Genomic DNA, 55,403 nt, shown 5'->3' on the forward strand with positions numbered 1-55,403 from the left:
TTTCAACTCAATTCAGTTTACCGACTAGGAAAACTCAGTCATCTTCTCATTTCTCTCTCTGCTGACTCCCTCTCCCAAAAAACTGTTAAAGATGAAGTTACATAAACAAGTCAATTTGTTCTTCTTTAAAATCTCAAGGACTGTTTGGTAATATTCTCTGTGTGATTTCCATCTATTCTTGTTATTGATAAGCTGCACCATGTGGAGAGTCATGTAAGACATCACAAACTACAGAAGACCATCTCCCTCTGCTCAGCAAAATAAAGATCTGGCTGATGACCTCAATGCGCATCAGGACATCTATGTGTTTGCATTACTCTGTATTGTTTCAGTGTTTGCTGTGTCACTTTAAATGCTCTGTCACTTAGATGTAAACACAATCCTTTATAAATGGCTCCAGTTACAAGGTTCTTGTTCCTCCTTATGAATGTGTGTTGCATTGATGCATCTACTAGTGTTGTATGACACTCACCCTTATATTTCATTTAGACAGTCTGCTGTTTATTCAACTGTGACAGGTGATACAGCAAATCAGCAAACATTCATGAATGTGTAACAGTCAGTATGTAACAGATTTAAATATGTGTTTTAAAAAGTTTTATTGGTAAGGGACAGCAGTTTTGCTTATCAAAGTAAATATATATAATTTTTTCACTTTATGTTTTAAAAGAGATATGACTGATATATAGTAAGGTCATAAAATGTGATACTTTCTATTTGCTTTTTTAAAAACATTTTTTAAAGAAACTTGTCTACATATCCACAAGGTTCAGATCTGGTTTGACAGGTGGATTACAGGCTACTGCCCATCTGTTGCCATGGACAACAATTATAAGCCATCGTGTAGTGCTTCAGTTAGTGTCTAACCACAGACCTGCTGTTGCTTGGTAGACCACTTTTAACACAGGATCAGCACTGATGTGTAGAAGCCCCAGCAATCCTGCTGTTATTGATCCATTCATTATAGGGCAACATCCTCTATCATGCCACTACTGTCGGTGTTTTAGTTTGTCCCACAAATAGTATCTGGTCAGCAGTGATCCTGTGGTTGTAAACTGACCAATGATGAATGGGAAGGCCATTGACTAAAATGTTCGTGCCAACAATCAGTATTATATTTGTACAGTAATAATTATAACATGGGTGCATCTAATAAGGCACCATTTGAATATATGTGCTCCTAATAAAGTCATTGTTGAATGTACTCATTTTCAATCTCCTGTATAGATCCCATATTAGTAAAAGAAACAATTTCACGCCATTATTTAAGGTAAGTGCAGTACTATATTGGAAATGTTAATTAAAAGTTAGCTCAGTTTACTCAGAACAGTTTCATACTTGAGGAATGTGTCCTAAATATTTTTCCTAATAAAATAGCTGAATTGGAAAAAGCAGCCCAGGAAATCACCTGCATCACTTGTGGTGGACCATTAAGACCAGAAAATACTACATATGTGGTGTAGATAGAAGGTGGTGTCCAACATGATAAAAACACTCCGATAACAACAGCCAGTGTTTTAGCAGCTTTTCTCTCTGTCTTACTAATAGTGGGCTGCCCTCTGGATGTCTTTAGCTGAGAGTGAGTGTTGTGGACTGAATGTGACTGTCTCTGGGCAACAACATATATTTTCACATACATGCTCACCATGATAACAGAGGGGATGTACAAAGAGAACAGAGAAATTATCAAAGCTGACACCGGGCCTATTACTGGAAAACATCCCCTTTACTATATATAAAACCTTACTATTTTGTTCAACATGGAGAGTATTGTGCTCCATGAATATGATTCCCAGTCTCGCCATCTCCTATGACTGCCTCTTGCAAGAGCGGCATTGGTACATCAGCTGGGGCTCACCACAAAGGGAGCAAACCTTAACAGCCGGACAGACCGACCCGCCAGAGGAGCCTATGCAGCTGGGCATGGCAGGAGTATGGCACCATCCCAGGGAACAAAAGAAAGGCAACACTGCAGTGAGTTATTCCTTGATACACTCAATGTGTGGAATACCGATCAAGGTGTCATAGAAAAACCACCTGCTCTCTGCTCTAGCCTTAGTACACTCGGGGGCAGCCGGTAACATTATGGACTGGGGTCTTGCAAAAAGGTTGGGGAAAAGAGCCAATGCCCTCTCTTCCCCGTTGAGCATGCAGGCCCTGGACAGAGGCCCTGTAGGTCCAGGGTACATTACCCACATCACCCACTGTGTTCTCCTTGTGACCAACGTCGAGCATACAGAACACATCGCCTTTTACCTCCTGTCCTCCCTCTCTCATCCTATCACGCTAAGTCTGCCATGGTTACGAGCACACAACCCACACGTGACATGGTCCAACAACTGCATTCTACAGTGGGCACCCACTTGCTATAAAAGATGCCTCTCCATCTAGGTAAAGCCCCTCCTTGCGACCTCCATAGAGAACCCCGGAGCAGACAAGCAGGTCACCTTTCCACAGGAGTACAAGGACCTGGCACAGGTATTTAGCCCCACGAAGGTGACACTGCTCCCCCCTCATTTGGAGGGGGATTGTTCCATTACCCTCAAGGAGGGCACAGTGCCCCCCAGGCACCGGATTTATCCCCTCTCCCAAGAGGAAGAACAAGCAATGGAACAAAACAACTTGGAGGTGCTGGAGCAAGGGTATATCTGCCCCTCTACCTCTCCGGTGTTGGCTGGGGTCTTTTTCGTTAATAAGAAGGACTGGGGCCTAAGACTGTGCGTAGATTACTGAGGGGTACACCATCTGTTGGTTCAGTACCCTTATCCCCTCCCGCTGGTTCCAGCAGCACTTGAACAGCTGAGGGGGGCTAAATATTTCACCAAACTGGACTTACATAGCGCGTATAGCTTAATACGGGTCAAGGAGGGGGACGAGTGGAAAACTGCTTTCAGCATGTCCACTGGCCACTATGAATACCTGGTCTTGTCATATGACCTGGCCATGGCTCCATCCATCTTTCAGGCCTACATCAATGAGGTTATAAGGGAGTACTTGGGAAGATCTGTGGTCGCTTACATCGATGACATCCCGATCTATTCCTTCATTCCTGGAACCAACATATGCTGGACATGCAGGCTGTGCTCCAGACCCTATTAAGGAACCACCTATACTGCAAGGTGGAGAAGTGTGAGTTCCACAGTAGGGAGGTAGACTTCCTGGGGTATGTGATCCAGGAGGGCTGGCAAACTTCTACAGAAGGTTCATCGTGAAAAATAGTTTAATTGCAAAACCCCTCACAGACCAAATCCAGGGACCGGCTTAGTGGGTCAGGTGCACCTCCAAGGTGGAGAGGTCTCTTGAAGGGCTCAAGGTCGCTTGCACCACCGCACCAGTACTACAGCAACCTGACCCGGAGAGGCCCTTCATGGTGGAGGCGGACACAGGAGTGGGCGGCGTGTTGTCCCAACACACGGGTGAGAGAGGGGGATTTAAACCCATTACCTACTTTTCCAGGAGGCTAAGGCCTGTAGAACAGAAATATGGTGTTTATGGGACTGAGTTGTTAGCCATGAAATTGGCCTTAGAGGAGTGGAGGCACTGGCTTGTGGGAGCACGACACCCCTTACAGACCACAAAAATACTGAATGCTGGGCAAGACTGGTGGTCTATTTCCTTCTGCAGATTCAAGTTCCACGTAAACTAAGAAAAACAAAGGGCAGATGCGCTGTCCTGGCAACACCATGCAGAAGCCCTACCGATGAGTGTGGAGCCTGTTCTTCCCCTCCTGTGCTTCTTGGCGTCCCTGCAGTAGGACCTTGCCAACAAAAAAAGGCCACGAATTCACATCCGGAATGCCCATCCAACCACCTCTACGTACCGCCGAAACATTGGGGGTGCTGTGATCATGGACACATACCTCCATGGGAACAAGGCACCCTGGTGCCACACATACGACACAATTAATAGGCACTCAGTACTGGTGGCCCACTATACACAAGGACCTGGTGAAATATGTGTTTTCTTGCACGGACTGTGCCCGCAGCAAGACCCCACACGGTCCCCCCATTGGTAAGTTGCTCCACCTGCCTACTCCTCTGAGACCCTGGTCGCACCTTGCTATGGACTTCATCACTGACCTACCTGCCCGTGAAGGCAATACGGTAGTTCTAACAGTTATTGACAGGTTCTCAAAGATGGTCCGGTTTATCCCTTTGGCTGTCCTGCCCACTGTGCTGGAAATGGCCGACCTGCTGTTCCGCCAAGTATTCCACCAATTTGGTCTGCCAGAGGACATCGTGTCTGACTCAGCCCTCAGTTCATGTCTCGAGTGTGGAGAGAACTGCTGGGCAAGCTCAACATCATGGTCAGCCTGATGTCCGGCTATCACCCACAATCGAACGGAAAAGCGGAGAGGGCTAACCAAGAACTGGGTAAGTTCTTCTGGCTATATTGTCAACACCATCCTGAGACGTGGAGTGTGTAACTTCCCTGGCTGGAGTATGAGCAGAATTCACTACATCACGCGGGTACTGGCCTAACTCCCTTTGATTGCGTTCTAGGGTATCAACCACCGCTCTACCCTTGGAACACCCCTGCTTTGGGCCAGCCGGCAGTTGAAACCTGGTGCAAAGAGAGCGAACGGATTTGGGAGAAGACACATCAGCGACTGCGCAAGGCAATCGCCGCATTGAAGAGGAAGGTGGACAGGTGAAGAGGAGAGACCCCACAATACGCACTGGGACAGGAGGTGTGGGTCTCAACCAGAGACGGCCACGTGGGCACCACGGGCAAACTGGCTGCAAAATACGAAGGCCCATATACAGTCAAGGAGAGGATCAATGAGGTAACTTACCAGAATAGTCTGGCAGGGTGTAGTCAGGCTTCCTGGGCCTTCCACATTTCGGCACAGAAGCCCGTGATGCAGGGTCCCCTCACTGTGGAGGACAGTCCCTCAAGCAACCCGCCTCCACCCCTGGAGACGGAAGGGGGCCTGGCATACAAGGTGAGAACCCTGATCGATTCCTGGAGGAGAGGCAAGGGGTTGCAATACCTCAAGCACTGGGTAGGGTACAGCCCTGAGGAATGTAGATGAGTCCCGGCCTCCCAGGTTTTAGACCCCGGCCTCAACGCCTCCTTCCACAGGCTGTACCCATGGAGGCCCCACCACCTGTGGCAGGCCACGCTCCAGGCAGCTAGCGTGGCCTTTGGGGAGGGTTTTGTCATGGGCGGCCGTTCCACCACTGAGAGGGACATGCCCATGTCAGAAGGGGGCCTTAATGTTTGTCTACCCCACTCTCAATCACCTGATTACTGACTGGAGACACCTACTCCTCATCATTGTGTCTAAACATTTATGCACCCGCAGTTCCTGACGAACAACGCTGCGCATTAGTGGTCAAGGATACTACAGAGTTCCCTTGGTGCATTGCAACTCGGCATTCATAGCATCCCTGCGGATTACTTTACAGTTTACATTGTTTGTCATGGATAATAAAGAACACGTTAGCTCAACTTCGCCTCTCCCTTCTTCTGTGCAGCCAGTGTCAAATTGACAAGTACGTTTTTCTTATTAACTGATGCCACACTATTTCGTCTACTGTGCGATGTGTTGCCTATGACATATCAGTATCAAAATATTTACCAGAGTTTAACAGCCTACATACACCATTCTATATGACTGCATTAATATCCCTGCATATAATACATGTAGAGATGAGAAGACAAATGAAAGACATGTCAATATCTGAACACCGAGGCTGTGTGTAAGGACTAATGTGTGGACAGCTCACAAGATTATTTACTTCTGCAGATTTTCATACAACAGCATTCAAATAAGAAGTGGTTGTAAAAAAAAGTAAAATAACATCAGTGCAGATTTTAATTAATTAATTGTTATCAGATGAGTTATAACATTGGAAAATGCCAAGTAACGCATTTACCTGCAGAAAATCTCCAAAAGAAATCATCACCTAGAACAGGGAAATTTGGCAATCACTATAAACAGGGAAATACCTGTTTAAAAATATGTGCTCCTAAATCTACAGGGTTTTCAAGAGATGTATTGAGGAAACTGAGGAAATGTGTTTGGCTGATGATGTAAGAAGGAAAACGTGGTAAATATATTTTGATTCACTGTTGTTATGTCACATGACCAACACAGAGGAGTGATTTAGTAGAAAGGTGTTCCCGCTGCAGGACTGTGGTACTATAAATGAAAGCAACTCTCTGAACAGTGCTGAACTGTCCTAGTGTGCAGACAGAGGTAAGGATGGACATGAATTCAATCTATGGATTTTTAGCTGTTATTAATGAAAAGTTAGGAACAGTATTTAATAATTTTGAATAATTCTGAGTTTCATAATATGTTTATGGTAAATTCTTGATGTCATATTTATAAACAGATACAAGAAAAAGCCTAATGGACATCAGCCTACGACAACACTGGACAAGAGGAAACATTTCTCTTTGTTATGAACATCATTCTAACTCTTGCCAGAAGATCATCTATCCCCTGGTTATGAGAGTTGGGATGTATTTTCTCATTGGATTCATTATATTTTTTACATTACTTGGAAACCTGCTGGTTATCATAGCAGTCGTTCATTTCAAGCAGCTCCACATGCCAACCAACTATTTCACTCTCTCTCTGGCTGTAGCTGATCTGCTTGTAGGAGGGGTTGTGATGCCTCCCAGGATGATACGCACTGTAGAGACCTGCTGGTATTTTGGAACTGTATTCTGTAAAATGTTATCCAGCCTTATTGTTATGTTGTGTACTGTCTCTGTTTTAAATCTTGCTTTCATCTCTATTGAGCGATATGTTGCAGTATGTCACCCTCTGCTGTACCACAGGACTATGACACCTCATGTTACATTACTCATGATTGCTATTTGTTGGAGCTATTCTGCTGCCCTGGGAATCATATTCATGGAGCGTAATACTCTCCATATTGAACACAATAGTGAGGTTTTATGTAAGGGGGCATGTGTTACAGTAATAGGGCCAGTGACATCTTTGATATTGTCTCTGTTCTCTTTGTACATCCCCTCTGTTATCATGGTGAGCATATATGTGAAAATATATGTTGTTGCCCAGAGACAGTCACGTTCTGTCCACAATACTCTCTCTCAACTAAGCACATTCAGAGGGCAGCCCACTATTAGTAAAGCAGAGAGAAAAGCCACTAAAACACTGGCTGTTATTATGGGAGTGTTTTTATCATGTTGGACACCACCTTCTATCTATACCACATATGTAGCATTTTATGGTTATAATGGTCCACCACAAGTGATGCAGGCAATTTCATGGATTGTATTTTCCAATTCAGCCTGTAACCCTATTGTGTATGCTTTCTTCTACCGCTGGTTTAGAAAGGCCCTCAAAGCTATTTTATTAGGAAAAATATTGAGGAAAAATTCCTCAAGAATTAATCTGTTCTGAGTAGAATAGTGCATCATCTACTAAAATCAACTGAACTGACTTTTAATTCACATTTTCAATATAGTTCTACATGGCTTAAATTGTAGCTTGAAGCTGTTTCTTTGACTAATGTTGAATATATACAGGACATGGAAAATTAGTCCATTCAACACTTACTTTATTAGAAACACATATTCTCAAATGGTGTGATATTAGGTGCACCCATGTTATAATTATAACTGTACAAAATGTAGCCCATCTGTTAGCTTGAACATTTTAATCTCATTCATCAGTTTACATCCACAGGATCGCTGCTGACCTTGGGGATACTGGGGGACAAATACTGGGAGACAAATTTAACACACTGGCAGTAGTGGCATGATAGAGGATGTTGCCCAGTAATGAATGTATCAATAACAGCAGGATTGCTGGGGCTTCTACACATCAGTGCTGATTCTGTGTTAAAAGTGGTCTACCAAGCAACAGCAGGTCTGTGGTTAGACACTAACTGAAGCACTACACGATGGCTTATAATTGTTGTCCATGGCAAGAGATGGGCAGTAGCCTGTAATCCACCTGTCAAACCAGATCTGATCCTTGTGGACAAGTTTCTTAAAAAAAAAATTAATAAATCATGTTTTATGCCCTTATTATATGTCAATAATTTCTCTTTAAAAACAATACTATAATAACCTAGAAAGTGATAAAACTGTATATATATTTCTTATATCCTATATATCCTTTGATAAGCAAAACTGCTGTCCATTAGAACTAAGACTTTCTAAAATACATCTTTACAATACTGACTGTTACACATTCATGAATGTTTTGCTGATTTGCTGTATCACCTTTCACATATGAATAAATAGCAGAATGTCTAAATAAAATAAAATAAAATCTTGAGTGTCATACAACACTAGTAGATGCATCAATGCAACACACATTCATAAGGAGGAACAAGGGCCTTGTAACTGGAGCCATTTATAAAGGATTGTGTTTACATCTAAGTGACAGAGCATTTAAAGTGAGACAGCAAACACTGAAACAATACAGAGTAATGCAAACACATAGATGTCCTGATGCACATTGAGGTCATCAGCCAGATCTTTATTGTCCTGAGCAGAGGGAGATGGTCTTCTGTAGTTTATGATGTCTTACACGGCTCTGAAGAAATCAGATATTATCAAACAGCCTCTGAGATTTTAAAGAAGAAAGACATAGTTTGGTGGTTTTGTTACATATAATATGACTTCAACATGTTATAAAGTAAGCTTCCGACCTGCTAAGGGTGACACCAAGCCACTGGTGATTCACCTCACTAGATCGGTGTAGCAGCTAATGACAGGTGCCCTTGGCAAAAGACAAAATGGTGTTCATGCTACAGGAAGCACTATGGAAATCATGGTGATAGTGTTCGGATCTGTAATGTTCCTGGCCCAAAGAGAAAAAGAGTCATGGAGGTCACGGCTAAATTTCCCTGGGTGCAGTGTCCCTCTCAGTGCAGCTGTTATTAGTTAAGAAAATGTTATTTTAAAGTGTGTGTGTGTGTGCGTTGCGTTGTTGATTTGTATGCATGAATCATTTTTGTTGCATTTAGTTAAGGATTGTATTGAGTTGTAATTACTGACCTTGATCCACTTCCGCTCTTACATCTGTAGCCCAGTTGTATATGTTTAGTAGTAAAATGATCTATTGTGTATGTGACAGTGGAATCTAGGAAGGAGAAGTGACAAGTTTATGTAACTGCGCCTTTCCCGGTTTTCGGGAGAGGGAGTCAGCGGAGAGAGAAATGGGAAGATGACTGTTTTCCTAGTCTGTAAACTGAATTGAGTTGAACTGATCTTTGTCATTGCATAAAACAACGCAAAGCCCTTTAGTAACTCTAGAGTTGAAAGCATGGACGTAAACTGAGAAGAAAGATAACCAATAAACAATAAGGTAGTATATACAGACATAATAGTGCAAAATTATATATATAGTGTGAAATGCAAAGTGAAAACATCGGTTAGAGTACAGGGAGAGAGAGAAGGAGAGATGCATGCATTTTGCTACCTCTGGAAAGAAGGTCTACTTGTTTTGCCTGTGTCTAATCCAGGGTGTCCAGGGTGAGTGAGGTTCTTTGCAAATATAGCTGGTGTGGTGGAAAAATGAGAGCACATCAAACACAGACAGCCTTATGCATTGAGTAGTAAAAGGTTTATGAGTTCCGTCCCCTGTAAAACAGAGAAAGAGAACTGCCCCGCAGTACAGTCCCCCTCCCTTTATACACAGAACAGAAGAAAGAGAAAAAAAGAAAAATGACTCCTGCAGAGTATCGGCTAATTCATGTTTTGGTTAGCCTGAGCGCTGAAGGCTCCTTAGAACAGTATGTGAGCAGCTGGTGTCCCTGACTCACATGCTTATCTGCAGACTGTTATGCTGTGACTATAGAAACATAAAGCAAAGTAAAATAAAGCAAAGTAAATTTCCACAAAATGAAGCAAAGTAAATTTCCACAACAACTGGCTTTCATGCGTTCCTCAGAAGTACATCGGACAGTGTAGATCTCTCTGGGTTGGAGTAGATGTCTCTAAGGTTGTGGTAGGTGTCTCTGAGGTAAGGTAGATGTCTCTAAGGTGGGGTACTGCCTTTGAAGTAGTGCAGATATCCACGAGGTAGAGTAGTGTCTATGAGGTAGGGTAGTGTCTCTGAGGTGGTTAGATGTCTCTGAGGTAGGATAAAGATCTCTGAGGTAGGGGAGACGTCTGTGCACTGTACACCTGTACAGTAATGTCCATGCTTCAACACCACACTGTACACGTGTACAGTAATGTCCATGTTCAACACCACACTGTACACATGTACAGTAATTCCCATGCTTCCCATGATTTTAACTGCCTACATGCAATTTTTTATATGACTGCATTAATGTCTCTGCATATTCTTCAATACCTGTACAGTTTGTCCTATCAGGTAACATGGAGAGGATCCACATCCAATCCATGTACATTTTCCACTGGTGTGCCCCAGGACTCAGTATGAGGCCCTCATCACTTCTCTTTGTGTACTTGTTCTCTTGGTGATCTTCTCATGGCTTCTCTTACCACTGCTATGCTGATGACACCCAATTATTTCTTGTAGGATCTTTCCCACCCTCTAATACGCAAGCCTCCAGATGTATCTCTGCATGCTTGACTGACGTTGCATCATAGATGACAGCCCACCACTTGCAGCTCAACTCCAAGAACCTCCTGCCCTTACCATGACCTCACAGTTTCCTTCGCAATCTCCCTGGTATCACCATCTGAAGCTGCTTGTAGCCTCAGCATACATTTGAATAACCAGTTGATGTTCTCAACTCATGTTTCAAACATGAGCCACACTTAAATATTTCTCCTTTGTAATATATGACAGATTCCATCCTTTCTCTCACAGGAAGCTGCCCAGGAACTTATGCAGTCTCTTGTAATCTCAAAGCTAGACTACTGCAACTTGCTACTTGCTGGTCTTCCTCTAAGACCAATCAGACCACTACAACTTGTCCAGAATGCAGCAGCATGACTGGTCTTCAATCTTCTGAAGTTCACACATTACTCCACTGCTCCACTCCCTTCACTGGCTCCCTGTAGCTGCATTTATCAGATTTAAAACCTTGATGCTTGCCTACAAAGCCAAAAATGGACCAGCCCCTCCATACATGATGTGAATGGTTAAAATCTGATCTATACCTCGAAGCTCAAGTATGTCATGGCTTGAAATACCTTGCTTCAAGTCTCATGGAAGCTAAGCATTGAGACTATTCTCTGTCCTGGCTCCTAGATGGTGGAATGAACTTCCACTTGCTGTCTGGACAGCAGAGTCCCTTGCAGTCTTCAAACGCAGACTGAAGACCCATCTATCTGTGGAATATTTAAATGACTACTGACACTGCTCCTATGTTGAATAACTAAAAACTTCTAGGCATCATCATTGATCGCTGTATTTCAACAGCATTCTAGTTAATTGGTATCTTGGACTCTAACTTACTGTAATGGCTAGGATGTATGTTATGATTAAATGATAAAGCACTTTTCTAAGTCATTCTGGATAAGAAGGTCTGCCAAATGCTGTAAATGTATATGCAAATGTAAGATCTATAACAAAATGCAAATAAGAACTAATTGCAAAAATAAATGAAGAGCCATTAATATTGTTAGCAGAGGAGTTATGGCATTGGCAAATGATAAATAATGGTGTGACCTGCAGAAAACCAATATCTCAAAAGAAAGTGCAAGTGCACTAGAAGAGTGAGGGCACTAGAACAGTGGGAGCATTTTAGCAAGCACTAAAAACAAAGGGAAATACTTGTACTGCTAAACTTGTACTCCTAAATCTATAGGGTTTCTAAGAAGTGTATTGAGGTAAATGTAATTTGATTCGCTGTTATGGTTGAGAAGAGTGTCACATGATCAGCACAGAGGTGTGATTAAGTAGAAAGGCATTCCTGCTGCAGGACTCTGGTACTATAAATGAAAGCAGCTCGCTGATCAGTGATGAACTGTTCTGGTGTGCAGACAGAGGTAAGAATGGACATGAAAGGCATTATTGGGGAATCCTTACTGTTAAAGCTGTATAAACAATAGAGAATAAATGTAATAAGTTCTGCTTTACATGGCCGTTTGTATTATGGGAAACACATTACTTCTTAATTTTCATTCAACTTTACAGATAAAGGATAAAAGCACGATGGACTCAAGGCTACAACAATATAGGAGCACAGGAAACATTTCACTTTGTTATGAGTTTCATCCTAACTCATGTCAGAAGATTGTTTATCCTCTGGCTGTGAAAGTTGTGATATATTTTTTTATTGGAGCTGTTATTATTCTTACAATATTTGGAAGCCTTCTGGTCATCATTGCCATCATTCATTTCAAGCAGCTCCACACACCAACTAACTATCTCACTCTCTCTCTGGCTGTAACTGACCTGCTTATAGGAGGACTTGTGATGCCTCCCAGTATGATACGATCTATAGAGACCTGCTGGTATTTGGGAACATTATTCTGTAAATTACACAGCAGCCTTGATGCTGTATTGTGCACAGCCTCTGTATTAAATTTGACCTTTATTTCTATTGAGCGATATTATGCAGTATGTCATCCCCTGCTGTACCACAGTAAAATGACTCCTCTTACTTCTCTGTTCATGATTGCTCTTTGTTGGAGCTATTCTTTTGCAGTGGGAATTTCAGTCATGGAGTTAAACACTTTGGGCATTGAACACTACAGTGATGTTAAATGTGAGGGTGAATGTTCAGTACTTCTGGGTCCAATTACATCATTAATAGCTTCTTTCTTCTCTTGCTATATCCCTTCTATTGTAATGGTGAGCATATATTTCAAAATATATCTTGTTGCACACAGACAACTACGTTCTGTACAAAATAGTCTCTCTCAGCGAAAGATATCCAGAGGGCAGCCCACTATTAGTAAGGCAGAGAGAAAAGCCACTAAAACACTTGCTGTTGTTATGGGAGTGTATTTATCATTTTGGACACCATTTTTTATCTACAGTCTAATGGTGACATATTTTGGTTATATTGGTCCCCAACAACTGTATGAAGTGTTTAGTTGGATTGCTTATTCAAATTCAGCATGCAATCCTATTGTGTATGCTTTCTTCTACACTTGGTTTAGAAAGGCTCTTAAAGTTATTTTATCTGGCAAAATATTTGAGAAAAAATCCTCTAGATTATATCTGTGTTCATAGTAGAATAAAGCAACAAAATAAACTGAACAGCCTTCTATGAACATTTAGTCATTAATACAAGCATTGTTTATATTCTAATTTGAAAGAACATTTAATTTGAAAAAAATTGTAGATTAGTAGATGTATTATGATGTCATCAGCGTTCTTTGTTCTCTACACTAACATGGCAGTAACATGGTAGTGTGTATGAGGCCCAGCACTGCAGTGGTTGTGTTTATAATAAAATGACACCAGCCCTTAATGAATTAGGTTCCCTTCCCCTGGGCTTGAAGGAACAGGAACAACATTTTAGGAAATGTAACAAACTGAATACGGTCTCTAACCGTACACATACAAGTTGTTTGTAATATTGTTTCTCATCATGTGGTTTATCAGTCTGTATCCCCTTCTACCTTTGAATATCAGCTGTTTTTTCTATGTACTTTTTTGCAATCAAGTAAATTTAGATATATTTAGATCCAGTGGTAATGCTATTATTGCAAGACCTTTATTTTGAAGGACCTTAATAAATCTAAATAATTTTAATTCTCCTCAAAAAAAGAACCTTTAAAACTTTTGGACATTAATACACATTTATAAGGATTGTAATATCTGTGTTTTACCATATTACTATTTGCCCAAATCTTAGACTACTAAATTACCATAATAACGCTGTATGAACTTTGGCAATGAAAGTGAAGTGAAGTGAAGTTCTATTGATTCACAGTATTAATCCCACTGTGGGATTTATCCAATTTATTAACAGCTAATTAATGTTACAAGCACCCAGTAGGTGGGACATGCCCACTCACACACACACATACACACGCACACACACACAAACACAAAATATTAAATACATTTCAAAAAATTATGTATAGGTTCCTTCAAAATAAAGGACTCGCAATAATTGTAGAATGTATTAATCAGAACCCAGAGATGTTGGCTTTGTTTACTGGCGCTTACACACTCACCAGAAGCTGAGAGATGTTTTGCTTGGGTTCAGGGCAAGCTCCTGCAATACAGTTAGTGACTGCACAGCCACTTCCAGCTCCACCATCATTGTCAAGTTTGCTGGCAACACCGTCGTCATGGGCCTGATCTCGGACAACAATGAGAGGGCCTACCTGGAGGAGATTAAACACCTGGAAAACTGGTGCCAGGAAAATAATCTCCTCCTAAACGTCAGTAAGATAAAGGGGCTGATCGTGGATTGCAGCAAAAAGCAGGAGCAGCACTACCAACCTGTGAGGATCAGTGGAACCACGTTGGAGAGAGTAGATAGTTTCAGGTACCTTGGTGTTCACATCTCGCAGGACATGTCCTGGGCCCGCCATACCAACTCCATGGCAAAGAAGGCTCGTCAGCGTCTTTACCACCTCAGACGCCTAAGAGACTTCAGACTGCCCTCCAAGGTACTGGGGAACTTCTACACCTGCACTATCTAGAGCATCCTAATGGGGAACATCACAGTCTGGTTTGGGAACAGCACCAAGCAAGACAGACAAGCACTCCAGAGGGTGATGCGTTCAGCAGAGTGCATCACTCATATTGAACTTCCTGACCTGCAGACCATCTATTACAAGCAGTGCCAGACCAAGCCCAGGAGGATTGTGAAGGACCCCACCCATCCCAACAATAGGCTCTTCACTCTGTTGAGGTCAGGGAAGCACTTTCGCTCCCTGAAGACAAAGACAGAGAGACTGAAGAGGAGCTTCTTCCCACAGGCCACTCGGGCCCTGAATCAGGGAAACTGATAAATTGATAAACTGTGTGGACCACCACCACCATGTAACATGTAACTGTAAAGATGTTCAATTGCAAGATGGAATTGTACATTGTGTACAGACATATATACATATCCATATATACATTGTACATTGTGTATATAAACATAATATACATATATTCTACATACATTGTTAATATATTTTTGTATATATATATATATATATATATATATATATATATATATATATATATATTCTCTATGCACCCCTGTTTTTGTTTTTTTTTCGTCAGTTTGGACAGAGCACTCTCAAACCATTTCACTGCGAGTTATACTGTGTATAACTATGTATGTGACAAATAAACAGAACTTGAACTTGACTCTGATACATCTAATTTCCAAGGGCTCTGGGAAACTTGCTGGCTATTGGTGGGAAAGGACCCTGGCACAATAACGCTTTCCTACATAGCAGATTGGCAGATTCTCCAGACGGACACCCAAGTAAGCTGGTCAATAAATGCTAAATTATTCTCGGTTTGATGCTCCTGGCCCAGTTGATATTGTTGCAACAGGACGTTGACAGCTCTCAGCCGTCTACAGTATCTATAGATCAGGTCAAGACTTCTGTAATGACAATGACATGAATGGTAATACCAGATGTTTAATAACAATATTATTATTATTAATAATAATAATAATAATAATAATAATAATAATGACAAAAAACATTTGGATGAGGTGGAAAGGTTGGGAAGTCGATGAAGGTAAATCCAAAATCAGGATGATTTTCATGAATAAATGCTAATGTATGGGGCCAGAAATTATACTGGGACTGGAGAAGGAGCAGGAGACAGGGTCAGGACTAGAGGCAGAGCAGGTGCTGGGATTGGGACAGACAGGTGCAGGAGGCCACAGTGCATCAAGTCCATGAAGGTGGCCTGTGAGGTAGAAGACTGTTGGGTAGCATGACGGTGAAGACAGCAGGTGGATCCAGGATGGGATTGATGTTTTACACAGGCAGGCAGGACCATTCCAAGCCCTAAAGCTGAAATTTATTTTGTGGAGAAGAACCAGCTGGGCCATTTGACAGTATAGGATGTGTGATGTTGACAGGGCTACACCATTTCTACCATTACTTCTATAGAATCCCATTTGTCCTGATTATGCTTTGCTGACTTGGTTTATGCAGTTGAAAGAGCCTGAGGGCCAGGATTTGAGGTGGATCACAGCAATAAAGGAAAACTGTTTCAACTTCCACCATGGTGGATGTCTTCATGGAGCCTTTTCTTGCTGTCCGTGAAGAGTGCCGGCACTGCCCACAGGGAGAGAGTGAGATGATAAAGAGACTTCCTCTGCACCCAGGATGTGGATTTAGTGCTTTTTTTGGTACTTGGCTAGTTCCAAGTGGGCCCACAGCTAAAGCAGATCTTGCTGGCTGGGAAAAACGGCTGCACAATATGTGAGAGGAGTTGATTCTCTGGCAGCAAGTATGTGGGAGGAACCAGTTCCCAGGCAGCATGTATGGCAGTTGCTGGTGCCATGCCTGCTGAGGAAAAATTCTGTTCTTCAAACGATTTGCTTGAGTCGAGTATAGAAAATAAAGATTCTCTTGACTTTGAATTGCTTCTTGCAGCCTTATTTCTGCCAGTCACAATAAATTATTATAAAATAAATTAAAAATATTAAAAATGAAAATATAATCTACAAAACAAATATAAAATATAATTTTGTATAAAATATAATATAAAATAGATTGTTAGATAGATATATTTTTATATTATATATCTATATCTATATCTATATATCTATACCTATATCTATTTACACAGACACACAAACACTCCCAGACCCATTGGTCACGTGGTATGGCCCACCATGAGATGTGGGAGTTTGTCTTTTCGTTTGTAGCCACGCCCATGGTGCACACCTGCACCGGCTTCTGTGTCTAATGTCTGTATGTATTTAAACCACTGCAGGAGTGTAAGGGTTGGCACAAGGCTGAGGCCCCCCCCTCTGACCACCAGTGTAAGATTTGTTTTGTCAGAATTGCAAGTTGATTTGGAAAAAGTGTCAGCTAAATGCTTTAACTGTAATTATAAATCTACTGGCTGTGAGAGTTGACATATTTTGTCACTTGAGTTCCTGTTTGTTCATTTTCAGATTATCACATGATCAGCACAGAGGAGTTATTTAGTAGAAAGGCATTTCTGCTGCAGGACTGTGGTATTATAAATGAAAGCAGTGCTGATCAGTGCTGAACTGTCCTGGTGTGCAGACAAAGGTAAGGATGTACATGAAAGTCATTATGGGGCAACCCTTGCTGACATGAACAATAGACAATAAATCTGATTTTTATATATCTGTACATACTGAGCATGTAATTGTATTATATGTGACATGTTCTTTATTTCAGCATGTATTCACAGATATTTTCTTTGTATACTGTTCATGCCTAACATATGTTTTCAAAGGTTGTTTGTAAAGATTTCTTAGAAACAAGTTCTGCTTTACATGGCCATTTTTATTATGGAAAAGACATTATTTCTTAATTTTAAATCAACTTTACAGATAAAGGATAAAAGCAGGATGCACACAAGGCTACAACAATATAGGAGCACAGGAAACATTTCACTTTGTTATGAGTTTCATCCTAACTCGTGTCAGAAGATTGTTTATCCTCTGGCTGTAAAGATTGTGATATATTTTGTCATTGGAGCTATTATTATTCTTACAATATTTGGAAGCCTTCTGGTCATCACTGCCATCATTCATTTCAAGCAGCTCCACACACCAACTAACTTTCTCACTCTCTCTCTGGCTGTAACTGACCTGCTTGTAGGAGGACTTGTGATGCCTCCCAGTATGATACGCTCTGTAGAGACCTGCTGGTATCTGGGAATATTATTCTGTAAATTACACAGCAGCCTTGATGTTGTATTGTGCACAGCCTCTGTATTAAATCTGACTTTTATCTCTATTGAGCGATATTACGCAGTATGTCATCCCCTGCTGTACCACCGTAAAATGACTGCTCTTACTTCTCTGTTCATGATTGCTCTTTGTTGGGGCTATTCCTCCGCTCTGGGAGTTTTAGTCATGGAGTTAAACACTTTGGGCATTGAACACTACAGTGATGTTAAATGTGAGGGTGAATGTTCAGCACTTCTAGGGCCAATTACTTCATTAATAGTTGCCTTCTTCTCTTGCTATATCCCTTCTATTGTAATGGTGAGCATATATTTCAAAATATATCTTGTTGCACACAGACAACTACGTTCTGTACAAAATAGTCTCTCTCAGCGAAAGACATCCAGAGGGCAGCCCACTATTAGTAAGGCAGAGAGAAAAGCCACTAAAACACTTGCTGTTGTTATGGGAGTGTATTTATCATTTTGGACACCATTTTTTATCTACAGTCTAATGGTGACATATTTTGGTTATATTGGTCCCCAACAACTGTATGAAGTGTTTAGTTGGATTGCTTATTCAAATTCAGCATGTAATCCTATTGTGTATGCTTTCTTCTACAGTTGGTTTAGAAAGGCTCTCAAAGTTATTTTATCGGGAAAAATATTTGAGAAAAATTCACCTAGATTAAATCTGTGTTCATAGTAGAATAAAGCAACAAACTCAACTGAACAGTCTTTTATGAACATTTAATCATTAATACAAACATTGTTTATAATCTTAATTGAAAGAACATTTAATTTGAACAAAATTGTAGATTAGTAGATGTATTATGATGTCATCAGCGTTCTATGTTCTCTACACTAACATGGCAGTAACATGGTAGTGGGTATGAGGCCCAGCACTGCAGTGGTTGTGTTTATAATAAAATGACACCAGCCCTTAATGAATTAGGTTCCCTTCCCTGGGCTTGTTGTTTGTAAAAAAAATAAAAAAAAAAATAAAATAAAATAATTTATATATATATATATATATATATATATATATATATATATATATAGATATATAAAATAAATACAACTTGTGATCATGTGGTCTGTCAGTTTGTATCCCCTTCTACCTTTGAATATTAGCTGTTTTTTCATATGTATTTTAATTTTAATTTAATTTAATTTTTTTATTAAATTTTTTTTTTTGCAGTCATGTAAATTTAGATGTATTTAGATCCAGTCATAATGCCATTATTGCAAGACCTTTATTTTGAAGGACTTTAATATATCTAAATAATGTTAATTCTACTAATAAACAGAACCGTTAAATCCTTTTGTACATTATTATTATGACTATTTTGATGCACTATAATGTAACATGTAACATATGTTATGAGACATAAGCATTGTAGTCTGTGTTTTACCATATTACTATTTGCCCAAAGCTTAGACAATTAAATTACCATAATAACGTTGTGCATGCACTTTGCAAAGGACAGTGAAGATTTGTTCTATTGATCCAGTGTTGATCCCATTTCTGTAACAGCTAATTAATGTTACAAGCACCCAGCAGGAGGGACATGCCCACTCACACACACACACACACTCACACTCAAACACACACACACACACACACACACACACACACACTCACACTCCTGTTCATTGTTTGCTCTCTTTAGTTCTCCCTATTATTTAAGCCCACAGGTTCCTACTGTCTGTACTGCACATTGTCAATCATCCTGCACCTAAAGGCATCACCTGTTCTTTAAACATTTTGTCGACTATAGAAAATAAAGATTCTCTTGACTTTGACTCAACACACTTGCTGCCACAGTCACAATAAATTAATACATATCAAAAATATTAAATGTGTGTGTGTGTGTGTATGTGTATATATATATATATATATATATATATATATATATATATATATATATATATATATATATGCACACATACATACAGCGGATGAAATAAGTATTGAACACGTCACCAATTTTCTAAGAAAATATATTTCTAAGGGTGCTATTGACAAGAAATTCTCACCAGATGTCAGTAACCCATCCAGTCCACATATGCAAAGAAATCAAACCACAGATGTCCATAAATTACGTTATGTGTAATAATGAGAAATGACACAGGGAAAGAATATTGAACGCACTTACTGAAATTTATTTAATACTTTGTACAAAAGCTTTTGTTGCTGATGACAGCTTCAAGACGCCTCCTGTATGAAGAAACTAGTCGCATGCATTGTTCAAGGGTGATTTTGGCCCATTCTTCCACACAAACACTCTTCAAATCCTGTAGGTTCTTTGGGCTCCCTCCATGAACTCTGAACTTTAGTTCCTTCCATAGAATTTCAATTGGATTCAGGTGAGGTGATTTGCTGGGCCATTCTAGCAGCTTTATTTTCTTTCTCTGAAACCAATTGAGAGATTCCTTGGCTGTGTGTTTGGGATCATTGTCTTGCTGAAATGTTGGCCCTCATTTCATCTTTATCATCCTTGTAAATGGCAGCAGATTTTTATTAAGAATGTCTCGGTACATTTGTCCATTCATTCTTCCTTCAATCATATGAAGCATGCCAGTGCCGTATGCTGAAAAACAGCCCCACAGGATGTTGTTCCCACCTCCGGACTTCACTGTCGGTATGGTGTTTTTGGGGTGATATGCAGTGCCTTTTGACCTTCAAACATGCTGTGTATTATGGTATCCAAAGAGTTCAATTTTGGTCTCACCTGACCAGATTATATTCTCCCAGTATTTCACAAGCTTGTCTAAATGTTGTTGAGCAAACTTTAAAAGTACTTCAATCTGCTTTTCTTCAGCAATGGAGTCTTGCATGGTGAGCGTGCATACAGACCATGGAGGTGGAATGCATTACTTATTTTTTTCTTTGAAACAATTGTACCTGCTAATTCCAGATCTTTCTGTAGCTCTCCAGAGGTGGTCCTTGGCTCTTGGACAACTCTTCTGATAATTCATTTCACTGAAATCTTGCAGGGAGCACCTGGTCGTGGCCTGTTTATGGCGAAATGATGTTCTTTCCACTTCCGGATTATGGCCCCAACAGTGCTCACTGGAACCTTCAGTAGTTTAGAAATTCTTCTGTAACCAATGCCATCAGTATGTTTTGCAACAATAAGGTTGGGAAGGTATTGAGAGAGCTCACTGGTTTTACCAATCATGACATGTTTCTTGTGTGGCACCTTGGTAAAGAGAAACCTTTTTATAGGCCATCAGTTGAACCAGCTGATATTAATTTGCACTAAGTGGCAGGATTGCTTTCTAATTACTGATAGATTTCAGCTGGTGTCATGACTTTCCATGGCTTTTTGCACCTCTCATTATTACACATAACTTAATTTATGGATATCTATGGTATAACTTCTTTCCATGTGTGGATTGGATGGGTTGTTACAGACAATTTCATGTCAGTAGCACCTTTAGAAATATATTTACGTATTCAGTACTTATTTTATCTGCTGTATATAAGGTCATTCAAAATAATTGTAGAATGTATTAATCAGAACCCAGAGGTGTTGGCTTTGTTTAGTGGCGATTACACACTTACCATAAGCTGTGAGATGTTTTGCTTGGGTTCAGGGCAAGCTCCTGCAAGACAATTACAGTCTGATATGTCTAAGTTCTAAGGGCTCTGGGAAACTTGCTGGCTATTGGTGGGAAGGGACTCTGGCACAATAACGCTTTCTTACACAGCAGATTGGCAGATTGTCCAAGTGGACACCCAAGTAGGCTGGACTAGGGAGCAGAGAGTCATTATTACATTTGTTCAGTCATTCTATCTGGAATATGATATCAGGGTAGCAAATCCATTTCCTAATTTAACTTTTTTGAGCTAATAGAGAATTGACTCTCTACTCTTCAATGGATGATCAAATATAGAGTGATAGAGTGCAATAAATGAGTCTAGGTTTGATCCTGCGGGTCCAGTTGCTATTGTCGCAGCAGGATGTTGGCAGTTCTCTGCCATCTGCAGTATCTATAGATCAGGTCAAGGCTTCTATGATGACAATCACATGAATGTGAATGGTAATACCAAATGTTTAATAACACCACCACCACCACCACCAACAACAACAACTACAATAATAATAATAATAATAATAATAATAATAATAATGGCAAAAAACATTTGGATGAGGTGGAAAGGTTGGGACGTGTCACGGGATGCTCCTCCCCCTACGAGTCACGTGGTACAGCCTGCTGCGTGCAGGGGGTTCGTTTGTTTGTAGCCACACCCTCCGTGAGGGCGTACACCTGTATAGGGTTTTGACGTTAAGTGTTTGTATGTCTATTTAAACCGGTATCAGTGTGCACCACGTCGTTGGTCATTGTCAATATCAATGTTAAGGTAGCGTGCGTATGTAAGTCAGTCGTCATCTTTGTTTAGATAGTCTGGGTTAAATGTTCACTTCGTGTAATACTGTTCAGTCGTGTTTATGTTCAATGTTTTATTTTGTGTGAGTGCCCAGTTCAATGTTATTAAATGTCTAACAAACTTGAGGGAGTCTGCGAGTCCTGCTCTACGTACTTCGGTACTTGGGCAGCACGTTACAGGAAGTCGATGAAGGTAAATCCAAAACCAGGATGATTTTCATGAATAAATGCTGATGTATGGGGTCGGAAATTATACTATACAACATTTACAAAACATTTGATTGGAAACAAAGTTATAAGACATTAAACATTGTTTCATAATGAATGTGAAACAAGATGTATATGCTAGTAATGTGAGAGGTAGAACACAGAAGACACACCATTTTGGGCAGACTGGTGACATATTGTAATTTCTGATATGGCCATGGGTTTTTGCATTCCAATTTGGCAAAAGCACAAAAGATACTAATTAATGATTTAAAGAATGAAACCAATTTATTAAAAGTGAAAACAGGCTGATTGGAAAATATATTCATATATATATATATGAATAATTTACACACCCAAACACTCCCAGTCCCACTGGTCATGTGCTACGGCCTGCCGCATGATGTGGGAGTTTGTCTTTTCGTTTGTAACCACGCCCATGGTTGCACACCTGCACCGGCTTCTGTGTCTAATGTCTGTATGTATTTAAACCATTGCAGGAGTGTAAGGGTTGGCACTGGGGACCGGGATGAGGGTGGATTGTTTGAAACAGGATGGGACGATACCGAGCGTCAGGGAGAGGTTAAAGATGTCAGTGAATACCAGGGCTAGCTGGTCTGGAAAGGCTTTGAGGACTCGACCACAAATGCTATCTGGGCCCACCACCCACCACCTTCCTGGTATTCACATTTTTGAACACTCTCCTCACGTCACTCTCCGTGATGATGAGAGGGCGCTGGCCTATGGCGGTCCCTGCGCATGCACTGTTGGCAGAGACTCATCTGCGCTCATCAGTCTGAACGGTGGGCTCTTGTAATCTGTGATCATCTGTATTTCCTGCTACAGGGATCTAGAGCCACTCTGCTGGATCTGTGACTCTAGTTTCTTCCCGTAGTGCCGCTTCGCCTCTCTCACAACCCTGCACACTCCGTATGCCATAGCTTTGTACTCATCCATGTTCCCACTGAATATTTTAGGCAGCATTGTAGGCAGGAGTGCAAGAGTTCAGAGCCTCATGGATGGTTTTGTCCACCCAGTGTTTCTGGTTGGGAAACATCTTGATGGTGGCTCTTAGGATTGTGTCATCCACCAGTTTCCCAATAAACGCTACTGCTGCTTCTGTAAACTCGTTGACATCAGTGCTGCACCGGAACATGTACCGGTCTGTGTCATCCAGAACGTCCTGCAGAGTGGCCACTGATTGATCTGTCCAACACACGACCACCCTCTGAATCTGAGTTTCCTGTTTCAGCTTTTGTTTATAATTTGGTATGAGGAAGATGGCAGTGTGGTCAAACAGTGGATGAGCTAGTGCCATGTAACTGTCCTTGTATGGTGTGTAGCTTGGTCTAATGTCCTCTTTCCCCTGGTGGGGAAGGTTACATGCTGGTAAAGGTTGGGCACCTCACACTTGAGGTTAGCGCTGTTGAAATCCCCAAACACGATAAGGTCCCAGTGTTGTACCTGAAACTGTGTGAGAGCCTCATGAAGTTCGCACAGTGTCCGTGTTGGCCTGAGGTGGAATGCACACGGTGTTGTCCATCACCAAGGTGAACTCACGAGGAAGTTAGAGAGGACGAAACTTGAGGGCGAGCAGCTCCGGGTTGGGTGAGCAGCAGCGGGCGAGAGTAACAACATTGGCATTGTTGCACCAGCTGTTGTTTACCATCACAGACACTCCACCGCTTCTTGCGTTCCTCGAATCTGCCATCCTGTCCATGCGGTGAACCGAGAAGCAGAGTAGGTTGCCCAAATGTCCCTTTGGATCTTTATCCTGTCCTGTAGGTTGCCGAGCTTGCTATCCAGAGACTGGACATTGGCTAGCAAGATGCTAGGTAAGGTAGCTCGGTGTGCCCAAGCCCTCAGCTTGTTCCTCAGTTTCCTCGAGGCTGTTTCCTCGCGTCACGTCCTTTGTTCTCTCTCAGGATCTCACTCAGCCAGCTTGGGTCTGGGTTTAGAGACAGCTTGAAGTGATTGTTATGTAGACCAAAAGAAATAAGAGCATCTCTGCTGTATGTGATGTGCATCATGGTGCAGTGAGAAGGGTTTTAAAGGTAGAAGAGATGGTGAAAATAGCACAAAGAGTGAAAAAGAGCGAAAAAAGTGCAGCGTGGACGGAACAGTCATGACAGCAGCCGACCTCACTGGCACCATCTGGCATCTATTCAGATTCAGAATTCAGCTACAGGAATGCTGGAAGCTGACCCTGCATTAAAATATTTAATATTATTTATATTGTTATATTAGTTACATATAATATAAGTAATATTGTTCATTATCTGTTATCATTTCATTACCTGTTACTATTAATATCCATCTCTTATCACCATGCAGTACACATGACGTATGCAGTACAAAGGGGCAGGCAATGGAGTGTATTACAGCGCTACATGAATACTGCTGCACCCTACAACACTGCGCCGCATGTCTGCATGTGAACGCTGATGCCCTGTCTTGCTGTATGTGAAGGCAGTGTTTATGTGTGAAGACTCGATTCCCAGGCAGCATGTATGTGGGTGGAGCCAATTCCCGGGAAGTGTGTGTGGCATTTGCTGGTGACATGCAACCCGAAAAAAGTCCGCTGGGCCCAGCACAGTGGCCCAATTGCATGTGAAATTTCATCTTGAGAAAATCACTGAAGCAGTGATTATATAGGCAGGGCTCTTGCAGTGATGGACAGCTTTACATGCACAGTCAAGAAGGTGCTGAGGCAGCATCACATGCATAGTTTCAGTCCTTCTGCTCCAGTAAGCCCTTAGACAGGGCCACCCTGGATGTCCCGGGCCCATACAGAGGGCCACCCTGGACGTATTGCGCAAATAGACAGGGTCGTCCTGGACATCCTGGCCCATAGTCAGGGCTGTCCTGGACTTCCTGGACCCATAAAGAGTGGCGTCCTGGACAACCACCGATGCTGGGAACTGCTATGTCCCCATGACTATAAAGCTCTTCATGAATCGACTCAGACATCTGCAACCAGCTGTGTGAGACTCAAGCCTAGGTACCCGTTGAACTAAAATGAATGAGCTTTCCTTTTGAGGAGAAATTATGTTTTGTGGTTCTCTTACCTGCTGACAAAGCAGTGTATGAGTATTGTTTCAATAATTTATTACAATGTCACATATACTTAGGGATTATTTATTTATGTTTAATTGTAAGAATTTGTTTGGATCTTTAAAATCATCATAAGCATACAGGTAAGCATTGTTTGCTCATTTATTGTCATCCTTACACAAGCCATTTAGATTTGGTCCTCTTATATACATCAGCAAAGGAATCTTTAGAATTATATTACATTTATTTTCACCCCATATGAGTATCTCCACTCATGGCTTGAGAACTACCTTTGCAAAGGTAATACATTTTATTTCTCACAAGATTTAATTAGGTGTTGGGGTATTTCTCTAAAATGTATGAATTACAGTAACGCTCTTGATGATATATCCATAGCAGTATATTAATACCACTACCATATCACTAATCCGTGAGTTGTGCTGTTGTGTTGAGAATGGTCCACCACCCAAATATCTGCTCTTGTGGTCAGAAACTGAAATGCTAATAAAAATGTAAGTATTTAGTACAGGTACTACATGCATTATTATAAATCACTCTAATAGTAAAAGTGAGAAGCATTCTTCACTTATCACTATCTCTCTTCAGGAGCATATCTACAGTGGTATCTCAGTGGTTAAGGAACTTATCTGGTAATCAGAAGGTTGTCAGTTAAAAGCCCACCACTGCCAAGTTGCCACTGTTGGGCTCCTCAGCAAGACCTTGAATCCTCAATTGCTCAAGATGTGTTTTGTCAGAATTGCAAGTTGATTTGGAAAAAGTGTCAGCTAAATGCTTTAACTGTGATTATACATCTACTGGCTGTAAGAGCTGACATATTTTATCACTTGAGTTCCTGTTTGTACATTTTCAGATTATCACATGATCAACACAGAGGAGTGATTTAGTAGAAAGGCGTTTCTGCTGCAGGCTTGTGGTACTATAAATGAAAGCAGCTCTCTGATCAGTGCTGAACTGTCCTGGTGTGCAGACAGAGGTAAGGATGTACATGAAAGGCATTATGGGGGAATCCTTGCTCATATGAACAATAGAGAATAAATCTGATTGTTATACATCTGTACATACTGAGTATGTGATTGTTTTATATGTGACATGTTCTTTATTTCAGCATGTATTCACAGATATTTTCTTTGTGTACTGTTCATGCTTAACAAATGTTATGTTTTCATATGCTGTTTGTAAAGAATTCTTAGAAATTCTTAAAGATTTCTTAGAAGGTCTGCTTTACATGACCATTTGTATTATGGAAAACACAATATTTCTTAATTTTAAATCAATTTCCAGATAAAGGATAAAAGCCTGATGGAGTCAAGGCTACAACAATATAGGAGCACAGGAAACATTTCGCAGTGTTATGAGTTTCATCCTAACTCGTGTCAGAAGATTGTTTATCCTCTGGCTGTGAAAGTTGTGATATATTTTGTCATTGGAGTTGTTATTATTCTTACAATATTTGGAAGCCTTCTGGTCGTTACTGCCATCATTCATTTCAAGCAGCTCCACACACCAACTAACTATCTCACTCTCTCTCTGGCTGTAACTGACATGCTTGTAGGAGGACTTGTGATGCCTCCCAGTATGATACGCTTTGTAGAGACCTGCTGGTACTTTGGAACATTATTCTGTAAATTATACAGCAGCCTTGATGTTGTATTTTGCACAGCCTCTGTATTAAATCTGACTTTTATTTCTATTGAGCGATATTATGCAGTATGTCATCCCCTGCTGTACCAATGTAAAATGACTCCTCTTACTTCTTTGTTCATGATTGCTCTTTGTTGGAGCTATTCTTCTGCTCTGGGAGTTTTAGTCATGGTGCTAAACACTTTGGGCATTGAACACTACAGTGATGTTAAATGTGAGGGTGAATGTTCAGCCCTTCTGGGGCCAATTACTTCATTGATAGTTGCCTTCTTCTCTTGCTATATCCCTTCTATTGTAATGGTGAGCATATATTTCAAAATATATCTTGTTGCACACAGACAACTACGTTCTGTACGAAATAGTCTCTCTCAGCGAAAGACATCCAGAGGGCAGCCCACTATTAGTAAAGCAGAAAGAAAAGCCACTAAAACACTTGCTGTTGTTATGGGAGTGTATTTATCATTTTGGACACCATTTTTTATCTACAGTGTAATGGTGACATATTTTGGTTATGTTGGTCCACAACAACTGTATGAAGTGTTTGCTTGGATTGCTTATTCAAATTCAGCATGTAATCCTATTTTGTATGCTTTCTTCTACAGTTGGTTTAGAAAGGCTCTCAAAGTTATTTTATCAGGAAAAATATTTGAGAAAAATTCAACTAGATTAAATCTGTGTTCATAGTAAAATAAAGCAACAAACTCAACTGAACAGTCTTTTATGAACATTTAGTCATTAATACAAGCATTGTTTATAATCCTAATTGAAAGAACATTTAATTTGTACAAAATTGTAGATTAGTAGATGTATTATGATGTCATCAGCATTCTTTGTTCTCTACACTAACATGGCAGTAACATGGTAGTGCGTATGAGGCCCAGCACTGCAGTGGATGTGTTTATAATAAAATGACACCAGCCCTTAATGAATTAGGTTCCCTTCCCCTGGGCTGGAAGGAACAGGGACAACAATTTGGAAAATGTAACAAACTGAATACAGTCTCTAACTGTACACATACAAGTTGTGTGTAATATTGTTTTTCTCATCATATTGTTTATCAGTTTGTATCTCCTTCTACCTTTGAATATGAACTGTTTTTTTCTATGTCCTTTTTTTCAATCAAGTAAATTTAAATGTATTTAGATCCAGTGGTAATGCTATTATTGCAAGACCTTTATTTTGAAGGACCTTAATAAATCTAAATAACTTTAATTCGTATAAAAAGAACCTTTAAAACTTTTGCACATTAATTAAAAGTTTAAAATTAAGAGTCTGTCATACTGTGGAGACATATGTTATGCCATACTATTTAACATATGTTATGAGACATTTATAAGGATTGTAATGTCTGTGTTTTACCATATTACTATTTGCCCAAAGCTTAGACAATTAAATTAGCATAATAACGTTGTGCATGCACTTTGGCTATGAAAGTGAAGATTTGTTCTATTGATCCAGTGTTGATCCCATTTCTTTATCAGCTAATTCATGTTACAAGTACCCAGCAGGAGGGACATGCCCACTCACACACACACACACACACACACACACACACACACACACACACACACACACACACACACACACACACACACACACACACACACACACACTCCTGTTCCTTGTTTGCTCTCTTTTGCTCTCCCTGTTATTTAAGCCCACAGGTTCCTACAGTCTGTAATGCACATTGTCAATCATCCTGCGCGTAAAGGCATCACCTGTTCTTCAAACATTTTGCTTGAGTCGACTATAGAAAATAAAGATTCTCTTGACTTTGACTCACCTCACTTGCTGCCACAGTCACAATAAATGAATAAAAACTACAAAATATTAAATACATTTCAAAAAATTATATAGAGGTTCCTTCAAAATAAAGGACTCGCAATTATTGTAGAATGTATTAATCAGAACCCAGAGATGTTGGCTTTGTTTACTGGCGCTTACACACTCACCAGAAGCTGAGAGATGTTTTGCTTGGGTTCAGGGCAAGCTCCTGCAATACAGTTAGTGTCACTGTACACCTACGACTGCACAGCCACTTCCAGCTCCACCATCATTGTCATCTCGGACAACAATGAGAGGGCCTACCTGGAGGAGATTAAACACCTGGAAAACTGGTGCCAGGAAAATAATCTCCTCCTAAACGTCAGTAAAACAAAGGGGCTGATCATGGATTGCAGCAAGAAGCAGGAGCAGCACTACCAACCTGTGAGGATCAGTGGAACCACAGTGGAGAGAGTAGATAGTTTCAGGTACCTTGATGTTCACATCTCGCAGGACATGTCCTGGTCCCGCCATACCAACTCCATGGCAAAGAAGGCTCGTCAGCGTCTTTACCACCTCAGACGCCTAAGAGACTTCAGACTGCCCTCCAAGGTACTGCGGAACTTCTACACCTGCACTATCTAGAGCATCCTAATGGGGAACATCACAGTCTGGTTTGGGAACAGCACCAAACAGGACAGACAAGCACTCCAGAGGGTGGTGCGTTCAGCAGAGCGCATCACTCATATGGAACTTCCTGACCTGCAGACCATCTATTACAAGCAGTGCCAGACCAAGGCCAGGAGGATTGTGAAGGACCCCACCCATCCCAGCAATAGGCTCTTCACTCTGTTGAGGTCAGGGAAGCACTTTCGCTCCCTGAAGACAAAGACAGAGAGTCTGAAGAGGAGCTTCTTCCCACAGGCCACTCGGGCCCTGAATCAGGGAAACTGATAAACTGATAAACTGTGTGGACCACCACCACCATGTAACATGTAACTGTAAAGATGTTCAATTGCAAGATGGAATTGTACATTGTGTACATACATATATACATATCCATATATACATTGTATATTGTGTATATAAACATAATATACATATATTCTACATACATTGTTAATATATTTTTGTATATATATATATATATTTTTCTCTATGCACCCCTGTTTTTTGTTTTTTTCATCAGTTTGGACAGAGCACTCTCAAACCATTTCACTGCGAGTTATACTGTGTATAACTATGTAGGTGACAAATAAACAGAACTTGAACTTGACTCTGATATATCTAATTTCCAAGGGCTATGGGAAACTTGCTGGCTATTGGTGGGAAAGGACCCTGGCACAATAACGCTTTCCTACATAGCAGATTGGCAGATTCTCCAGACAGACACCCAAGTAAGCTGGTCAATAAATGCTAAATGATTCTTGGTTTGATGCTCCTGGCCCAGTTGATATTGTCGCAACAGGACGTTGACAGCTCTCAGCCGTCTACAGTATCTATAGATCAGGTCAAGACTTCTGTAATGACAATGACATGAATGGTAATACCAGATGTTAAATAACAATATTATTATTATTATTATTATTATTATTAATAATAATAATAATAATAATAATAATAATAATAATAATAATAATAATGACAAAAAACATTTGGATGAGGTGGAAAGGTTGGGAAGTCGATGAAGGTAAATCCAAAATCAGGATGATTTTCATGAATAAATGCTAATGTATGGGGCCAGAAATTATACTGGGACTGGAGAAGGAGCAGGAGACAGGGTCAGGACTAGAGGCAGAGCAGGTGCTGGGATTGGGACAGACAGGTGCAGGAGGCCACAGTGCATCAAGTCCATGAAGGTGGCCTGTGAGGTAGAAGACTGTTGGGTAGCATGACGGTGAAGACAGCAGGTGGATCCAGGATGGGATTGGTGTTTTACACAGGCAGGCAGGACCATTCCAAGCCCTAAAGCTGAAATTGATTTTGTGGAGAAGAACCAGCTGGGCCATTTGACAGTATAGGATGTGTGCTGTTGACAGGGCTACACCATTTCTACCCTTACTTCTATAGAATCCCATTCATCCTGATTATGCTTTGCTGACTTGGTTTATGCAGTTGAAAGAGCCTGAGGGCCAGGATTTGAGGTGGATCACAGCACTAAAGGAAAACTGTTTCAACTTCCACCATGGTGGATGTCTTCATGGAGCCTTTTCTTGCTGTCCGTGAAGAGTGCCGGCACTGCCCACAGGGAGAGAGTGAGGTGATAAAGAGACTTCCTCTGCACCAAGGATGTAGATTTAGTAGTTTTTTTTGGTACTTGGCTACTCCAGGTACTCCAGGTAATCTCCTCCAGGTAGGCCCTCTCGTCATTGTCCGAGATCAGGCCCATGACGACGGTATCATCAGCAAACTTGACGATGATGGTAGAGCTGGAAATGGCCAGGCAGTCATAGTTGTACAGTGAGTAGAGCAGGGGGCTTAGGACACAAACCTGGGGAGCTCTAGTGCTGAGGGTGAGGGTGGATGAGACACAGTTGCCCACCTGTACTGATTGTGGTCTGTCTGTTAGGAAATTGGCAATCCAGTCACACTTGGATGATGCAGTCCTAGATCCTCCAACTTGGTAGTGTGTCTAGAGGGGATGATAGTGTTAAATGCTGAACTGTAGTCAACAAACAGCATTTTAACATAATTACCCCTCCCCTTGTCCAGGTGGGTCAGTGTGGTGTGGAGCAGAATTGCAATTGCATCATCAGTGGTGCAGTTGTGGCAGCATGCAAACTACAGTGGGTCGATGGAGGCTGGCAGTGAAGAGGCAGGAAGGCCAAGGTTTCTTTGGGACCGGGACGATGGTGGATTGTTTGAAACAGGATGGGACGATACCGAGTATCAGGGAGAGGTTAAAGATGTCAGTGAATACCAGGGCTAGCTGGTCTGGAAAGGCTTTGAGGACTCGACCACAAATGCTATCTGGGCCCACCACCCACCACCTTCATGGTATTCACATTTTTGAACACTCTCCTCACGTCACTCTCCGTGATGATGAGAGGGCGCTGGCCTATGGCGGTCCCTGCGCATGCACTGTTGGCAGAGACTCATCTGCGCTCATCAGTCTGAACGGTGGGCTCTTGTAATCTGTGATCATCTGTATTTCCTGCTACAGGGATCTAGAGCCACTCTGCTGGATCTGTGACTCTAGTTTCTTCCCGTAGTGCCGCTTCGCCTCTCTCACAACCCTGCACACTCCGTATGCCATAGCTTTGTACTCATCCATGTTCCCACTGAATATTTTAGGCAGCATTGTAGGCAGCAGTGCAAGAGTTCAGAGCCTCACGGATGGTTTTGTCCACCCAGTGTTTCTGGTTGGGAAACATCTTGATGGTGGCTCTTGGGATCATATCATCCACCAGTTTCCCAATAAACCCTACTGCTGCTTCTGTAAACTTGTTGACATCAATGCTGCACCGGAACATGTACCAGTCTGTCATCCAGAACATCCTGCAAAGCGGCCACTGATTGGTCTGTCCAACACTCGACCACCCTCTGAATCTGAGTTTCCTGTTTCAGCTTTTGTTTATAATTTGGTATGAGGAAGATAGCAGTGTGGTCAAACAGTGGATGAGCTAGTGCCATGTAATTGTCCTTGTATGGTGTGTAGCAGTGGTCTAATGTCTTCTTTCCCCTGGTGGGGAAGGTTACATGCTTGTAAAGATTGGGCACCTCACACTTGAGGTTAGCGCTGTTGAAATCCCCAAACACGAGAAGGTCCCAGTGTTGTACCTGAAACTGTGTGAGAGCCTCATGAAGTTCGCACAGTGTCCGTGTTGGCCTGAGGTGGAATGCACACGGTGTTGTCCATGACCGAGGTGAACTCACGAGGAAGTTAGAGAGGTAGAAACTTGAGGGCGAGCAGCTCCGGGTTGGGTGAGCATCAGTGGGCGAGAGTAACAACTTTGGCATTGCACCAGCTGTTGTTTACCATCACACACACTCCACCGCCTCTTGCCTTCCTCGAATCTGCCATCCTGTCCATGCGGTGAACCGAGAAGCAGAGTAGGTTGCCCAAATGTCCCTTTGGATCTTTATCCTGTCCTGTAGGTTGCCGAGCTTGTTATCCAGAGACTGGACATTGGCTAGCAAGATGCTAGGTAAGGCAGCTCGGTGTGCCCGAGCCCTCAGCTTGTTCCTCAGCTTGTTCCTCAGTTTTCCTCGAGGCTGTGTCCTCCCGTCACGTCCTTTGTTCTCCCTCAGGATCTCACTCAGCCAGCTTGGGTCTGGGTTTAGAGACAGCTTGAAGTGAGTGTTATGTAGACCTTGAGAAACATGAGTATCTCTGCTGTATGTGATGTGCATCATGGTGCAGTGAGAAGGGTTTTAAAGGGAGAAGAGATGGTGAAAATAGCACAAAGAGTGAAAAAGAGCGAAAAAAGTGCAGCATGGACGGAGCAGTCGTGACGGCAGCCGACCTCATTGGCACCATCTGGCATCTATTCAGATTCAGAATTCAGCTACAGGAATGCTGGAAGCTGACCCTGCATTTCCGTCCACATCGGCCATTAATGACCAGAGGTTTATTACATTATACTTAGCATAGATGTAGTGTTATAATTAAAATATTTAATATTATTTATATTGTTATATTAGTTACATATAAGTAATATTGTTCATTATCTGTTATCATTTCATTACCTGTTACTATTAATATCCATCTCTTATCACCATGCAGCACACATGACGTATGCAGTACAAAGGGGCAGGCAATGGAGTGTATTACAGCGCTACATGAATACTGCTGCACCCTACAACACTGCGCCGCATGTCTGCATTTGAACGCTGATGCCCTGTCTTAACATACGTGAAGGCAGTGTTTATGTGTGAAGAGTCGATTCCCAGGCAGCATGTATGTGGGTGGAACCAGTTCCCAGGAAGTGTGTGTGGCATTTGCTGGTGACATGCAACCCGAAAAAAGTCCGCTGGGCGCAGCACAGTGGCCCAATTGCATGTGAAATTTCAGCTTGAGAAAATCACTGAAGCAGTAATTATATAGGCAGGGCTCTTGCAGTGATGGACAGCTTTACATGCACAGTCAAGAAGGTGCTGAAGCAGCATCACATGCACAGCTTCAGTCCTTCTGCTCCAGTAAGCCCTTAGACAGGGTCACCCTGGATGTCCCGGGCCCATACAGAGGGCCACCCTGGACGTATTGCGCGAATAGGCAGGGTCGTCCTGGACATCCTGGCCCATAGTCAGGGCCGTCCTGGACTTCCTGGACCCATAAAGAGTGCCGTCCTGGACGACCACTGATGCTGGGAACTGCTATGTCCCCATGACTATAAAGTACTTCATGAATAATCTCAGACATCTGCAACCAGCTGTGTGAGACTCAAGGCTAGGTACCTGTTGAACTAAAAAAGCCTTTAAAATGAATGAGCATTCCTTTGGAGGAGAAATGATGTTTTGTGGTTCTCTTAGCTGCTGACAATGCAGTGTATGTGTATGGCTTCAATCATTTATTACAATGTCTCATATACTTAAGGATTATTAATTTATGTTTAATAGTAAGAATTTGTTTGGATCTGTATTTCTCCAGTGTGCATTAGTTAAACTTTAAAATCATCATAAGCATAAAGGTAAGCATTGTTTGCTCATTTATTGTCATCCTTACACAAGCCATTTAGATTTGGTCCCCTTATACACATCAGTATAGGAGACTTTAGAATTATATTAGATTTATATTCACCCCATATGAGTATCTCCACTCATGGCTTGAGAACTACCTTTGCAAAGGTAATACATTTTATTTCTCACAAGATTTAATTAGGTGTTGGGGTATTTCTCTAAAATGTATGAATTACAGTAACGCTCTTGATGATATATCCATACCAGTATATTCATACCACTACCATATCACTAATCGGTGAGTTGCGCTGTAATGTTGAGAATGGTCCACCCCCGAAATATCTGCTCTTGTGGTCAGAAACTGAAATGCTGATAAAAATGTAAGTATTTAGTACAGGTACTACATGCATTATTATAAATCACTCTAATAGTAAAAGTGAGAAGCATTCTTCCCTTATCACCATCTCTCTTCAGGAGCATAACTACAGTGGTATCTCAGTGGTTAAGGAACTTATCTGGTAATCAGAAGGTTGTCAGTTAAAGCCCCACCACTGCCAAGTTGCCACTGTTGGGCCCCTCAGCAAGATCTTGAATCCTCAATTGGTCAAGATGTATTCTGTCAGAATTGCAAGTTGATTTGGAAAAAGTGTTAGCTAAATGCTTTAACTGTAATCATAAATCTACTGGCTGTGAGAGTTGACATATTTTGTCACTTAAGTTCCTGTTTGTACATTTTCAGATTATCACATGATCAACACAGAGGAGTGATTCAGTAGAAAGGCGTTCCTGCTGCAGGACTGTGGTACTATAAATGAAAGCAGCTCTCTGATCAGTTCTGAACTGTCCTGGTGTGAAGATATAGGTAAGGATGTACATGAAAGGCATTATTGGGCAATCCTTGCTGACATGAACAATAGAGAATAAATCTGATTGTTATACATCTGTACATACTGAGCATGTAATTGTATTATATGTGATATGTTCTTTATTTCAGCAGGTATTCACAGATATTTTCTTTGTGTACTGCTCATACCTAACAAATGTTTTCAAATGCTGTTTGTAAAGATTTCTTAGAAACAGTTCTGCTTTACATGGCCATTTTTATTATGGAAAACACATTATTTCTTAATTTTAAATCAACCTTACAGATAAAGGATAAAAGCACGATGGACTCAAGCCTACAATATAGGAGCAGAGGAAACATTTCACTTTGTTATGAGTTTCATCCTAACTCGTGTCAGAAGATTGTTTATCCTCTGGCTGTAAAAATTGTGATATATTTTGTCATTGGAGCTATTATTATTCTTACAATATTTGGAAGCCTTCTGGTCATGACTGCCATCATTCTTTTCAAGCAGCTCCACACACCAACTAACTATCTCACTCTCTCTCTGGCTGTAACTGACATGCTTGTAGGAGGACTTGTGATGCCTCCCAGTATGATACGCTCTGTAGAGACCTGCTGGTATTTGGGAACATTATTCTGTAAATTACACAGCAGCCTTGACGCTGTATTGTGCACAGCCTCTGTATTAAATCTGACATTTATTTCTATTGAGCGATATTACGCAGTATGTCATCCCCTGCTGTACCACCGTAAAATGACTCCTCTTACTTCTCTGTTCATGATTGCTCTTTGTTGTGGCTATTCTTCTGCTCTGGGAGTTTTAGTCATGGAGTTAATCACTCTGGGCATTGAACACTACAGTGATGTTAAATGTGAGGGTGAATGTTCAGCACTTCTAGGGCCAATTACTTCATTAATAGTTGCCTTCTTCTCTTGCTATATCCCTTCTATTGTAATGGTGAGCATATATTTCAAAATATATCTTGTTGCACACAGACAACTACGTTCTGTACAAAATAGTCTCTCTCAGCGAAAGACATCCAGAGGGCAGCCCACTATTAGTAAGGCAGAGAGAAAAGCCACTAAAACACTTGCTGTTGTTATGGGAGTGTATTTATCATTTTGGACACCATTTTTTATCTACAGTCTAATGGTGACATATTTTGGTTATGTTGGTCCACAACAACTGTATGAAGTGTTTGTTTGGATTGGTTATTCAAATTCTGCATGTAATCCTATTGTGTATGCTTTCATGTACAGTTGGTTTAGAAAGGCTCTCAAAGTTATTTTATCAGGAAAAATATTTGAGAAAAATTCATCTAGATTAAATCTGTGTTCATAGTAGAATAAAGCAACAAAATGAACTGAACAGCCTTCTATGAACATTTAGTCATTAATACAAGCATTGTTTATAATCCTAATTGAAAGAACATTTAATTTGAACAAAATTGTAGATTAGTAGATGTATTGTGATGTCATGAGCATTCTTTGTTCTCTACAGTAACATGGCAGTAACATGTTAGTGCGTGTGAGGCCCAGCACTGCAGAGGTTGTGTTTATAATAAAATGACACGAGCCCTTATTGAATTAGGTTCCCTTCCCCAGGGTTGTTTGTAAAATAAATAAATAAATAAATAAATACAACTTGTGATCATGTGGTTTGTCAGTTTGTATCCCCTTCTACCTTTGAATATTAGCTGTTTTTTTCATATGTATTTTAATTTTAATTTTATTGTATTTTATTTTATTTATTTTTTTATTTTTGCATTCAAGTAAATGTAGATGTATTTAGATCCTGTTCTAATGCCATTATTGCAAGACATATCTTTTGAAGGACTTTAATATATCTAAATAATGTTAATTCTACTAATAAACAGAACCGTTAAATCCTTTTGTACATTATTATTATGACTATTTTGATGCACTATATTGTAACATGTAACATATGTTATGAGACATTTATAAGCATTGTAGTGTTTTACCATATTACTATTTGCTCAAAGCTTAGACAACTAAATTACCATAATACCGTTGTGCATGCACTTTGGTAAGGACAGTGAAGATTTGTTCTATTGATCCAGTGTTGATCCCATTTCTGTAACAGCTAATTAATGTTACAAGCACCCAGCAGGAGGGACATGCCCACTCACACACACTCACACCCACACTCAAACACACACAAACACACTCCTGTTCATTGTTTGCTCCCTTTAGTTCTCCCTGTTATTTAAGCCCACAGGTTCCTACTGTCTGTACTGCACATTGTCAATCATCCTGCACGTAAAGGCATCACCTGTTCTTCAAACGTTTTGCTTGACTCGACTATAGAAAATAAAGATTCTCTTGACTTTGACTCAACACACTTGCTGCCACAGTCACAATAATATAATAAATCTCAAAAATATTAAATGTGTGTGTATATATATATATATATATATATATATATATATATATATGCACACATACATACAGCGGATGAAATAAGTATTGAACACGTCACCAATTTTCTAAGTAAATATATTTCTAAAGGTGCTATTGACAAGAAATTGTCACCAGATGTCAGTAACAACCCATCCAGTCCACACATGCAAAGAAATCAAACCACAGATGTCCATAAATTACGTTGTGTGTAATAATGAGAAATGACACAGGGAAAGAATATTGAACAAGTTTACTGAAATTTATTTAATACTTTGTACAAAAGCCTTTGTTGCTGATCACAGCTTCAAGATGCCTCCTGTATGAAGAAACTAGTTGCATGCATTGCTCAAGGGTGATTTTGGCCCATTCTTCCACACAAACACTCTTCAAATCCTGTAGGTTCTGTGGGCTCCCTCCATGAACTCTGAACTTTAGTTCCTTCCATAGATTTTCCATTGGATTCAGGTGAGGTGATTTGCTGGGCCATTCTAGCAGCTTTATTTTCTTTCTCTGAAACCAATTGAGAGATTCCTTGGCTGTGTGTTTGGGATCATTATCTTGCTGAAATGTCTGCCCTCATTTCATCTTTATCATCCTTGTAAATGGAAGCAGATTTTTATCAAGGCTGTCTCGGTACATTTGTCCATTCATTCTTCCTTCAATCATATGAAGCGTGCCAGTGTCATATGCTGAAAAACAGCCCCACACAATGATGTTCCCACCTCCAGACTTCACTATGGTGTTTTTGGGGTGATATGCAGTGCCTTTTGACCTTCAAACATAATGTGTATTATGGCATCCAAAGAGTTCAATTTTGGTCTCACCTGACCAGATTATATTCTCCTAGTATTTCACAACCTTGTCTAAATGTTGTTGAGCAAACTTTAAACGTACTTCAACATGCTTTTTCTTCAGCAATGGAGTCTTGCATGGTGAGCGTGCATACAGGCCATGGAGGTTGAATGCATTACTTATTTTTTTCATTGAAACAATTGTACCTGCTAATTCAAGATCTTTCTGTAGCTCTCCAGAGGTAGTCCTTGGCTCTTGGACAACTCTTCTGATAATTCATTTCACTGAAATCTTGCGGGGAGCACCTGGTCGTGGCCTGTTTATGGCGAAATGATGTTCTTTCCACTTCCGGATTATGGCCCCAACAGTGCTCACTGGAACCTTCAGTAGTTTAGAAATTCTTCTGTAACCAATGCCATCAGTATGTTTTGCAACAATAAGGTTGGGAAGGTATTGAGAGAGCTCACTGGTTTTACCAATCATGACATGTTTCTTGTGTGCCACCTTGGTAATGAGAAACCTTTTTATAGGCCATCAGTTGAACCAGCTGATATTCATTTGCACTAAGTGGCAGGATTGCTTTCTATTTACTGATAGATTTCACCTGGTGTCATGACTTTCCATGGCTTTTTGCACCTCTCATTATTACACATAACTTAATTTATGGATATCTATGGTATAATTTCTTTGCATGTGTGGATTGGATGGGTTGTTACTGACAATTTCATGTCAGTAGCACCTTTAGAAATATATTTACGTATTCAATACTTATTTCACCCGCTGTATATAAGGTCCTTCAAAATAATTGTAGAATGTATTAATCAGAACCCAGAGGTGTTGGCTTTGTTTAGTGGCGATTACACACTTACCATAAGCTGAGAGATGTTTTGCTTGGGTTCAGGGCAAGCTCCTGCAAGACAATTACAGTCTGATATGTCTAAGTTCTAAGGGCTCTGGGAAACTTGCTGGCTATTGGTGGGAAGGGACTCTGGCACAATAACGCTTTCTTACACAACAGATTGGCAGATTGTCCAAGCGGACACCCAAGTAGGCTGGACTAGGGAGCAGAGAGTCATTGTTACAAGTGTTCAGTCATTCTATCTGGAATATGATATCAGGGTATCAAATCCATTTCCTAATTTAACTTTTTTGAGCTAATAGAGAATTGACTCTCTGCTCTTCAATGGATGATCAAATATAGAGTGATAGAGTGCAATAAATGAGTCTAGGTTTGATGCTGCGGGTCCAGTTGCTATTGTCGCAGCAGGATGTTGACAGCTCTCTGCCATCTGCAGTATCTATAGATCAGGTCAAGGCTTCTGTAATGACAATGACATGAATGTGAATGGTAATACCAAATGTTTAATAACAACAACAACAACAACAACAACAACAACAACAACAACAACAATAATAATAATAATAATAATTATAATAATAATGGCAAAAAACATTTGGATGAGGTTGAAAGGTTGCGACGTGTCACGGGATGCTCCTCCCCCTACGAGTCACGTGGTACAGCCTGGTGCATGCAGGGGGTTCGTTTGTTTGTAGCCACACCCTCCGTGAGGGTGCACACCTGTATAGGGTTTTGACGTTAAGTGTTTATATGTCTATTTAAACCGGTGTCAGTGTGCACCACGTCGTTGGTCATTGTCAATATCAATGTTAAGGCAGCGTGCATATGTAAGTCAGTCCTCATTGTTGTGTAGATAGTCTGTGTCAAATGTTCACTTCGCGTAATACTGTTCAGTCATGTTTATGTTCAATGTTTTATTTTGTGTGAGTGCCCAGTTCAATGTTATTAAATGTCTAACAAACTTAAGGGAGTCTGTGAGTCCTGCTCTACGCATTTCGGTACTTGGGCAGCACGTTACAGGAAGTCAATGAAGGTAAATCCAAAACCAGCATTATTTTCATGAATAAATGCTGATGTATGGGGTCAGAAATTATACTATACAACATTTACAAAACATTTGATTGGAAACAAAGTTATAAGACATTAAACAATGTTTCATAATGAATGTGAAACAAGATGTATATGCTATTAATGTGAGAGGTAGAACACAGAAGACACACCATTTTGGGCAGACTGGTGACATATTGTAATTTCTGATATGGCCATGGGTTTTTGCATTCCAATTAGGCAAAAGCACAAAAGATACTAATTAATGATTTAAAGACTGAAACCAATTTATTAAACGTGAAAACAGGCTGATTGGAGCACTTGGTTGATTGGAAAATATATTCATATATATGAATAATTTACACACCCAAACACTCCCAGTCCCACTGGTTATGTGCTACGGCCTGCCGCATGATGTGGGAGTTTGTCTTTTCGTTTGTAACCACGCCCATGGTTGCACACCTGCACCGGCTTCTGTGTCTAATGTCTGTATGTATTTAAGCCATTGCAGGAGTGTAAGGGTTGGCACCAGGCTGAGGCCCCCTCCAGCCACCAGAGGGAGGCCTTGAGTCAACCACAGCACTAATCAGGCTTAACACCCAACAGACCTAGAATTTATATAAGCCCAGTGCTGGGTCTTTGCCAAAGTTTTGAGCTAAGCTCCTAGCTGGTAACTTCTGTAAGGTGGGCTCAAACCCAGATCAGTTAGGTGATGACACCAACAACCTACTGGGTAAGCAACAATGCTCTAATAATGGTGGGCCTCTGTGCAGAACAGTTAGATCTTGGATCAGGTAAAACAAAAGGAAAAAACTAAATACCATGCCAAGCATGAAAAAAGGGAGAACAAAGGACGCCACTGGAAGATATAACAACCTCGAAGCACTGGGGAAAACTAAACTAAAACTTCCCAAACAAAACCAGAAAATGTGGAGGAACTTGAATGGCTAAAGGAAGCCTCGGGAGAGAGACAGACTCAAGACTAATCGTGGGGAATAATCATGACAAGGAGAGTGCAGAGTTGTCAGTCTTTGCTCCTGTTTGGCTATGTTCATGTCACAGTAGTATAGCGTTTTATATGTGTAACCTGTTGTACATGTTCACCTACATGGTTTTCAGCAAGTCAGTCCCAAATGGTGTGCCACAGGGAGGGAGCAACTGGGATTACAGGCAGCTGGGCAGAAGTGGCAAAGTTTGAACTGGCCCTTGCACCCTGGCATTGGATCAAAATGAGCCACTGACATCAGAAAGAAGCATAGCCAGTTTTCTGCCTAATTGTCCCCTTGCACAAGTTCTACTCACTCCTTGGACCACTTGGCACATTTCTACCAAAATAAATAGGTTCCATATCATAAAAAGTCTATTCCCAGTTGAAACTGAAAAGTACATTCCTCAGTATGATGACATACAGGGGGTATTCCATCTTGTAGAGGAAAGAGTGGCTAACTAGCGAGAGCATTATGTTGTGCTCAATGGTGTACTAATAAACCACCAGATGACTGGAGTACTGAATTCAAAGTTCAAAGTTTATTTGTCATGTACATAGTCAAACATGGCATAACTGGCAGTGAAATGCTTTATGTAACTGCTCTGTTAATGGCCGAGGAGAGATACAGGGAAATGGAAGCGATTTAATGAATAAATAAATATGTTATGAAGAATGAAGAGGGGATGTATGCTATGCATATATACAATGTACATTTTCCAGTTTTTACAGTTTATTTTTTTATGATGTTATTGTGTACATCATACATAGAGTAGTCCCATCAGTTCCATCAATTGCCCTGAATCAGGTCCCGAATGGCCTGTGGGAAGAAACTCGACTGCAGTCTCTCTGTGTTGGACTTCAGGGAGCGAAAGTGCTTCCCTGACCTCAACAAAGAGAAGCACCAATTGTTGGGATGGGTGGGGTCCTTCACAATCCTCCTAGCTTTGGTCTGGCACCACTTGCAATATATGGTCTGCAGGTCAGGAAATTCTGTGTGAGCGATGCGATCTGCTAAACGCACCACCCTCTGGAGTGCTTGTCTGTCCTGCTTAGTGCAGTTCCCAATCCAGATCCAAGATGTTTCCCGTGAGAATGCTCTCAATAGTACAGGTGGTGAAGTTCCGCATCACCTTCAAGGGCAGTCTGAAGTCTCTTAGGCATCTGGGATGGTAAAGACGTTGACGAGCCTTCTTTGCCAGGGAGTTGGTGTGGCGGGACCAGGACAGGTCCTGCGAGATGTGAACTCCAAGGTACCTGAAACTGTCTGCTCTCTCCACCATGGTTTCCTTGATCCTAACAGGTTGGTAGTGCCAATCCTGCTTCTTGCTGCAGTCCAAAATCCTTTGTCTTGTCTTAGCAGGTGTTTAATCTCCTCCAGATAGGCCCTCTCCTCATTGTCCGAGATCAGGCCTGTGACGACGGTATCATCAGCAAACTCGACGATGATGGTAGAGCTGGAAATGGCCACGCAGTCGTAGTTGTACAGTGAGTAGAGCAGGGGGCTTAGGACACAAACCTCGGGAGCTCTAGTGCTGAGGGTGAGGGTGGATGAGACACAGTTGCCCACCTGTACTGATTGTGGTCTGTCTGTTAGGAAGTTGGCAATCCAGTCAAACTTGGATGGATGTAGTCCTAGATCCTCCAACTTGGTGGTGAGTCTGGAGGGGATGATAGTGTTAAATGCTGAACTGTAGTCAACAAACAGCATTTTAACATAATTACCCCTCCCCTTGTCCAGGTGGGTCAGTGTGGTGTGGAGCAGAATTGCAATTGCATCATCAGTGGTGCAGTTGTGGCAGCATGCAAACTGCAGTGGGTCGATGGAGGCTGGCAGTGAAGAGGTGATGAAGTCTCTGACCAGCTTTTCAAAGCACTTCATCACCACCGATGTGAGGACAACAGGGTGGTAGTCATTGAGGCAAGAAGGCCAAGGTTTCTTTGGGACCGGGACTATGGTGGATTGTTTGAAACAGGATGGGACGATACCGAGCGTCAGGTAGAGGTTAAAGATGTCAGTGATTACCAGGGCTAGCTGGTCTGGAAAGGCTTTGAGGACTCGACCACAAATGCTATCTGGGCCCACCACCCACCACCTTCCTGGTAGTCACACTTTTGAACACTCTCCTCACGTCACTCTCCGTGATGATGAGAGGGCGCTGGCCTATGGCGGTCCCTGCACATGCACTGTTGGCAGAGACTCATCTGCGCTCATCAGTCTGAACGGTGGGCTCTTGTAATCTGTGATCATCTGTATTTCCTGCTACAGGGATCTAGAGCCACTCTGCTGGATCTGTGACTCTAGTTTCTTCCCGTAGTGCCGCTTCGCCTCTCTCACAACCCTGCACACTCCGTATGCCATAGGTTTGTACTCATCCATGTTCCCACTGAATATTTTAGGCAGCATTGTATGCAGCAGTGCAAGAGTTCAGAGCCTCACGGATGGTTTTGTCCACCCAGTGTTTCTGGTTGGGAAACATCTTGATGGTGGCTCTTGGGATCATATCATCCACCAGTTTCCCAATAAACCCTACTGCTGCTTCTGTAAACTTGTTGACATCAATGCTGCACCGGAACATGTACCAGGCTGCGTCATCCAGAACGTCCTGCAAAGCGGCCACTGATTGGTCTGTCCAACACTTGACCACCCTCTGAATCTGAGTTTCCTGTTTCAGCTTTTGTTTATAATTTGGTATGAGGAAGATGGCAGTGTGGTCAAACAGTGGATGAGCTAGTGCCATGTAACTGTCCTTGTATGGTGTGTAGCAGTGGTCTAATGTCCTCTTTCCCCTGGTGGGGAAGGTTACATGCTGGTAAAGGTTGGGCACCTCACACTTGAGGTTAGCGCTGTTGAAATCCCCAAACACGATAAGGTCCCAGTGTTGTACCTGAAACTGTGTGAGAGCCTCATGAAGTTCGCACAGTGTCCGTGTTGGCCTGAGGTGGAATGCACACGGTGTTGTCCATGACCGAGGTGATCTCACGAGGAAGTTAGAGAGGACGAAACTTGAGGGCGAGCAGCTCCGGGTTGGGTGAGCAGCAGCGGGCGAGAGTAACAACATTGGCTTTGTTGCACCAGCTGTTGTTTACCATCACAGACACTCCACCGCCTCTTGCCTTCCGCGAATCTGCCATCCTGTCCATGCGGTGAACCGAGAAGCAGAGTAGGTTGCCCAAATGTCCCTTTGGATCTTTATCCTGTACTGGAGGTTGTCGAGCTTGTTATCCAGAGACTGGACATTGGCTAGCAAGATGCTAGGTAAGGGAGCTCAGTGTGCCCGAGCCCTCAGCTTGTTCCTCAGCTTGTTCCTCAGTTTCCTCGAGGCTTTTTCCTAGCGTCACGTCCTTTGTTCTCCCTCAGGATCTCACTCAGCCAGGTTGGGTCTGGGTTTGGAGACAGCTTGAAGTGAGTGTTATGTAGACCATGAGAAATATGAGCATCTCTGCTGTATGTGATGTGCATTATGGTGCAGTGAGAATGGTTTTAAAGGGAGAAGAGATGGCAAAAATAACGCAAAGAGTGAAAAAGAGCAAAAAAAAGTGTAAAGTGTGGACGGAGCAGTCGTGACGGCAGGTGACCTCACCGGCACCATCTTGCATCTATTCAGATTCAGAGTTCAGTTACAGGAATACTGGAAGCTGACCCTGCATTTCCGTCCACATTGGCCATTAATGACCAGAGGTTTATCACATTATACACATGTAGTGTTATAATTAAAATATTTAATATTATTAGTATTGTTATTTTAGGTACATTAATATTGTTTCATTACCTGTTACTATTAATATCCATATCTTATCACCAATAGTTGGTCCAAGCTTGCGCTTTGGATAAAAATAACATACGTAACAACTCAAAGGGGTTTTCTGTTCCCCACATGGTTGTATTGCTGAGCCCATGCTACCCTAGAAAAGTAGCAGTAGATATATCTTATCATTAGTCCATGAGCTGCGCTCATGCTTTGTGTCTTCAAATGTCAGAATAAAAATAAAAGTAAAAAAGATGGCAGTTTTTTATGAGGGTTTATCATGCCATCAAACAGACCCTGGACAGTGCCAATGGTCCCAGTAAAAAAGGATGGTAGCTGGCATTTTTGTCTGGACTAATGGTAGTTCAATATTGTTACTAAGTCTGGCTCAAACCTTCTCCCATTGACGAGGCTCTCGGGAACAGCGGAGCAGGTATTGGCGATTGGCCTGACTAGCATGGCATCCCATTTTTTGTGTGTACTAATCATGCTTTGCTGACTTATGCAGTACAAAGGGCCAGGCAATGGAGTGTATTACAGCGCTACATGAATACTGCTGCACCCTACAACACTGCGCCGCATGTCTGCATGTGAACGCTGATGCCCTGTCTTGCTGTACGTGAAGGCAGTGTGTATGTGGGAAGAGTCGATTCCCAGGCAGCATGTATGTGGGTGGAGCCAATTCCCGGGAAGTGTGTGTGGCATTTGCTGGTGACATGCAACCCGAAAAAAGTCTGCTGGGCGCAGCACAGTGGCCCAATTGCATGTGAAATTTCATCTTGAGAATATCACTGAAGCAGTGATTATATAGGCAGGCGCTTGCAGTGATGGACAGCACAGTTTAGATGCACAGTCAAGAAGGTGCTGAAGCAGCATCACATGCACAGCTTCAGTCCTTCTGCTCCAGTATACCCTTAGACAGGGTCATCCTGGCTGGCCCAGGCCCATACAGAGGGCCACCCTGGACGTATTGTGAGACTCAAGACTAGGTACCTGTTGAACTAAAAAAGCCTTTAAAATGAATGAGCTCTGCTCTTGTGGTCAGAAACTGAAATGCTGATAAAAATGTAAGTATTTAGTACAGGTACTACATGCATTATTATAAATCACTCTAATAGTAAAAGTGAGAAGCATTCTTCACCTATCACTATCTCTCTTCAGGAGCATATCTACAGTGGTATCTCAGTGGTTAAGGAACTTATCTGGTAACCAGAAGGTTGTCAGTTAAAGCCCCACCACTTCCAAGTTGCCACTGTTGGGCTCCTCAGCAAGACCTTGAATCCTCAATTACTCAAGATGTGTTTTGTCAGAATTGCAAGTTGATTTGGAGAAAGTGTCAGCTAAATGCTTTAACTATTTTTATAAATCTACTGGCTGTGAGAGTTGACATATTTTGTCACTTGAGTTCCTGTTTGTTCATTTTCAGATTATCACATGATTAGCACAGAGGAGTGATTTAGTAGAAAGGCGTTTCTGCTGCAGGACTGTGGTACTATAAATGAAAGCAGCTCTCTGATCAGTGCTGATCTGTCCTGGTGTGCAGACAGAGGTAAGGATGTACATGAAAGGTATTATGGGGGAATTCTTGCTGACATGAACAATAGAGAATAAATCTGATTGTTATACATCTGTACATGCTGAGTATGTCATTGTTTTATATGAGATATGTTCTTTATTTCAGCATGTATTCACAGATATTTTCTTTGTGTACTGTTCATGCCTAACAAATGTTATGTTTTCATATGCTGTTTATAAAGATTTTTTAGAAACAAGTTCTGCTTTACATGGCCAATTGTATTATGGAAAGATTATTTCTTAATTTTAAATCAACTTTACAGATAAAGGATAAAAGCACGATGGACTCAAGGCTACAACAATATAGGAGCACAGGAAACATTTCACTTTGTTATGAGTTTCATCCTAACTCGTGTCAGAAGATTGTTTATCCTCTGGCTGTGAAAGTTGTGATATATTTTGTCATTGGAGCTGTTATTATTATTACAATATTTGGAAGCCTTCTGGTCGTTACTGCCATCATTCATTTCAAGCAGCTCCACACACCAACTAACTATCTCACTCTCTCTCTGGCTGTAACTGACCTGCTTGTAGGAGGACTTGTGATGCCTCCCAGTATGATACGCTTTGTAGAGACCTGCTGGTATCTGGGAACATTATTTTGTAAATTACACAGCAGCCTTGATGTTGTATTGTGCACAGCCTCTGTATTAAATTTGACCTTTATTTCTATTGAGCGTTATTATGCAGTATGTCATCCCCTGCTGTACCACCGTAAAATGACTCCTCTTACTTCTCTGTTCATGATTGCTCTTTGTTGGGGCTATTCTTCTGCTCTGGGAGTTTTAGTCATGGAGTTAAACACTCTGGGCATTGAACACTACAGTGATGTTAAATGTGAGGGTGAATGTTCAGCACTTCTAGGGCCAATTACTTCATTAATAGTTGCCTTCTTCTCTTGTTATATCCCTTCTATTGTAATGGTGAGCATATATTTCAAAATATATCTTGTTGCACACAGACAACTACGTTCTGTACAAAATAGTCTCTCTCAGCGAAAGACATCCAGAGGGCAGCCCACTATTAGTAAGGCAGAGAGAAAAGCCACTAAAACACTTGCTGTTGTTATGGGAGTGTATTTATCATTTTGGACACCATTTTTTATCTACAGTGTAATGCTGACATATTTTGGTTATATTGGTCCACAACAACTGTATGAAGTGTTTGCTTGGATTGGTTATTCAAATTCAGCATGTAATCCTATTGTGTATGCTTTCATGTACAGTTGGTTTAGAAAGGCTCTCAAAGTTATTTTATCAGGAAAATTATTTGAGAAAAATTCACCTAGATTAAATCTGTGTTCATAGTAGAATAAAGCAACAAAATGAACTGAACAGCCTTCTATGAACCTTTAGTCATTAATACAAGCATTGTTTATAATCCTAATTGAAAGAACATTTAATTTGAACAAAATTGTAGATTAGTAGATGTATTATGATGTCATCAGCATTCTTTGTTCTCTACACTAACATGGCAGTAACATGGTAGTGTGTATGAGGCCCAGCACTGCAGCGGTTGTGTTTATAATAAAATGACACCAGCCCTTAATGAATTAGGTTCCCTTCCCCTGGGCTTGTTGTTTGTAAAAAAAAAAAAACATATATAAAAATAAATAAATAAATACAACTTGTGATCATGTGGTTTGTCAGTTTGTATCCCCTTCTACCTTTGAATATTAGCTCTTTTTTTCATATGTATTTTAATTTTAATTTTATTGTATTTTATTTTATTTATTTTTTTATTTTTGCATTCAAGTAAATGTAGATGTATTTAGATCCTGTTCTAATGCCATTATTGCAAGACATATCTTTTGAAGGACTTTAATATATCTAAATAATGTTAATTCTACTAATAAACAGAACCGTTAAATCCTTTTGTACATTATTATTATGACTATTTTGATGCACTATAATGTAACATGTAACATATGTTATGAGACATTTATAAGCATTGTAGTCTGTGTTTTACCATATTACTATTTGCCCAAAGCTTAGAGAATTAAATTACCATAATAACGTTGTGCATGCACTTTGCAAAGGACAGTGAAGATTTGTTCTATTGATCCAGTGTTGATCCCATTTCTGTAACAGCTAATTAATGTTACAAGCACCCAGCAGGAGGGACATGCCCACTCACACACACACACACACACACACACACACACACACACACTCACACTCCTGTTCATTGTTTGCTCTCTTTAGTTCTCCCTATTATTTAAGCCCACAGGTTCCTACTGTCTGTACTGCACATTGTCAATCATCCTGCACCTAAAGGCATCACCTGTTCTTTAAACATTTTGTCGACTATAGAAAATAAAGATTCTCTTGACTTTGACTCAACACACTTGCTGCCACAGTCACAATAAATTAATAAAAGCTGAAAAATATTAAATGTGTGTGTGTATATATATATATATGCACACATACATACAGCGGGTGAAATAAGTATTGAACATGTCACCAATTTTCTAAGTAAATATATTTCTAAGGGTGCTATTGACAAGAAATTCTCACCAGATTTCAGTAAAAACCCATCCAGTCCACACATGCAAAGAAATCAAACCACAGATGTCCATAAATTACGTTATGTGTAATAATGAGAAATGACACAGGGAAAGATTATTGAACACGCTTACTGAAATTTATTTAATACTTTGTACAAACGCTTTTGTTGCTGATGACAGCTTCAAGACGCCTCCTGTATGAAGAAACTAGTAACATGCATTGTTCAGGGGTGATTTTGGCCCATTCTTCCACACAAACACTCTTCAAATCCTGTAGGTTCTGTGGGCTCCTTCCACAAACTCTGAACTTTAGTTCCTTCCATAGATTTTCAATTGGATTCAGGTGAGGTGATTTGCTGGGCCATTCTAGCAGCTTTATTTTCTTTCTCTGAAACCAATTGAGAGATTCCTTGGCTGTGTGTTTGGGATCATTGTCTTGCTGAAATGTCCGCCCTCATTTCATCTTTGCCATCCTTGTAAATGGCAGCAGATTTTTATCAAGGCTGTCTCGGTACAATTTTCCATTCATTCTTCCTTCAATCATATGAAGCACGCCAGTGCCGTATGCTGAAAAACAGCCCCACACAATGATGTTCCCACCTCCAGACTTCACTGTCGGTATGGTGTTTTTGGGGTGATATGCAGTGCCTTTTGACCTTCAAACATGCTGTGTATTATGGCATCCACAGAGTTAAATTTTGGTCTCACCTGACCAGATTATATTCTCCCAGTATTTCACAACCTTGTCTAAATGTTGTTGAGCAAACTTTAAAGGTACTTCTACATGCTTTTTCTTCAGCAATGGAGTCTTGCATGGTGAGTGCATACAGGCCATGGAGGTTGAATGCATTACTTATTTTTTTCTTTGAAACAATTGTACCTGCTAATTCCAGATCTTTCTGTAGCTCTCCAGACGTGGTCCTTGGCTCTTGGACAACTCTTCTGATAATTCATTTCACTGAAATCTTGCGGGGAGCACCTGGTCATGGCCTGTTTATGGCGAAATGATGTTCTTTCCACTTCCGGATTATGGCCCCAACAGTGCTCACTGGAACCTTCAGTAGTTTAGAAATTCTTCTGTAACCAATGCCATCAGTATGTTTTGCAACAATAAGGTTGGGAAGGTATTGAGAGAGCTCACTGGTTTTACCCATCATGACATGTTTCTTGTGTGGCACCTTGGTAATGAGAAACCTTTTTATAGGCCATCAGTTGAACCAGCTGATAATAATTTGCACTATGTGGCAGGATTGCTTTCTAATTACTGATAGATTTCAGCTGGTATCATCACTTTCCATGGCTTTTTGCACCTCTCATTATTACACATGACTTAATTTATGGATATCTATGGTATAATTCTTTGCATGTGTGGATTGGATGGGTTGTTACTGACAATTTCATGTCAGTAGCACCTTTAGAAATATATTTACGTATTCAATACTTATTTCACCCGCTGTATATAAGGTCCTTCAAAATAATTGTGGAATGTATTAATCAGAACCCAGAGGTGTTGGCTTTATTTAGTGGCAATTACACACTTACCAGAAGCTGAGAGATGTTTTGCTTGGGTTCAGGGCAAGCTCCTGCAAGACAATTACAGTCTGATATGTCTAAGTTCTAAGGGCTCTGGGAAACTTGCTGGCTTTTGGTGGGAAGGGACTCAGGCACAATAACGCTTTCTTACACAGCAGATTGGCAGATTGTCCAAGTGGACACCCAAGTAGGCTGGACTAGGGAGCAGAAAGTCATTATTACATTTGTTCAGTCATTCTATCTGGAATGTGATATCAGGGTATCAAATCCATTTCCTAATTTAACTTTTTTGAGCTAATAGAGAATTGACTCTCTACTCTTCAATGGATGATCAAATATAGAGTGATAGAGTGCAATAAATGAGTCTAGGTTTGATGCTGCGGGTCCAGTTGCTATTGTCGCAGCAGGATGTTGGCAGTTCTCTGCCATCTGCAGTATCTATAGATCAGGTCAAGGCTTCTGTGATGACAATCACATGAATGTGAATGGTAATACCAAATGTTTAACAACAACAACAACAACAACAACAACAACAACAATAATAATAATAATAATAATAATAATAATAATAATGGCAAAAAACATTTGGATGAGGTGGAAAGGTTGCGACGTGTCACGTGATGCTCCTCCCCCTACGAGTCACGTGGTACAGCCTGCTGCGTGCAGGGGTTTCATTTGTTTGTAGCCACACCCTCCGTGAGGGCGCACACCTGTATAGGGTTTTGACGTTAAGTGTTTGTATGTCTATTTAAACCGGTGTCAGTGTGCACCACGTCGTTGGTCATTGTCAATATCAATGTTAAGGTAGCGTGCGTATGTAAGTCAGTCGTCATCGTTGTGTAGATAGTCTGTGTTAAATGTTCACTTTGTGTAATACTGTTCAGTCGTGTTTATGTTCAATGTTTTATTATGTGTGAGTGCCCAGTTCAATGTTATTAAATGTCTAACAAACTTGAGGGAGTCTGCGAGTCCTGCTCTACGTACTTCGGTACTTGGGCAGCACGTTACAGGAAGTCAATGAAGGTAAATCCAAAACCAGGATGATTTTCATGAATAAATGCTGATGTATGGGGTCGGAAATTATACTATACAACAATTACAAAACATTTGATTGCAAACAAAGTTATAAGACATTAAACACTGTTTCATAATGAATGTGAAACAAGATGTATATGCTATTAATGTGAGAGGTAGAACACAGAAGACACACCATTTTGGGCAGACTGGTGACATATTATAATTTCTGATATGGCCATGGGTTTTTGCATTCCAATTAGGCAAAAGCACATAAGATACTAATTAATGATTTAAAGAATGAAACCAATTTATTAAAAGTGAAAACAGGCTGATTGGAGCACTTGGTTGATTGGAAAATTACATGCTATCACAAATATAAACCATTGTTTTTGCTGTAATTAATTTTTTAAAATAAGTTTTTTTGAAAACTTAAATGCTGTCCCTGCTACCAAGTAGATTACACAAGTTTATTTAAGCTTTCCACAAATGTGGAAAGCGTTGAACTTCCAGAAGAACTCACCAATTGTCAAAACTCATTAAGGACTAATCTAAATGTAATTTCTTAGTCAACTGACCTATCCTAATGTACAGCAATGCGCATAAGAATTCACCTCCTTGACCCCCTTTAATAGATCTCCAAAGAAGATGAACAAATTTGTTTTTGGATTTGCTCAGATTGTCTCTGTATGGGTGTGTTGGGGTTCATGTTAGTGATGTCAGTCTGTCACACTCCTGTATCTTTGGCAGTATGTTTAGGGTTGTTTTCTGCTTAGAAGGTGGGCCTCCTTCATAATATCAAGTCCCTTGCAGAATGTAACAGGTTTTCTTTAAGAATGTCCATGTATTTGACTCCATACATCTTCCTTTCAGATCTAAACAGTTTTCCAGTTCATGCAGATGATCAGTATATTGTTCTCAGGGTGATGAGCAATGTTTGGATTGTACCATGCTTCAGGTTGGGGGTGGTGTTCTCAAGTTGATGAGCAGTGTTTGTACTACACATAATGCCTTGCACCAAGGCCAAAAATTCATATTATCTAATTTGCAATATTAATGTTGAGTAGACAGAATACAAGTATGAACTCCAATGAGCATTTCTGGAAGCCCAACCCAGGGCTGAGTAAAGGTTCATGACCCTGGTGGGCAGGAACTTTACAAGCAAACAAATCCAAAAATACAAATATGGATAAACCAGGGAATATCCATAAGAATGGATATTTCTTGAAAGAAATGCAAATGAATGTGAATAGGAATAGGAAAACAAGCAAAAACAACAATAAGGAGTGGAAACCAAAAAGAGTGACACACAGGTTAACAAGGAATAAACAAGACCCAGATGAGCACAATAAAGGGTGGTGAGGATAATATGGGACACAAGGTGGAGACAAGTACAGGAACAAATCAAAGACAACATGGTAATGTTGCCATGGATACCGTGATATTAGATGGATAAAACCATGACAAACCCCCTCCAGCCTGAGGTGTTGCACAAAAGAAGGCCTAGGGCTAGAGGGAACATGGGAGGCAGGCCAGGAATCAGCTGATGTATGGAATTCTGGATCAGGTCAAGAGCAGGAACCAGGACAGTAGCTGAGCCAGAACCTGAGTCCAGGACCAAATCAGGAACAGGGGCAGGGAGGGTGGCAAGAAGAGTAAGCTCTGGGACTGGAGAAGGAGCAGGAGACAGGATCAGGACTAGAGGCAGAGCAGGTGCTGGGATTGGGACAGACAGGTCAAGGAGGCCACAGTGCATCAAGTCCATGAAGGTGGCCTGTGAGGTAGAAGACCGTTGGGTAGCATGATGGTGAAGACAGCAGGTGGATCCAGGATGGGATTGGTGTTTTACACAGACAGCCAGGACCATTCCGATCCCTAAAACTGAAATTGATTTTGTGGAGAAGAACCAGCTGGGCCATTTGTCAGTATAGGATGTGTGCTGTTGACAGGGCTACACCATTTACTTCTATAGCATCTCATTCATCCTGATCACTCTTTGCTGACTTGGTTTGTGCAGTTCAAAGAGCCTGAGGGCCAGGATTTGAGGTGGATCACAGCACTAAAGGAAACTAAAGCACTAAAGGAAAACTGTCAACTTCCACCATGGTGGAAGCCTGCATGTAGCCTTTTCTTGCTGTCCCTGAAGAGTGCTGGCCCAGCCCTCAGGGAGAGAGCGAAGTGATAAAGAGGACCATCTGTGAGTTGTGAAGACTTCCTCTGCACCCAGGATGTGGATTTAACGCTTTGTTTGGTAGCTGGCTATACAGCTAAAGCGATTCTTGCTGGCTAGGAAAACGTGCTGCACAGGATGTGACAAAAGTTGATTCTCTCGCAGCAAGTATGTGGGAGGAACCAGTTCCCAGGCAGCATGTATGGCAGTTGCTGGTGCAGATTCTGTTCTTCAAACATTTTGCCTTATTTCTGCCAAAGTCACAATAAATTATTATAAAAAATTTTTTTTTAAATATTAAAAACGAAAATAGAATATACAATACAAATATAAAATATAATTAATAATGACACCAACAGCCTACTGAGTAAGCAACGATGCTCTAATAATGGTGGGCCTCTGTGCAGAACAGTTAGATCTTGGATCAGGTAAAACAAAAGGAAAAAACTAAATACCATGCCAAGCATGAAAAAAGGGAGAACAAAGGATGCCACTGGAAGAAATGACAAACCCGAAGCACTGGGGAAAACTAGACTAAAACTTCCCATACAAAACCAGAAAATGTGGAGGAACTTGAATGGCTAAGGGAAGCCTTGGGAGAGAGACAGACCCAAGACTAATCGTGGGGAATAATCATGACAAGGAGAGTGCAGAGTTGTCAGTCTTTGTTCCTGTTTGGCTATGTTCATGTCACAGTAGTATAGCGTTTTATATGTGTAACCTGTTGTACATGTTCACCTACATGGTTTTCAGCAAGTCAGTCCCGAATGGTGTGCCACAGGGAGGGAGCAACTGGGATCCCAGGCAGCAGGGCAGAAGTGGCAAAGTTTGAACTGGCCCTTGCACCCTGGCATTGGTTCAAAATGAGCCACTGACATCAGAAAGAAGCATAGCCAGTTTTCTGCCTAATTGTCCCCTTGCACAAGTTCTACTCACTCCTTGGACCACTTGGCACATTTCTACCAAAATAAATAGGTTCCATATCATAAAAAGTCTATTCCCAGTTGAAACTGAAAAGTACATTCTTCAGCATGATGACATACAGGGGGTATTCCATCTTGAAGAGGAAAGAGTAGCTAACTATGTTGTGCTCAATAGTGTACTAACAAACCACCAGATGACTGGAGCACTGAATTCAAAGTTCAAAGTTTATTTGTCATGTACATAGTCAAACATGGCATAACTGGCAGTGAAATGCTTTATGTAACTGCTCTGTTAATGGCCGAGGAGAGATACAGGGAAATGGAAGCGATTTAATGAATAAAGAAATATGTTATGATGAATGAAGAGGGGATGTATGCTATGCATATATACAATGTACATTTTCCAGTTTTTACAGTTTATTTTTTTATGATGTTATTGTGTACATCATACAGAGAGTAGTCCCATCAGTTCCATCAATTGTCCTGAATCAGGTCCCGAATGGCCTGTGGGAAGAAACTCGACTTCAGTCTCTCTGTGTTGGACTTCAGGGAGCGAAAGCGCTTCCCTGAC

General features: G+C 41.1%; 6 protein-coding genes across 6 annotated transcripts; all 6 read left to right on the top strand.

The window, feature by feature from the left end:
- The first annotated feature begins 6,348 nt into the window (after nucleotides 1-6,348).
- Nucleotides 6,349-8,265, top strand: LOC118241829 (trace amine-associated receptor 1-like). Its single transcript, XM_035529128.2, has one exon. It carries the CDS (start codon nucleotides 6,362-6,364, stop codon nucleotides 7,382-7,384), a length of 1,023 nt encoding a protein of 340 aa, XP_035385021.1. The 5' UTR covers nucleotides 6,349-6,361; the 3' UTR covers nucleotides 7,385-8,265.
- Nucleotides 8,266-12,067: 3,802 nt separating this feature from the next.
- LOC113587391 (trace amine-associated receptor 1-like) lies at nucleotides 12,068-13,180 on the top strand. Its single transcript, XM_081694443.1, has one exon. The coding sequence runs from the start codon at nucleotides 12,068-12,070 to the stop codon at nucleotides 13,091-13,093; it is 1,026 nt and encodes a 341-aa protein (XP_081550569.1). The 3' UTR covers nucleotides 13,094-13,180.
- Nucleotides 13,181-16,880: 3,700 nt separating this feature from the next.
- Nucleotides 16,881-18,736, top strand: LOC118241830 (trace amine-associated receptor 1-like). Its single transcript, XM_081723400.1, has 2 exons — nucleotides 16,881-17,082; nucleotides 17,370-18,736. Exon 2 carries the CDS (start codon nucleotides 17,388-17,390, stop codon nucleotides 18,411-18,413), a length of 1,026 nt encoding a protein of 341 aa, XP_081579526.1. The 5' UTR covers nucleotides 16,881-17,082; nucleotides 17,370-17,387; the 3' UTR covers nucleotides 18,414-18,736.
- Nucleotides 18,737-26,678: 7,942 nt separating this feature from the next.
- LOC113587392 (trace amine-associated receptor 1-like) lies at nucleotides 26,679-28,436 on the top strand. Its single transcript, XM_081723406.1, has one exon. It carries the CDS (start codon nucleotides 26,687-26,689, stop codon nucleotides 27,710-27,712), a length of 1,026 nt encoding a protein of 341 aa, XP_081579532.1. The 5' UTR covers nucleotides 26,679-26,686; the 3' UTR covers nucleotides 27,713-28,436.
- Nucleotides 28,437-35,577: 7,141 nt separating this feature from the next.
- Nucleotides 35,578-36,684, top strand: LOC118241810 (trace amine-associated receptor 1-like). Its single transcript, XM_035529034.2, has one exon. The coding sequence runs from the start codon at nucleotides 35,578-35,580 to the stop codon at nucleotides 36,598-36,600; it is 1,023 nt and encodes a 340-aa protein (XP_035384927.2). The 3' UTR covers nucleotides 36,601-36,684.
- Nucleotides 36,685-46,953: 10,269 nt separating this feature from the next.
- LOC113569205 (trace amine-associated receptor 4-like) lies at nucleotides 46,954-48,471 on the top strand. Its single transcript, XM_081723418.1, has one exon. It carries the CDS (start codon nucleotides 46,968-46,970, stop codon nucleotides 47,991-47,993), a length of 1,026 nt encoding a protein of 341 aa, XP_081579544.1. The 5' UTR covers nucleotides 46,954-46,967; the 3' UTR covers nucleotides 47,994-48,471.
- Nucleotides 48,472-55,403: the final 6,932 nt, after the last annotated feature.

This window comes from Electrophorus electricus, chromosome 2, assembly GCF_041902795.1.
Source record: "Electrophorus electricus isolate QZ-2024a chromosome 2, ASM4190279v1, whole genome shotgun sequence".
In the NCBI taxonomy this organism is placed as follows: domain Eukaryota; kingdom Metazoa; phylum Chordata; class Actinopteri; order Gymnotiformes; family Gymnotidae; genus Electrophorus; species Electrophorus electricus.

Excerpts from the sequence above, each read along its gene's own strand:
- LOC113587391 (XM_081694443.1), top strand. The coding sequence starts at position 12,068 with ATGGACTCAAGGCTACAACAATATAGGAGCACAGGAAACATTTCACTT.
- LOC113569205 (XM_081723418.1), top strand. The coding sequence starts at position 46,968 with ATGGACTCAAGGCTACAACAATATAGGAGCACAGGAAACATTTCACTT.
- LOC118241810 (XM_035529034.2), top strand. The coding sequence starts at position 35,578 with ATGGACTCAAGCCTACAATATAGGAGCAGAGGAAACATTTCACTTTGT.
- LOC118241829 (XM_035529128.2), top strand. The coding sequence starts at position 6,362 with ATGGACATCAGCCTACGACAACACTGGACAAGAGGAAACATTTCTCTT.
- LOC118241830 (XM_081723400.1), top strand. The coding sequence starts at position 17,388 with ATGCACACAAGGCTACAACAATATAGGAGCACAGGAAACATTTCACTT.
- LOC113587392 (XM_081723406.1), top strand. The coding sequence starts at position 26,687 with ATGGAGTCAAGGCTACAACAATATAGGAGCACAGGAAACATTTCGCAG.